Source organism: Cucurbita pepo, chromosome 13 (assembly GCF_057944985.1).
Source record: "Cucurbita pepo subsp. pepo isolate OVF chromosome 13, ASM5794498v1, whole genome shotgun sequence".
Taxonomy (NCBI): domain Eukaryota; kingdom Viridiplantae; phylum Streptophyta; class Magnoliopsida; order Cucurbitales; family Cucurbitaceae; genus Cucurbita; species Cucurbita pepo.
Window position 1 is genome coordinate 3984431 of NC_141810.1, and position 72089 is coordinate 4056519.

At 37.0% G+C, this 72089-nt stretch overlaps 1 non-coding gene and 2 pseudogenes across 1 annotated transcript; 2 read left to right on the forward strand and 1 right to left on the reverse strand.

The window, feature by feature from the left end:
- Positions 1–20730: 20730 nt before the first annotated feature.
- Positions 20731–21363, forward strand: LOC147789664 (putative polygalacturonase pseudogene; annotated as a pseudogene).
- An 18742-nt stretch (positions 21364–40105) lies between these two features.
- LOC147789665 (putative polygalacturonase) lies at positions 40106–42268 on the forward strand (annotated as a pseudogene).
- Positions 42269–42895: 627 nt separating this feature from the next.
- On the reverse strand, positions 42896–42968 carry TRNAF-AAA (transfer RNA phenylalanine (anticodon AAA)). Its single transcript has one exon. It is a non-coding gene; the product is annotated as a tRNA-Phe (tRNA).
- Between the last annotated feature and the right edge of the window lie 29121 nt (positions 42969–72089).

Here is a 72089-nt window from a genome sequence, read left to right on the forward strand (position 1 = left end):
CTATTTTGGTCAAGAATATACTAACTCTTAGTAATTCTTCGTAAGTGTGACCCACCATTTTCAGATCTCAGAGATCGGTCCCAACAATGCTATCGAATGAAAAAGTCAAAGTTGGGAACGAACCTAAGAAATCCTATCCATTTCTGGAGTTTGCGTTGTTTCGACTCCCATGTTACGACCCTCCGAATGGGTAGTTGCTCTAGGGCAACATGCAGGTGGAAGATGGGAATCTCACGGTGCAACCTAGTGGTGGAGACCATAGGACGTATTTAATATACTTCCTTTTCCCACTTACTATAAATACTTTCTCTATTCACCTTGTTATTGACTCATGCAAATACCTTCCGAATGGAGGACGCTCCCAGGGCGACACGAGGTCGAGCATGAATCTCACTGTGTGAATTTTACAAAGAGCGTGAAAAGAAAACGATGTATCTTATACATCTTTTTCCTCCCACTAAGTATTTTAAATAGTTGGGTATACTCATTACTTAAGTATATTCCGGCTAATTAAATATAACTTAAGTCTAGGTGATTTTTCTAAATCTTACATCACTTAAGCATGCTCATAAAACTGGGCTAACTAAGCTCAAGTACTGGTCCGATCTCCAGGTAGTAGGTGTTCCGTAAACCGTCAACTTAAGTACCTCCAGCCTTAGACAAGATCGTGCCGGTGAGCTTTCTCGTAACTGCAATTTTGTAAGACATCGACCTATTTTAACTATTAAAATTGATCGTGCTCGGTTCTTAACCCTAAGTGAGCATGCACTTATCTTTATTATATATTTTAACATCTATCTCGTTTTATGACGTTGAAAATAATCTATAACATGCATCTAACATGCTTTATATAACAATTACATAATCATCCATTCCATGCAATAATATAACAATTTATATCTATCACTCATGGAACCCTAAACATGCATACTATACATTATAACACTTATAACATACTTGGAATGCATGAAACATGCTTAGCCTATGGTGGGATTTTGAATCTATATGACATACTTTATGCATATACATTTTCTATTTAATTAAAACATACATTCATAATGCATAATTAATTAAACACGCTGAAGTGGATTGGTTTTGGCATTTTAAAACAAGCAATTAACTAAATTATTACATTAATAACTAAAATAACTTGAACCGCTCCCGAGGTCCACGAACTGGGCGAACCAACCCTTAAAAACGTTGAACCGGACCCCAAAGGCAGGAAAACACCCGAACCACCTCTTCCATCTTCTTCTCCGGTTCAGCTTGCTATCTCTTCCTTTTTCGATCAATTACAACCTAAAATAGACTCTAATGACTCTATAAAAATTACAAACCTTTCTTCATTAAAACCCATACACATTAGTCTTATTACAATAATTGTATCAAATGGAAGCATAAGAAAAAAGCCAAAACCAAAACCATCCACTTTAGCAACCACAAAATTTCATTCATGAAATAGTACCCACCACGATCAAATTAATGTAAATAAAGTGCCTAAAACTTGCTCTGATACCAATTGATGGTGTTAATATAACACATGCGAAAGCAATTTGGATCTTAGGCACTTTTAGAACATCAATTATAGTAAATAATTAGCATGTTCATAAGTATTAAAACTTAATGAGTTTGAATATTAACCTTTTGTAGTTCAAATTTCTTTTTCCTCATGAACCGGTTTCGAACCACCACTAGTGTCTTCTCCACTATCCTCCGGCCTTAGAACTGGATTGTGGAAACCAGTGAGTGACTAAACTTGGAAGAGATTTTGTATATATGAAGAGAGTGTTTGTGAGAGGTTTTTCTCAAGGTTTTTCACCAAGAAGACCTTTCATGTTGCATGATCACTCTATTTATAGAGTCATGTTTGCATGTTCATGCAAATTTGAGATCACCAAATTTTGACACTCAAAATCCAAAATCCACTCAAATGTTTGGAATTTTGTGGCAAACATGCATGTTTGAGTTACTAAATTTTGACACTCAAAATTCCACTCAAACTTGTAGGGTTTATTTGGCAAACATGCAAGTTTGGTTAAACCAAATTTTGACACCTCAAAATTCGACTAACATGGATTTTTCCATTAAATGAAGTCAACATTTTGACTTTCTTCATTTTAATTCAACAATTAATTACAATTAATTTGAATAATTAATTTCAAATTAAAGTAATATTAAATGATTAATTAAACTGTTTAATTAATATTTAATATTAATTCAAATGCCAATCTCAATCAATTCCGACACATATTTGATTAAGATATTTAAATCTTTTTTAAATATCTCAGATTCTCTCTTTTTGTTTAATTCGTAAATAAAACAAAAATGCGGTTAAATATATCGTATATATGTAGCGCATATTTCCTAATTTGAATTCGAACACTTCGAACTCACTTGTCACACTGTTCTATGGGTTAGTCCGTTATGAGCTAGCAGAGGGACCTAATGGACCTATAGATCATGGGCTCCAACGATCCAAGATTAACCGGTTAAACTCATTAACCTTGTTAACCAACATTCGTTAACTACTAGAACACTCCACTATAGCCTAGTAGTTGCACTCCCCTCACTATAGATATATTTTTGTCCATTTGATATAACCATGATTAGTAAGTCGATCCTTCACAGGTTGTTCGTAACTAGAGCTGGGTCAATTTACCGTTTTACCCCTGAAGTTTCTTCTTGTTCCTTATGTCTCACTGATCCTCTAATGAACAATTGGTTTGTGGTCCAACCAGTAAACCAAATCCCTCTAAGACCAATGAGAGGGTGGGGCCCCTTGTTCAAGACCTGGAGTCAGTGCTTAAGGGAACTACCTCTCTTCTATCCCTAAAAGTGGGTAGGAGTGAATTCCATCTTGCACCCCACGTCCCCAGCCATTCACCCAGTCTTACCCCTGAAATGGGAGGCCTATTGGGTCGACGAACAAGAGCCACTCTCACCCATGCAAATCTAAGGATAATTCCGAATAAACAGGAGTTCATGGTTAGCTTAGGATTAAAATCGAGTTACCTAGGTTATCGAATGAAAAGAAAATCAGTCTCAACAGTAAACGGCATTATAAAGTGAGAGTGATTTTCTTCATGGTCCAATCTTATGCAATGCTCATTGCATAGGACGCCCCCACTCACATGTCTCCGCATGTACAATTTAGTGATCACATTGTTATATCATATACAAAAGTAGGACACATCCATAGTGTCCCGAGAATAAGGTACTCAACCTTATCCTTATACTATAGATCATTTTGACTATATACTTGAACTTGATCCACTCTTATGTCTCTACATATAATTCAAGTAATCATACTGCCAGAGTGTTCTTAGTTTATTGGATTTAGATTAATGATCGTAAAGTTCACTTTATTCAATAACAATCTTTACTAAATAAACAACAATAATAACTTTATAGAATATGTTTTTGTTTACAAACTATGAGTTTTAGGACATAAAACCCAACACAAATGAGGGTTCGAGATCTTTCCCCGATGATAAAATTAGGGTTTGAGATCTTTCCCTATGATAAAATTAGGGTTTGAGATATTTCGCCTATTGTAAAATTAGGGCTTGAGATCTTCCCCTATGGTAAAATTAAGGTTTGAGATATTTCCCTATGATAACATTAGGGTTTAATATCTTTCCCTATAGTAAAATTACTGTTTGAGATCTTTCACCATGGTAAAATTAGGGTTGGAGATCTTTTCCTATGGAAAAATTAGGGTTCGCGATCTTTCGCCTATTGTAAAATTAGGGTTTGAGATCTTTCCCTATGATAAAATTATTGTTTGAGATCTTTCCCTGGTAAAGTTAGGGTTTGAGATCGGTAAAATTAGGGTTTGAGATCTTTTCCTGGTAAAATTAGGGTTTGAGATCGATAAAATTAGGGTTTGAGATCTTTCCCTATGGAGAAATTAGGGTTCTAGATCTATCCCTATTATAAAATTAGGGTTTAAGATCTTTCACCTATGGTAAAATTAGGGTTTGAGATCTTTCGCATATGGGAAAATTAGGGTTTGAATTCTTTCCCCTATTTAAAAATTAGGGTTTGAGATCTTTCCCCTATGGAAAAATTAGGGTTCGAGATCTTTCCTTATGCTAAAATTAGGGTTCGTGATTAGTCGCCTATGGACAAATGATGGTTCGAGATCTTTCCCTGATGATAAAATTAGGGTTTGAGATCTTTCCGGGAAAATAAGGATTTGAGATCCTTCCCAATGACAAAATTAAGGTATAAGAACTTTCCCTATGATAAAATTACGGTTTGAGATCTTTTCATATAATAAAATTAGGGTTTGAGATCTTTCCTCTATAGTAAAATTAGGGTTTGAGATCTTTCCTCTATAGTAAAATTAGGGTTTGAGATCTTTCCCTATGATAAAATTTGGGTTTAATATCTTTCCCTATAGTAAAATTAGTGTTTGAGATCTTTCCCTATGGTAAAATTAGGGTTCGAAATTTTTTTCCTACGGATAAATTAAGGTTTGAGATCTTTCCCCTATAGTAAAGTTAGGATTTGAGATCTTTCGCCTATGGACAAATCAGGGTTTGAGATCTTTCCCTTGGTAAAATTAGGGTTTGAGATCTTTCCCTATGGTAAAATTAGGGTTTGAGATCTTTCTCTGTGGTAAATTTAGGGTTTGAGATCTGTCCCCTATGGTAAAATTAGGGTTTGAGATCTTTCCTAATGGTAAAATTACGGTTCACGATCTTTCTCTATGGAAAAATTAGGGTTCGAGATATTTTCCTAAGGTAAAATTACGGTTCGAGAACTATCGCCTATGGTAAAATTAGGGTTTGAGATCTTTCCCTATTGTAAACTTAGGGTTTGAGATCTTTCGCCTTTGGTAAAATTAGGGTTTGAGATCTTTCCTTATGGTAAAATTAGAGTTTGAGATCTTTCCCTATGGTAAGATCATTCCCTCTGGTAAAATTACGATTTGAGATCAAGGTTTGAGATCTTTCCCTATAGTATTATTAGGGTTTGAGATCTTTTGCCAATGGTATAGTTAGGTTTCGAGATCTTTCCCCTATGGTATACTTTGATTTCGAGATCCTTCCCCTGTGGAAAAATTAGGGTTTGAGATCTTTCCCTATGATAAAATTAGGTTTGAGATCTTTCCCTATGACAAAATTAGGGTTTGAAAACTTTCCTTATGACAAAATTAGGGTTTGAAATATTTCCCTATGAAAAAATTAGAGTTTGAGATCTTTCCCTATGATAAAATTAGGGTTCAAGATCTTTCGCCTATGAAATTATGGTTCGAGATCTTTCCCTATGCGAAAATTAGGGTTCGAGATCTGTCGCTATGATAAAATTAGGGTTTGAGATCTTTCCATATGACAAAACTAGGGTTTGAGATCTTTCCCAATGACAAAATTAGGGTTTCAGATCTTTCCCCTTTGGAAAAATTAGGGTTTGAGATCTTTCCCTATGGTAAAATTAGGGTTTGAGATCTTTCCCTATGGTAAAATTAGGGTTTGAGATCTTCCCCTATGTTTAAATTAGGGTTTGAGATCTTTCTCTATAGTAAAATTAGGATTTGAGAAATTTAACTATGGAAAAATTAGGGTTTTAGATCTTTCGCTATGGTAAAATTAGGGTTTGAGATCTTTCCCTATGGTAAAATTAGGGTTGAGTTCTTTCCCTATGATAAAATTAGGGTTTGAGATCTCAACCTAGGATAAAATTAGTGGTTGAAATCTTTCCCAATTAGGGTTTGAGATCTTTCTCGTATGGTAAAATTAGGGTTTGAGATCTTTTCCTATGGTAAAATTAGGGTTTGAGATCTTTCCGTATGTTTAAATTAGAGTTTGAGATCTTTCCATATGGTAAAATTTGGATTTGAGAAATTTAACGGTGGAAAAATTAGGGTTTGAGATTTTTCCCTATGGTAAAATTAGGGTTTGAGTTCTTTTCCTATGATAAAATTAGGGTTTGAGATGTTTCCCTAAGATAAAATTAGTGGTTAAGATCTTTCCTATGATAAAATTAGGGTTTGAGATCTTTCCCTAAGATATAATTAGGGTTTGAGATCTTTCCTTAAGGTGAAGTTAGGGTTTCAGATCTTTCCTTATGGAAAAGTTAGGATTTCATAATCATAAAATGTGGCAATGGACCAGAGTATTCTGATCAATTTTAGCATAGGAACTGGAGAGAAGGTTTCTTCATAAGCCACTCCCTCTTTTTGGGTATAACCCATTGCTACAAGTCAAGCTTTAAAGGTTTGTACCTTACCATCTTGGTCTCGTTTCCTCTTGTAGATCCATTTGCAACCAGTAAATTTTACCCCATCTTGTTGATCTACAAGTTCCCAGACTGCATTGACTCCATTTCAAGATTCATGGCTTTGATCCACTGATCTCTATCTTTATCATTCATTGCATGTTTATAGGTCAATGGATCCTCAACGCCATCATCAGGCATGATGACCTGTGTTTCTGCCAAACCCAAGTAACTATCGGGTTGAGTTATAACCCTCCCACTATATCTAGGCATTCTCAACTCCTGAGAAGGATGTGATTGACTAGAAGTGCGAGCTCCATCAACAACTCTTGTTGATGGACCAGCCTGATCAACAACTCTTGTTGTTTTATCAGTAGCTTCTTTAGAAATCTCACTCAATACTAGTTTGCTGCGAGGTTGATGATTTCTTACGTGGTCTTCTCCTAAAAATGTAGCGTTTGTTGATACAAACACTCTATTTTCTTGAGGGTCATAAAACAAACCACGTTTTGTCTCTTTGGGGAATCCTACGAATAGACATAATTTTGAACGATGTTCTAATTTCTTGGGGTTTTGCACCAAGACATGTGCTGGGCATCCCCAAATCCTAAAGTGACGTAAACTACCTTTACGCCCTCACCATAACTCATAAGGTGTTTCTGAAACACTCTTAGAAGGAACCATGTTCAAAATGTATGCAGCAGTCTCCACTGCATATCCCCAAAACGAATCAGGTAATTGAGCGAAACTCATCATAGACCTAACCATGTCTAATAGAGTTCTATTTCTCCTTTCTGATACATCGTTCTGTTGGGGTATACCAGGGGCTGAGAGTTGAGATGTGATCCCATGTTCTATCATATAGTCTTGGAATCTTAAGTCCATATACTCTCCACCTCGATCTGATCGAAGTGTTTTACTAGTTTTTCCTAATAGATTCTCAACCTCAGTCTTACTTTCTGAACTTTTCAAGAGCTTCGGACTTGTGATGCATTAGGTAAAGATAGTCATACCTTATTAAATAAAAGCTATGGTCCTCCTTAAATTTAGTTCTTTTGACCTTTCAAAGTTCTAAATTCACGCTAATGAAAGAGCCTAAATTTGGCCGGCCATTTTTGGCTAACTTTGGCCGAAGTTTTAGCCCACTCTTTCTATTTTTATAATTATGTTTGTTATTTAAAGAATTCAACTGATGAGAAATAAAACATCGAGTCTTCAACAAATCTCTCCCTCTCTCCTTTTACTTCCGCTATTTTTCTTTCGAAGAAACCTTCCTTCGACTAGTTTTTCGCCGACGTTTTTCCTCCGAATTGCCAGAGTAAACAAGTGGTATCAAAGCCTGGTTGAAGCGATCGGTGGTATATCATTACAGAAGAGCCAATCTTATCAACAGTCAAGTTGAATAGCTCAAGTGTTTAGAACGTCGACCTAACAACACACAGGTCTCAGGTTTGAGTAGAAGAAAATATAAAGCAGGAAAACACACACATCGTGGGGTCCATCCCGAGCAGGCTCACTCACTCCTCCACGCCGCCATCGTGTGCTGGCATCTCCATCACCGCTACAAAGAGGTCAACGCCGTGATGACGGGTGTCGAGTTGTCGTTGAGCGAGTGATAAGGGAGACGACGACCACCACCATTCAGTACCCGATGCTGACAAGGTCCAACTACAACGAGTGGGCCTTGTTGATGCGCGTCAACCTATAGGCGCAAGGGTTATGGCACGCTGTCGAGCCAGAGGATGGAGAAACGATGGAGTACCGGGATGATCGGCTGGCGTTCGCCGCCATATTACGATTTGTACCCCCAGAGATGCTGGCATCTCTCTCCACCAAGCGTACCGCGCAATCGGCCTGGGAGGGAATCAAATCCCCTCGGGTCGGTGTACAGCGAGTGCGAAAATCGAACATCGAGCAGCTGCAGAAGGAGTGTTAGGATCGCACACTCTGGCTAAAAGGATTTTTTCTTGATGACTTCTTCAAGTATGTACAGTAAGAGAGAATTACAGAGAATAGAAAGTACATTTTCAAAGCTCTACCGGACGGGATATATATATAGTTCAGTTCACTATATATAGCTTTACCCGATTTAACCATCTACTATATATAGCTATTTACCATATATAGCTTTACCGGATATAGCTTACCAAATATAGCTTTACCGGATATAGCTTACCAAATATAGCTTTACCGGATATAACCGTTGACCAAGCTATAAATAAGCAGTAGGCTCCATAACCTAACAATTCTCCCACTTGGAGACTGATCTAGCCAACCAAGAATTTCATTCTCAAACGACCGTGAGCATCTTCATGGTCTCCATGACATCAAAATCAACGCTTTAATTTCATCTTCAAAATTAATTTCCACCGAACTCAGTTGACTTATGATCATATTGAATTCATTTATATGATCAGCAACAGGTTCACCTTCAGACATCTGTAGATTGAACAATCTCCGCATCAAATACACCTTGTTCATAGCCGATGGTTTTTCATACATATTTGACAGCGCCTTCAATAGATCTGACGTTGTCTTCTCTTTGATGATGTTAAACGCCACGTTTCTGGATAGCGTCAACAGTGGATCAGCCCCAAGGCTTGTTGATCCTTGAGCTTCCACTGTTCCGTGGTCATGGTATCTGGCTTCACCCTCAACAGAGGTTCGTGAAAATCATTCTGGTACAGATAATCTTCAATCTGCATCTTCCAGAAACCGAAATCGGTTCCATCGAACTTCTCAATTCCAATCTTTGAACTTTCCATCTTCACAGATCGTGGTGAATTTCGTCTAGCTCTGATACCAGTTGTTAGGATCGCACAACAACGCACACGCTCGATCTAGATGAACACAAAGAAAAGGGTAGAGAAAAGTGCAAGGAGAACTTTGGCTAAAAGAATTTTTTCTTGATGACTTCTTCAAGTATGTACAGTAAGAGAGAATTACAGAGAATAGAAAGTACATTTCCAAAGCTCTACTGGACGAGATATATATATTATCCAGTTTACTATATATAGTTTTACCAGATTTAACCATCTACTATATATAGCTATTTACTATATATAGCTATTTACTATATATAGCTTTACCCGATTTAACCATCTACTATATATAGTTATTTACGATATATAGCTTTACCGGATATAGCTTTACCAAATATAGCTTTACCAGATAGACCAAGCTATAAATAAGCAGCAGGCTCCATAACCTAACAAGGAGCTCTCGGAGATCCGCTTTAAGGACGGCGAATCCGTCGATGATTTTTCAATGTGGATCACGGGGCTCGCCAACAGCATCACCACTCTCAGTGGCAACATCAGCGAGATAGAAATCGTGAAGAAGATGTTGCAGGTCGTCCCCGATCACCTCGAGCAAGTCGCAATTTCAATCGAGACATTGCTTGACGTGAACGACTTAATAGTGGAAGAGGTGACCGAAAGACTGCGTAACGTCGAGCAGCGGAAGAAAAATACTGCTTCAGCTGTCGACAAGGAGGGCCGTCTACTCCTCACGGAGGAGGAATGGCTTGCACGCCTAAAGCTCCGGGATAACACCGGTGAGAGCAACGGGCCCTCCAGCCGTAAAGGCGGTAAGAAGCCATGGAAGTCCCACGGGCACACGCGCAAAAAAGATGGGGATTAAAAGAAGGAGTCGACTAATGGCAGGCCGATCCAGTGCTCGAACTACGGGAAGAGAGGTCACCTGAGCAACAATTGCTGGAGCAAGCTCAGGAATAAGGAGAATCCCGAGAAGGCCCATGTGGCTCAATCCGAGGAGGACAAGCCAGCTCTTTTCATGGTAAGTGCATACGTCCCCAATTTCGATTCCAAATCCATGGAGGTAAAGGAAATCGATGACGATGTCGAACTCGAGGAAGAGCTCCAGCTGGGCGTAGCAAAGGCGGCACCAGCTGGGGATCCAATTCAACTTAAGGAGGAGCGACTGCTAGCTCAGATCGGCGAGAGGGACGAGCAGCACGAGCAACGACGATGGATCCTCAACACAGGGGCAACAAACCATATGACCGGGGCTAGATCTGCGTTCTTTGATCTCGACTCGAAGATTCACGGGACGGTGAAATTCGGCGACGGCTCCGTCATCGAGATCGAAGGGCGCGACACCATCCTGTTCGTCAGCAAGGGAGGCGAGCACCGCAAGCTTACCGACGTCTACTTCATCCCGAGGCTCAAGGCTAACCTTGTGAGCCTGGGTCAACTCGTTGAGGCAGGCTGCTTCATTTACATCGAGTGCGGGCTACTCAAAATCTGCGATGATCGACGACGGCTGCTCATGCATGTTCGGCGCACGTCAAACCGTCTTTACATCCTGGAGTTAGAGATAGAGCAACCTGTCAGGCTCTCGGCCAAGACCGAAGAGGTATCTTGGAGGTGGCACGCAAGGTACGGGCACTTAAACTTTCCTGCTCTAGAAAAGCTACAGAAGGAGGAGATGGTGCATGGTTTGCCGGCAATCAAAGGCGTGAACAAGCTGTGCGACGGGTGCCTCATCGACAAACAGAGGCGCACACTCTTTTTGTCTCGAACATCCTACTGCATCGATGAGCCATTGGAGCTTGTACACGACGATATCTGCGGGCCCATCAAGCCAGTGACCCCAGGCGGTAAGAGTCTCTTCCTCTTGTTAGTCGATGACAAAAGCCACTTCATGTGGCTGACCCTGCTACAAGCGAAATGTGAGGTGGCAGAGGCGGTTAAGTGCATTAAAGCGCGAGCGAAGGCCGAATGTGAGAAGAAGATGCGAGTGCTGCGCACAGACCGAGGTGGAGAATTCACCTCGGCAAGTTTCGGTAAGTACTGCGACAAGTTCGGCATACAATGGCACCTAACGGCGCCCTACTCCCCCAACAGAACGGAGTGGTGGAGCGCCAAAATCAGACCATCGTCGGGACAGCGTGGTCATTGCTGGTGACGGCTGGGATGCCTGAGAGATTCTGAGGAGAGGCGGTAATGACGACCGTCTATCTCCTCAATCAGTCACCAACCCGAATCCTCGACGGGAAGACGCCATATGAGGCCTGGTACAACAAAAAGCCAGCTGTACATCATCTCCACATGTTCTACTGCGTCGCATACATGAAGGTAACGCGTCCCCACCTCGCCAAGCTCGATCCTAGGGGGCTAAAGGTCGTCTCATCGACTATGAACCTGGGAGCAAGGCGTACAGACTCTATGATCCTGTAGGGGGGCGAGCTCACGTATCTCGTGACGTCATCTTCGACGAAGGCACCTTCTGGCAGTGGAACGACGTGATCGAGGCAGACCACAACCCAAATCAATTCACGGTGGAGTACCTCGTCACCGAGCCGGAAGAAGGAGGATCCCAGCATCAGGAACCGTCACTGCCGCCAGCAGGTGCACCCCCTGAACCAGTGGAGTTCGCAACACCACGGACTGCGGATTCGACGCTGGATGTCGATCATGATGATGATCTGGTGGCCAGGTACCGAAGGATGGACTGGCAGCGCGCGAGCTCGAAGAAGTGGCCAAACTGCATGCCATAAGTGCAGATGAACCGAACACCTTGGCCAAAGCAGAAAGGAACCCGTGCTGGCTGAAGGCAATGCAGAAGGAGATGACATCCATCATCGAGAACCAGACGTGGAGTCTGAAGGATATGCCACTGGGACACCGAGCTATAGGGCTCAAATGAGTCTTCAAACTGAAGCGCAACGAAAAAGGAGAAGTTATGAAGCACAAGGCCCGTCTGGTGGCGAAGGCCTATGTCCAAAAGCAAGGAGTGGATTTCGAAGAGGTATTTGCGCTGATGGCAAGGTTAGAATCCGTCCGTCTTTTGCTGGCAATTGCGGCACATTACTCTTGTTAGGTTCACCATATGGACATGAAGTCTGCTTTCCTTAACGGAGAGCTGAAGGAGACCGTCTATGTCCGACAACCACCTGGCTTCCTGGACAACGACAACCCCGGTAAGGTACTGCGCCTGCATAAGGCACTCTACGGGCTTCGACAACCCCACGAGTCTGGAACGCAAAGCTCGATAGTACCCTACTGTCACTGAAATTCAAGCGTTGTGCCTTTGAGCATGGCATGTACACGCACGGCCATGGCAAGCAGCGACTGATCTTGGGAGTATACGTCGACGACCTCATAATCACTAGAGGCGACATGGAAGTCCTCGGAAGGTTCAAGAAGGAGATGTCAAAGAACTTCAAGATGAGCGATCTCGGCGTGCTCAGCTACTACCTCGGTATCGAAGTGCAAAAGAATTCTACTGACATCTCCATCTGCCAAAGTGCGTACGCGAAGAAACTGCTGGACACAACTGGACTTGTGGACAGTAATCCTACAAGGACGCCAATGGAGGCCCAGCTCCAACTAAGGAAGGCCGGCACTACGACGACAGTCGACTCCACCAATTACCGCAGCATTTTCGGGAGTCTGCGCTATCTGGTAAACACTCGTCCTGATCTTGCTTATTCTGTTGGATATGTGAGCAGGTTTATGGAAGCACCTAGGGAGGTGCATCTAGTGGCTGTCAAGCGCATCCTGCACTATGTAGCCAGAACTAGAGGCTGGGGTGTAAGATACTGCGCAGGGAGAGGAAAGGAGAAACTCAAGCTGGTCGACTACAGTGATAGTGACATGGCCAGTGACGTTGATGATCGTAAGAGCACCAGCGGAATGATCTACTTCCTCTCAGGCGACGCGATCTGCTGGCAATCAACAAAACAGAAGGTAGTTGCTTTGTCTTCCTGCGAAGCAAAATACATCGCCGCTTCGATGGCAGCAACATAGGGGGTCTGGCTTGCGCGACTAATGGATGAACTCATCGGGTAAAATTTGAAGAACTACGCTCAAAGATTGGAGTTCAAATAATAAGGTAGATATAGCACAGCTTTTAGAAGGAGATTATTAAATAAAAGCTATGGTCCTCCTTAAATTTAGTTGTTTTGACCTTTCAAAGTTCTGAATTCACGCTAATGGAAGAGTGTAAATTTGGCCGGCCATTTTTGGCTAACTTTGGGAGAAGTTTTAGCCCACTCTTTCTATTTTTGTAATTATGTTTGTTATTTAAAGAATTCAACTAATGAGAAATAAAACATCGAGTCTTCAGCAAATCTCTCCCTCTCTCCTTTTACTTCCGCTATTTTTTCTTTCGAAGAAACCTTCCTTCGGCCAGTTTTTCGTCGACGTTTTTCCTCCGAATTGCCAGAGTCAACAAAATAATCATCAATAAAACTGATGAAATATTCATACCCTCCTCGTGCTTTAACATTCATTGGACCACAGAGATCTATATGCACGAGTTCTAAGGTTTCTTTGGCTCTATAACCTTTTTCGAAAAAGGTCGTTTAGTCATTTTACCCTCAAGACAGGACTCACATGGAGGTAAAAAGTTGTCTTCTAACTCATTTAGAAGTCCTCTTTTAACCAAAGATAGGTATTAGGAGAAATCTTTTGTTGTTGGTTTTGAGTTTTAGCTATTTTCAACATCTCGATATTTAAAATAGCTTTTGTTTTGCTCGGTTTTAACATATTGTTTTCTAGTTTTGCAGAACAAATATGAATACCTCTTTTGAAAATGAATACTTCATTGATTTCAAAAGATATTTTATACAATTGTTCTAATAAACAAGAGATAGATATTAGATTTCTTTTCATTCTAGGAACAAAAAGTACATTATCTAATATAATGAATCTATCTCCGAAAAACAATTTTAAATTTCCTACTGATCTTGCTGAAACAACTTCTCCTGTTCCAACCCTGGTGTTATCTTGCCTTCCGCAAGTATTCTCAAGGAACTAGTTTCCTGAGTGAAAAGAACAAATATGATTAGTGACCCTTGAATCTAGTATCCAAGTTGAGTGATCATACTCTACTAAACATATTTCTACAACTAGTAAATCATATTTACCTTGTTGTGCCTTTTCGGCTTTCTTCTCTGCAAGGTATTTTGGGCAGTGACTTTTCCCGTGCCCGTTTTCATTGCAATGGAAACATTTTCCATTATCTGCATTTTGAACCTTGCATTTTCTGTTAGTAGGAATCTTATCTTTTCCCTTACCCTTTTTGTCATATGCATCCCAAACTGTTCGGTTTGCATTTGAACCAGGGTTTAGGGGACATTCCTCAATTAAATTAACAAACCTCTAATCATCATTTACAAGTATTGTGTTTAGGTTTGATTTCCTTGCGTAATTGTCGCCGTTTAATTACTCAGAAGCAAGTAATTTTACTATTGAGCTTGACATGCTGAGATTTAAAACAAATTCTATTAGTGAATTAACTTAATACTTTTTAATCCAATCAAGTTTGACAAATGTAATAATGTACCCAAAAATTATTAATTTTCAATGATACTTTAGTGAGTTAGAGCAACTGCTACCGAGGGGAAGTCAATCACTCCTTCACTAAACCAAGACATTCTTGACTTAAATACTAATCCCAGAATAACTCTTATTCCTATAGTGTTTTAGTTATCGCCACTTTGGTCAAGAATATACTAACTCTTAGTAATTCTTCGTAAGTGTGACCCGCCATTTTCAGCCCTCAGAGATCGGCCCCAACAATGTTATCGAATGAATAAGCCAAAGTTGGGAATGGACCTAAGAAATCCTATCCATTTTTGGAGTTTGCGTTGTTTCGGCTCCCATGTTATGACCCTTCGAATGGGTAGTTGCTCTAGGGCAGCATGTAGGTGGAACATGAGAATCTCACGGTGCAACCTAGGGGTGGAGACCATAGGATGTGTTGATATACTTCCTTCTCCCACTTACTATAAATACTTTCTCTATTCACCTTGTTATTGACTCATGCAAATACCTTCTGGATGGAGGCCGCTCCCAGGGCGACACGAGACTGAGCATAAATCTCACGGTGTGAATTTTTCAGAGAGCGTAAAAAGAAAACGATGCATCTCATATATCTTTTTCCTCCCACTAAGTATTTTAGACGGTTGGGTATACTCATTACTTAGGTATATTCCGATTAATTAAATATAACCTAAGTCTATGTGATTTTTCCAAGTATAACATTTATACCGGATTTTTACCTATGATGTTTAGGTGATTTTTCCTTTTTTTTTTTAAAAAAAAAAAAAAAAAATCTTACATTATTCACGCATGCTCATAAAACTGGGCTAACTAAGCTCAAGTATTGGCCCGATCTCCAAGTAGCAGGTGTTCCGTAAACCGTCAACTTAAGTACCTCCAGCCTTAGACAAGATCATGCCAGGTGAGCTTTCTTGTAACCGCAGTTTTACAAGATATCGACCTATTTTAACTATTAAAATTGATCGCGCTTGGTTGTTAACCCTAAGTGAGCATGCATTTATCTTTGTTATAGATTTTAATGTCTATCTCGTTTTATGACATTGAAAATAACCTATAACATGCATCTAACATGCTTTATATAACTATTATATAATCATCCATTCCATGCAATAATATAACAATTTATATCTATCACTCATGGAACCCTATAGCATGCATACTATACATTATAACACTTACAACATACTTGTAATGCATGAAACATGCTTAGCCTATGGTGGGATTTTAAATCTATATGACATACTTTATGCATGTACATTTTCTATTTAATTAAAACATACATTCACAATGCATAATTAATTAAACACACTAAAGTGGATTGGTTTTGGCATTTTTAAAGCAAGCAATTAACTAAATTATTACATTAATAATTAAAAATAACTTGAACCGCTCCCAAGGATCACAAACCGATCGAACCAACCCTTAAAAATGTTGAACTAGACCCCAACCAGTAGAAAAACACCCAAACCGCCTCTTCCATCTTCTTCTTTGGTTCAGCTTGCTTTTGTTTCCATTATCGATCAATTACAACCTCAAATGGACTCTAATGACTCCAAAAAAATTATAGATCTTTCTTCACTCATTAAAGCCGATACACATTATTAGGCCAATTACAATAATTGTATCAAATGGAAGCATAAAAAAAATGCCGAAACCATAAACATCCACTTTAGAAACCACAAAATTTCATTCATGAAATGGTACCCACCATGCTCAAATTAATATAAATAAAGTGCCTAAAACCTGGCTCTGATACCAATTGATGGTGTTAATTATAACAGTGCGGAAACAATTTCGATCTTAGGCACTCTAAGTACATCAATTATAGTAAATTAACTAGCATGTTCATAAGTTAAAACTCAAGGAGTTTGAGTACTAACCTTTTGTAGTTCAAATTCCTTTTTCCTCACGAACCCGTTTCGAACCACCACTAGTGTCTTCCCTACTATTCTCCAGCCTTAGAACGGGATTGTGGAATCCGGTGAATGACTAAACTTAGAAGGGATTTGTCTTAAAATTTTAAAGATTCCCTTAATAATAATTATTTATTGATAAAAAAAAAAAAAAAAAAAAGCTATATTAGCTAATAAAAAAAAAAGCTAATTCTAGTGATTTTAGAAGTAGTTTATTATAATTTGATTTTTATTTTTTATTCATGTTTTAAAATTTAGTAATAGATCGATATATTATTTATTTTTTATTAAAAAAAATTTTATAAAGAAGAAATATAGAAGAATAAATGGAGTTATATTTAACATGTTTAAAGAGATTTGAGCCTACATTCAACTCAACTCATGAGCTATCCTTAGTGAAAAAATAATTGATTTAATTAAGGGTTAATCAAATCAATATAGAAATATCATTCAAAACTAAACAAACAATTACTTTGGATTCAAAATGTTTAGACCTAATTTAATTTTTTAGATGGTAAACTTTTTCAATCCAATAAACCCTTATCAAATAATGAATTTGCCTAATCTAATCATAAAATATTCACCTTAGGTTGATTCGAGTTGTTCGAGTAATTTAATAAAAATAAATTGATAATTTATTTTTAAATACCAATTTAGATGACTTGGTTCTTCGAGTAACTATTTTAACACTCTAATAAGCATAAAATAATTTTTAAAAAACAAACAACAAAAACAAGATGCCAAATTTACAAAGTTCTCACTACAAGTTATATTTTTCTAAATCCCGCTAATATTCTATGTAAATCCAACCCTTTCATTTACAACCCAAATTTTAACCCTTTAAATAATAATAATAGTTATAAATCCCTTTCCTGTTTTTTATTCCTAAATTATCCTATGAAATCCTTTGTCCCCCAATCTAAAAATCATAAACTCACAAACAAAATTTATCTTCCTCCAAAACCCACCAAACTCAATGTAATTTTTCTTCTTCTTTCTCTTTCAATTTCGTTTTTTTTTCTTTGTTTTTTTTCTATTAATCTTGTGGGCTTGGCTTGTTCTTCGACTTTCATTGGTTTTTGTCTAAGATTACTTCAAATGATTATGGATTTTTGTTCAAAACCCGGAATGGTTTATTGAAGAACTTTTTTTCCGTGGATCCTTACTATTCTCGATAAAATTCGAAAATGTAACCAACAAAAAGATGAACAAAAAGAGATTGAATCATCTTCGATCTTTTTTTGATAGGTTACAGCAGCGAGAATCTCGATCGTGATCGTACTGGCATTGGTGAGCTTAGTCACCGTGGACGCTATGAATCCGCGTCTAAGTTCGAACTCCCTGGAATTTCAGGCGATCAGTTGTCGGAAACACTCGGCGTTGTTAACGAAGTTTGGCAGCTTCGACGACGGAGTAAATTCAAATACTCACGCATTCCGAAAAGTGATTGAACATCTCAGCACGATGGCAGCGGATGGCGGTGCTCAATTGGTTGTCGGGGAAATGGCTGACCGGAAGTTTTAATCTGACTAGCCATTTCACACTTTTTATCGATAAAGAAGCTAAAATTTTTGCATCCCAGGTTCGACCTATCGAGTATTTTATTTTTATAAACCTAACAACTTTGGGAGTGGTGATTTGAATTTTAATCTTTAATCCAAAATAAATGAGTTAGATTTGTTCCTCACAATTTAATGGAGCAGAATGAATCAGAATGGCCACTCGTGTAAGTTCTCCCATCCTATGGGAGGGGAAGAGATGCTCCTAGTGGACGGTAGCAGCCTCATCTTTGGAACTAATCTCACCGATGAGGTTATCACGGGTGATTATTTTTTTTCTTACCTTTTAACATTTTAATTTTTTTTAAATGGTTTGCTATCAGAATTAAATAAAAAAAAATTAAGGTAACTCAAAACAGGTAAGAAAAACATTTATAGAAAAGAAAGTTGGGTTGGTGACATGGCATAGGTAACAATGATACAATGGAACGATAGGGATCTTCTTGGTGGAAAAAGTTTAAGAAAGGGGAGCTCAAGGTAACACGGCCATATGTGATCGAGATCATGTACTCTGATCAAACCCAGATCTCGAATCTCACTTTGATCAACTCACCTTCTTGGTTCGTCCATCCAATTTATAGCAGGTTTGGCTATTTCGGTTTAGTTCCATTATCCTTATTTTTTAGGATTATGCTTCACAAAAAGTATACCATTCAAATTACTCCCGACCAAAAAGAATTTTTAATTATATATGATAATATGGGTGACAATGCATAAATGTGATTATCCAAGGGATCACCATCTTGGCTCCAGTCACCGTACCCAACACCGACAGAATCAATCCAAGTTCCCTTCTTCTTCTCCTTTAAAACCTTACGGTTCTTTTCTTCCTTAATCCCTCTCCCTAATTGTAACGACCCAGATCCACCGCTAGCAGATATTGTCCTCTTTGGGCTTTCCCTTTCGGGCTTCCCCTCAAGGCTTTAAAACGCGTCTGCTAGGGGAAGGTTTCCACACCCTTATAAAGGGTGATTTGTTCTCCTCCCCAACCAATGTGGGACATCACAATCCACCCCCCTTCGGGGCCCAGCGTCCTCGCTGGCACTCGTTCCTTTATCCAATCAATGTGGGACTCCCCCCAAATCCACCCCCCTTTGGGGCCCAGCATCCTCGCTGGCACTCGTTCCTTTATCCAATCTATGTGGGACTCCCCCCAAATCCACCCCCCTTTGGGGCCCAGCGTCTTTACTGGCACACCGCCTCGTGTCTACCCCCCTTCGAGGAACAGCGAGAAGGCCGGCACATCGTCCGGTGACTGGCTCTGATACCATTTGTAACGACCCAGATCCACCGCTAGCAGATATTGTCCTCTTTGGGCTTTCCCTTTCGGGCTTCCCCTCAAGGCTTTAAAACGCGTCTGCTAGGGGAAGGTTTCCACACCCTTATAAAGGGTGATTTGTTCTCCTCCCCAACCAATGTGGGACATCACAATCCACCCCCCTTCGGGGCCCAGCGTCCTCGCTGGCACTCGTTCCTTTATCCAATCGATGTGGGACTCCCCCCAAATCAAATAATTGTATGAGTTATGATGATGTGTGGATTATGATGCTTGATGATATGTGCGGTATATTCATATTTTGTTGAGTGATGCTTGATATGTTTGACGCACGTTGTGGCATTATGATGAGCATGATGATTGCATGATTTTTACCTTAATATGATGATGTTTTCCATATTGAGCATGCTTGATGATGATGAGTGCCATATTGCATCATGTCGTTAGATCGACGTAGGACACAACCCTAAGAGCATGAAAATGATATTAATATAAATATCCACGAGTATGCGTTACCTAGAGTAACAAAGAGATGATACTAGAGGGTTGTGTCAGAAGAGACATTACGATGGATTTAGAGGGACCTCATGCATTTTGTATGTTCATAAGCATAGGGCTACTTCCCCTAGAGACGATGAGTGCGGACGCGCACCTTATGATGAGCGCGAATGCGCACAAGTGCGAAAGCACACAGATGAGGGTGTTCATGAGGCGCATGACACTATGGGGTTCCGCTGACCTCCGGACGTCGCTACAGATTAGCTTGACCAGAGGGTCCAGGGGGTGTGCGAGCGCCCTGGGGACTCACACTCGCACGTGTGAGTCGTGTGTAGGGAAGTACTACACATCCAATTTGTCCGAGACTGGAGGCCACCCCTAAGATGATTAGAGATAGGTCCCTAAATCATGATTGCATGTGTTTGCATTTGCATGGCCCCTATAGCGGGGCCACTTACTGAGTATTCTTTGAAATACTCAGGCCGTGTGCCACATCATTTTTCAGGTAAAGGCAAGGCGCACTTGTACGGAGGACGGCGGCATCGCGAGCAGAGACTATGGCACGTGCATAGGGTAGATTCATATTTAAATTTCTAGTAAGTTAGAATAGTTTGTTTTGCATTTCATTGTTTTAAATTATTTTGTATTTGTTTTTGTTTTCTCTAAATTTCAGTATTTCATATTTAAATACGTAAGACCATGGCTGTGTTTTCCAGAGAAGAAGTTGTTTTAAACGTTTTTTTTGAAAGTTTACGTTATCAACTATGTTCATGTAAGAGTTATATTTCCGCATTATAGATGAGCATGAGACGTTAGTAGCGACTCTGAGTATGTGGAAATTTAGGGTCGTTACACTAATTCTCCATTCAATTTATCAAATTCTTGTTCCAACACTTGAATCGAAGACTGCTACATTGTCTCTGGTGACGATTGCATGACATCAAAAGCTGATGGGACCAATACGGTATCAAGTTCAGAATGCCGACCGAGGACCTCGTCATTTGCCGCCTCACTTGCATCTCACCAGATTCTGCTGGTATTGCCCTTGGCAGCGAAATGTCCAGCGGAATCCGCAACGTCAGGATCGAAACGTTACAACAATCAACACACAGTCTGCCGTCAGAATCAAAACCGCTCGCGGACGAAGAGGTTTCGTCAAGGACATTTTCGTCCGAAGAATGTTTCTATCCACGATGAAATACGTCTTCTGGATAACTGGAGACTACAAATCGCATGCGGATGACAAGTTCGATCCCTCGGCATTGCCATTGATTAAGAATATTAATTACAGAGACGTGGTGGCCGAGAATGTTAGTATGTCGACAAATTTGGCGGGGATTTCAGGAGATCCATTCACGGATATTTGTGTTTCAAATGTGAAGATTGGATTGTCGGCGACGCCTAAAAAGTTGCAATGGAATTGTACGAACATTGAGGGATTTAGTAGTGATGTGGATCCGTGGCCATGTGCTCCGCTTGCTAAGGCAGCGAAAAGCGGTGGATGTGACTTTCTCGAGGATCAGCTGCCGATTGAGAATGTTCAGTTGAAGTCATGCTCGGTTGAAACTCCTACCTTCTGGTAAAGACTTTGTTTTTTTTTTTTTTTTTTTTTTTTTTTTTTTAATTCTATGGAATGAATGATAATGAAAAATTTAATAAAGATATAGATAAAATGAGAAGTTTTTTATTTTGAAAATAAGCTATTTCAACTATATTCGTAATATTTCACTAAATAATAACTAATTGTAATTCAAAACCATAAAAATAATGGCGTAGGAATTGAATCTTCTGTCTTATTGAAGAGAGTGCATATCAGTTATTGTGAAACTATGGTCATCAGTGGCATTTGTAACCGTAATTAATTCTTCTTTAAGAACTAACCGCTTTTACTTTAGTTGTTTTTAGGAAGCTAATTAATTCTTCTTTAAAAGGATTCTTGGGAAAACCCACTCTATAAGATGGGTAATCACTAACGTTGAACCTCATGGAGTACATAAGGGAGATGAAAAGGAAGGGAAAGCTCTCTCATTCAAGAGTGCTTGCAACTATGCCAATTTTCTGTTCTTCCCCAAGCTGCAAGCTGAAGGGAGTTGGCCTCTACTTTAAAAGGGTGGCCTCTTGTTTCATTTCATCCTCCCACATGAATGGTTCAAAGCCAACCATAGAATACATTTTTGAATGCTGGCAGATTCAGCTTGTGTTTGATACGCTACTACCCTTTTCTTTTAGTTTCAACTTTTTAGAAGCGCTTAAGAATAGTATGATTATCTTTAAGGTAGTTTTAATTTTTTGAGTCAAATTTAAATTTATGCAAACTTAGCTAGTTTAAATTATTAATGATTAACTTTAAATTATTTTATACTTAAGATGAGTATAAATAGAGAAAAATATATAATTTAAAATATTTAAATTACTATCCTTTTCTTCTAGCTTCAGCTTTTTAGGAGCCCTCAAGATTAGTATGACTATCTTTGAGCTAGTTTAAATTTTTTTGAGTCAAATTTAAATTTATGCATAATTAAACTTAGCTAGTTTGAATTATTAAGGATTAACTTTTTAGAAGATATTTAAATTACTATTTAATATATTAGATATATTAAACATAGAAAAGAAAAATATATTAGATACACGTGACCTTCAAATCTTCAGTCTAATTCTCTCCCAATTGAGCTATCTTCGCTATTTACTAATGTAAAAAAGCATAAGTAGAGCTATCCCCGCTACAAAGTTTAAATCATTAAGAAATATTTCACAAATGAAACATTCCCTAGATTGCATAGTCAAGTTAGGACTCTCGACACGATTGCGGTGAACATGGATCAAACACATAACACCTTCAGATCTTCAGTCTATCGCTCTCCCAACTAAGCTATCCCCGCTATTTTAACACAATAAAAATGCATAAGTAGAGCTATCTTTTCTATTTAATCACCGCTAATTAGTTGAGTTATGCTTAACTCGACAATTGATTACAATCAAAATTAATGTGTAACTTTCTATCAAAGTTTAATCGCAAAGAAATATTCACTAATTAATAGATGAAATAGTCTAATTAAGACTCCGACACAAATGCGGTGAACGTGAATCAAACACATGACCTTCAGATCTTCAGTCTAACGCCCTCCCAACTGAGCTATCCCCACCATAAGAGAACGGTAAGTGATAAAGCCAAACGAATTTTAGAGTTTTTATGTCTTGTGCAGCTTAGATTGATTGGTAAATCTATTGAGGGAGATTCGGTCAAAGTCAGAGTTGGACTAATACTTCTAGTAGTGATCAAGGAAAGCCTTCTGGACAACGGACTTTCCTATTCAAACTAAACTATCAACCAAGAGAACAGGCTAGAATTAGATTATCTCTTATGACCAAAGATCTACATGCAAGATTTGGAATCTTGTTCTAAATTGAGTCACTCCGCCATCGAACTTGCGTGAAACTTAGAAATGACAAAGATGATACTCGAATTTCTAAGGGTAAAAGTCTCAATTTGATATCTCAATTTCATTCATCCGTAATCTGTCTTTTACATAATAATTTGTTGGTATTTATAGTCTCCCATAAAAGAAAATTTCAATTCTTCAAATGCCTAACCTCCTCATACAAAATTCAGATCAATCAAGGGATAAGGCTAGAATTAGATTACCTCTTAAAATCAAAGATCTAGAAGCATGATTTGGAATCTTGTTCTAAATTGAGTCACTCCACAATCAAGGCTTGATTGAATGACTCAGATGCAATCTACCACAAGAATTGCATGAAACTTAGAAATGACAACGATGATGCTCGAATTTGTAAGGGTAAAAGTCTGAATTTGAGATCTCAATTTCATTCATACAAAATCTGACTTTTATATTACAATTTGTTGGTATTTATAGTCTCCCCACAAAAGAAACTTTCAATTCATCAAATGCCTACTAACCTCCTTATACAAAATTTGGATCAACCAAGAGATATATTTCTGGTCTCAAGCAGAACCTGATATGTATTGGTCAGTTGGATAGCACAAGTTATGCAACAAAGTTTGGGAAGTGTTCGTGGAATATTGTGAAGGGTGCTATAGTGGTAGCACATGGCACAGAATATAGAACCTTATACACCACTACAGGTGTAGGAAAATGGCTGCGGTTGCTGAAGTGCTTCAAATTCAAGTCTATGGCATAATAGACTTGGACATATGAGCGTCAAAGGAATGAAGATGCTGGTTGCAAATGGAGTTTTAGAAGGCCGAAAATCTATTGACATAGGTCTTTCTGAGAGATGCGTTATGTGAAACAAAAACGAGTTAGCTTCACAGAGGCTGCAACGAGTTAGCTTCACAAAGGCTGCCAGAGAATCAAAGAATGTACGATTGGAAATGGTCCATGCAGACGTTTGGGGACTATCTCTAGATTCATCACTTGGCGGACCAAAGTTCTAGGTCACCTTCATCGAGATTTCAGCAGGAAGGTATGAGTTTATTTCCTGAAACACAAGTCAAATGTGTTTGTCACCTTCTAAAAGTGGAAAGCTGAAGTTTAAAATCACACCGGCTTGAAGATCAAATGTCTGAGGTCTGACAATGGAGGAGAGTACGACAAGTCAGAGTTTATAACATTTTGTGCAGCTAAGGGAATTAGATTAATGAGGACAGTTCCTGGTAAGGCAAGAAAAAATGGTGTTGCATAAGGAATGAACAGAACATTGAATGATTGGGCAAGAAGCATGAGGATTCATTCTGAATTGCCAAAGACATTCTGGGTCGATGCTGTAAATACAGCAGCCTATTTGATCAATAGAGGACCGTCAGTACCCTTGAAGTTCAAGTTGCCGGAAGGAACTCACGTACTCTCACTTGAGAACTTTTGGTTGTACTGCGTATGTTCACTTCAATCTAGAGAAAAGAGACAAGCTTGATGCTAAGGCTGTGAAGTGCTACTTCACAGCCTATGAGTCTGACATGTCCGGGTACAGATTTTGGGATGACAAGAATAGGAAAATCCTAAGACATTGGGACGTAACCTTTGATGAAAAAGTCCTGTACAAGGACAAGGAGAAGATAAACTTTGAGACTATGACGCAAATGGAAGTTAAGCTTGAGTTGCAGAAAAACTCACCCAATAAGCAAAAGCTCGAGAAACTCCTGAGACCTTTACTGATGAACCAGACGTGGAGCAAGTTACACCTGAGCAGGTGTTAAGGAGGTCATCCAAAGCTATCAGAGTACCAGATAGATATTCACCTTTATTACATTATTTATTTCTAATTGACGAAGGAGAACTAGAGTCCCTTAGTGATGACCTACTGTTGGAGGATACAACCAAGTGGGAGAAAGAAATGGATGATAGGATGTCTAGGCTTCAGACATGCGTTGCTCTTTCATCTACTGAAGCCGAGTACGTGGAAATAGCTGAAGCTGGAAAGGAGATGATATGGATGACAGACTATCTAGAAGAATTACGCAAGAAGAAGTGCAAGAAGATTCTTCAGGTGGAAAGTTAGAGTGACATGCAGTTGGTGAGGAACCTGGTCTATCATTCAAGGACAAAACACAAAAGGCGATACCATTTCACTCGGAGGTTAGTGGAAGATGGTGATGTGCTTGGAGAAGATAGAGGGTGTAAAGAATCCAGCAAACATGTTGACAAAATGTGTTGACATGTGAAAGTTGAGGTTGCGCAAAGCCTCAATTGGTACGGTGAAGTGAAGATTGAGAATGAAATTCTTAGTTGGCTGGATCAGTCTCCAAGTGGGAGATTGTTGGGATATGGAGAATGATGCCTATTTATAGTAAATATTTCGTAAAGATCTGGTAGAGATATATATGGTGAATATTTCATAAAGATCGGGTAGAGATATATATCGTAGATATTTTATAAAGATTTAGTAAAGCTTTATTTAGTAAACTGAAACGATCTATACCCCATCACGCAATGCTTTCAAGATGTACTTTTATTCATTCTCTGTATTCTGTTTTGGTGTACATGCCTGAAGTTATCAACAATACCTTTAAACAATATTCCTCCTTGAATTTTCTCTCTTCTTTTCTTTGTGTTCATCTTGATCGAGTATATGTGTCGTTGTGTGTTCCTAACAATTACTTCAATAATAATTTTGTAATTTATAATAACACAGCTAAAAAAATTATTCATAACCTTTCAACTACGTTCATGTTGTTGGGTTTTATGTCCTAAAACTCATAGTTTGTAAACAAAAACTTATTCTATTTTCAATAAAGTTATTATTGATATTTATTCCGTAAATATTGTTATTGAATAAAGTAAATTTTACGATTATTAATCTAAATCCAATAAACTAAGAATACTCTAACGATAGTATGATTACTTGAACTATATGTAGAGATATAAGAGTGGACCAAGTTCGAGTATATAGTCAAAATGATCTATAGTATAGGGATAAGGCTGAGTACCTTATCCTGGGGACACTATGGATGCGGCCCACTTTTATATATGATATAAACAATGTGATCAGTAAATTGTACATGTGGAGACATGTGAGTGGGGGCGTTCTATGCAATGAGTATTGCATAAGATCGGACCATGAAGAAAATCATTCTCACTTTATAATCATGAAATCCTATTTATTCGGAATTATCCTTATATTTGCATGGGTGAGAGTGGCTCGAGTTCACCGAATCAATAGGCCTCCCATTTTAGGGGTAAGACTGGGTGAATGGCTAGGGACGTGGGGTGCAAGATGGAATTCGCTCCTACCCACTTTTAGGGATAGTAGAGAGGTAGTTCCCTTAAGTACTAACTCCACTCCAGGTCTTGAATAAGGGGCCCTACTCTCTCATTTGCCTGAGAGGGATTCGGTTTACTGGTTGAACCACAAATCTATTGTTCATTAGAGGATCAGTGGAACATAAGGAATAAGAAGTAACTTCAGGGGTAAAATGGTAAATTGACCCATCTCTAGTTACGAACAACTTGTGAAGGATCATGTCACGACCCAATATTTTACTACGGACCATGACTAACGACAACACACGAATGCACAAGCGATTTAAATATGAAATAGAGAAAATCCTTTAATTCAAATAATGTTTTTGAACGACAAACAAACAGAACACTTAACAGCTTGGAAATAAATTTCGAAAGAATTCAAATACAAAATAAAGACTTGACTGACGCCTCGGGACAACCCATTCCTCTGTGACAATCCCCGTCTCCATCATGTCCGCCCTTGACCGACGCCTCACGCTCCTGAAAAAGGAAAACATACCAAGGATGAGTATAAAAAATTATACTCGGTAAGCTTCTACTTGTAGGCTCTCTTCGCATCCTAACTTAACAGGTTCCCACGGTCTCCTAATTCGGTTCTAGGACATCTGGTTCTAATCTTAGTCCCTTGGAGCTTGCCCCTTAGGTTTCATAGGTTCATCATCTTTTCATTAGACACCTAGAGGTTCCTTACGCCAAGCTGATATGGTCGGTATCTCTCTATGAGGCGCTACCTCTACATGGCTATCTGGGACTACATGGTATCTAGCCTAGGGGTGTGCTGAATACCCCTAAGCCCATATAGTCCCCCTATGGGGGGGGGGGGGGCGCGACCCAACCCATTCCCATGCAGCTAATGGGCTGTACGACGTGGGGACACATTTCCCATGCGAAAAGGCTAAGAGCAGTAAGGACTGGTCAGGAACCCTTGGTCCTCCCACGAAGCTATAGATATCGTTCTCACCCTAGCAATCTATGAACACTCCTGAGGTACCTCGTTGTCATGGTAATCCGCTAAGTTCCTAGGGGAAGGTTAAGTCTGGCTAGAGCGACTTATCACTCCTAACAGCAATTTCCTAGGCTTATCATATAAATGGGCCCTAGAAAATAACAGAATGTGCATGCAACCGTCTTCTAACATTATAATATATAATTCTTGCAAACTATGCACGCCGACTCAACAGGGCGATGGCCTCCATCAAGTACCTAGAACACGAAGTTCACGCTCAATGGGACGGACTCATCCATCAAGCACCCGGAATGAAGAATACACAATTCTAACATAAATTAAACGCATGCATACGTACGACGGAAGCTTAAAGCATACAAGCAACACTCAGATAATTCACCCAACACACTTATAACAATCAATCTGACTAATCTCATTCATGGAGAGCTAATCTAAGGCAAAGGTACTAGCTTGCATGCAATCCAAGTGAATCCTACAAGTATTTCTTCCTAAATACCGGGTGGTGGCTTACCTGGTTGACGCGTGCCTTTTCGCTAGCGTTTCTATGCCCGTGAGGTGTCCAAAAATATTGATTTTCTTAAATTAGGTCCCTATTCACATAAAACCAGTATTAGAACTAGAACTAGGACAACAATCAGGCAAACAGAGGGCAAGCGGGCCAAAACGGCCGTTTCACGCGCGCTCACCCACCGGCAGTGCGCCGACCATGCACGGCAGCTTCTGCACAGTCGCAAGTCGGCCGGTCCAGTTCGGCTCGGCTAGGCTAGGCTCGGCTCGGCACGGGTTTGCGGTTCAGCTTGAGCTTTGCAGGCAACACGTGTCGTCGTCTCACTAGAGCTGCGTTGCTCCAGCCGACAGTCGACGCGTGTCCAATGCCTGTCGCACTGTCCTTCGCCGCTCGCCGGCCGACTTCTTTTTTTTTTTTTTTTTTCATCTCTGTCCTCTGCAATCTGTAACATAAAGTCCCCTTTCCAATTTTCATATCTTTTGATTCGTAGTTCGGATCGATATGATTTCTTTAGCAAAGTTCTAGATCGTGTTACGGGCTACGTCCTGGTATTTTTTCGTAATTTTTTGCTTGACTACCAGGTGAGTTAAGAGTGTCGGAAGTTTGCTTACCGTTCTCGGACGACTCTCGGATCTCCGCCTTCGGATCGATATTTTGGCCAAACTTCTTCACAGATCGTGCGTAGAGTTGTTCCTAGGTGAATATCTCAACATTTTAGGACTCGATTCACATAGGAAAAGCTCAGATATGAAAAATGTCGTTTAAAATCTTACCTCACAAAACATTCTTGGATCTTGATGGAGCGTCGGCCTCGCTAGCCTCTCAGTCCTTGTACAAATCTCATCTGAAGGTGGATTCTGACGGTGGTCCGATGAACTTCGCGGTGACTCTTTTCTGTTTCCTCTCAATTTTCTCTCTAACTTTCTTTTTCTTTTGCACGAGATTTGATGGGTTTTCCTTGAACCCCTATTATGGCTGGAGGGGCAAAATGACATTTTTGCCCCTCGATTGACTTAGCACTTTTTTGTTTTTTCTTTTTGGCATTATAGATCGACTTACTAATTAAGGTTATATCAAATGGACAAAAATATATCTATAGTGAAGAGAGTGCAACTACTAGGCTATAGTGGAGTGTCCTAGTAGTTAACGAACGTTGGTTAACAAGGTTAATGAGTTTAGCTGGTTAATCTCGGATCGTTGGAGCCCGTGATCTATAGGTCCATTAGGTTCTCCTGCTAGCTCATATCGAACTAAACCATAGAACAGTGTGACGAGTGAGTTCGAAGTGTTCAAATTCAAATTAGGGAATATGCGCTAAATATATACGATATATTTAACCGCACTTTTGTTTTATTTACGAATTGAACAAAAAGAGAGAATCAGAGATATTTAAATAAGATTTAAATATTTTAATCAACATGTGTCGGAATTGATTGGGATTGACATTTGAATTAATGTTAAATATTAATTAAATTGTTTAATTAATCATTTAATATTACTCTAATTTGAAACTAATTATTTAAATTAATTGTTGAATTAAAAATGGAGAAAGTCAAAATGTTGACTTCACTTAATGGAAAAATCCATGTTTGAGTTAGTGGAATTTTGAGCGTTAAAATTTGGTTTAACCAAACTTGCATGCTTGCCAAATAAACCCCACAAATTTGAACGGAATTTTGAGGGTCAAAATTTGGTTAACTCAAACTTGCATGCTTGCCACATAATCCCACACATTTGAGTGGAATTTTGAGTGTCAAAATTTGGTAATCTAAAATTTGCATGAACATGCAAATATGACTCTATAAATAAAGTGATCAAGGTACATGTAAAGTTTTCTTGGAAAAACCTTGAGAAAAACCCTCACAAACTCTTTCTTCACCTATAATAAATCCCTTCCAAGTTTAGTCACTCACCGGATTCACAATCCCGTTCTAAGGCGGGAGAATTGTAGGGAAGACACTAGTGATGGTTCGAAACCGATTCATGAGGAAAAAGAAATTTGAACTACAAAAGGTTAGTACTCAAACTCCTTTAGTTTTAATGCTTATGAACATGCTAGCTAATTTACTATAATTGTTGGGTTTTATGTTCTAAAACTCATAATTTGTAAACAAAAACATATTCTATTCTCAATAAAGATATTATTGATTTTTATTCAGTAAACATTGTTATTGAATAAAGTGAATTTTACAATTATTAATCTAAATCCAATAAACTAAGAACACTCTAGCTATAGTATGATTACTTGAACTATATGTAGAGACATAAGAGTGGATCAAGTTCAAGTATATAATCAAAATGATCCATAGTACAGGGATACGGCTGAGTGCAGTCCTAGGGACACTATGGATGCGGCCCACTTTTTTATATGATATAAACAATGTGATAACTAAATTGTACATGCGGAGACATGTGAGTGGAGGCGTCCTATGCAATGAGTATTGCATAAGATCGAACCATGAATCACTCTCACTTTATAATGTAGTTTACTGTTGAGACTGATTTTTTTCATTCGATGACCTAGGTAACTCGATCTTAATCCTGAGCTAATCATGAACTCTTGTTTATTCGAAATTATCCTTAGATTTACACGGGTGAGAGTGACTCGAGTTCGCCGACTTAATAGGCCTCCCATTTCAGGGGTAAGACTGGGTGAATGGCTGGAGACATGGGGTGCAAGATGGAATTCACTCCTACCTACTTTTAGGGATAGTAGAGAGGTAGTTCCCTTAAGCACTGACTCCAGGTCTTGAATAAGGGGCCCCACCCTCTCATTGGCCTGAGAGGGATTCGGTTTACTGGTTGGATCACAAACCAATTTTTCATTAGAGGATCAGTGGGACATAAGGAACAAGAAGTAACTTCAGGGGTAAAAAAAAAAATTGACCTAGCTCTAGTTACGAACAACCTGTGAAGGATCGACTTACTAATCAAGGTTATATCAAATGGACAAAAATATATCTATAGTGAGGGAGTGCCACTACTAGGCTATAGTGGAGTGTCCTAGTAGTTAACGAATGTTGGTTAACAAGGTTAATGAGTTTAACCAGTTAATCTCAGATCGTTGGAGCCCATGATCTATAGGTTCATTAGGTCCCCCTGCTAGCTCATATCGGACTAAACCATAGAACAGTGTGACGAGTGAGTTCGAAGTGTTCGGAATCGAATTAGGGAATATGCACTAAATATATACGATATATTTAACTGCATTTTTCTTTTATTTATGAATTAAACAAAAAGAGAGAATCAGAGATAGTTAAATAAGATTGAAATATTTTAATCAATATGTGTCGGAATTGATTGGGATTGACATTTGAATTAATCAAATTGTTTAATTAATCATTCAATATTACTTTAATTTGAAATTAATTATTTAAATTATTGTTGAATTAAAATGGAGAAAGTCAAAATTGAGTCCACCACTTAAATGGATAAATTCATGTTTGAGTTAATGGAATTTTGAGTGTCAAAATTAGGTTTAACGAAAGTTGCATGTTTGCCAAATAAACCCCCCACAAATTTAAACGGAATTTTGAGTGTGAAAATTAGGTTTAACCAAACACTCATGTTTGCCAAATAAACCCCACAAATTGGGGTGAAATTTTGAGTGTCAAAATTTGGTAATCTCAAATTTGCATGCACATGCAAATGTGACTCTATAAATAGAGTGATTAAGGTACATGTAAACTTCCTCTTAGAAAAAAAAATCTTTTGAGAAAGTCCCTCACAAATTCTCTCTTTACATATACTAAATCCCTTCCAAGTTTAGTCACTCACCGGATTCCACAATCCCATTCTAAGGTCGAAGAATAATAGGGAAGACACTAGTGGTGGTTCGAAACTGGTTCGTGAGGAAAAAGGAATTTGAACTACAAAAGGTTAGTACTCAAACTCCTTGAGTTTTAATACTTATGAACATGCTAGTTAATTTACTATAATTGATGTACTTAGAGTGCCTAAGATCCAAATTGCTTCTGCATGTGTTATAACAACACCATCAATTGGTATCAGAGCAAGTTTTAGGCCTTTATTTACATTATTTTGAGCAAGGTGGGTACCATTTCATGAATGAAAAATTGTGGATGCTAAAGTGGTTGAGCAAGGTGGGTACCATTTCATGAATGAAAAATTGTGGATGCTAAAGTGGATGTTTATGGTTTTGGCATTTTTTTTACGCTTCCATTTGATACAATTATTATATTTGGCCTAATGTGTATGAGCTTTCATGAAGAAAGGTCTGTAATTTTTATGGAAATGATGGCAAGCTGAATCGAAGAAGAAGAAAGAAAAACACCCCCGGCAGGCTCGAGGGAGTGGATCACGTTAATTTCAAATTATTAATGTAATAATTTAGTTAACTGCTTGCTTTAAAATGTCAAAACTCATCCACTTTAGTGTGCTTAATTAATTATGCATTGTGAAGGTATGTTTTAATTAAATAGAAAATATATATGCATAAAGTATGCCATATAAATTTAAAATCCCACCATAGGCTAAGCATGTTTCATGCATTACAAGTATGTTGTAAGTGTTATAATGTATAGTATGCATGTTTAGGGTTCCATGAGTGATAGATATAAATTGTTATATTATTGCATGGAATAGATGATTATATAATTGTTATATGAAGCATGTTAGATGCATATTATAGGTTATTTTCAACGTCATAAAATGAGATAGATGTTAAAATCTATAATACAGATAAGTGCATGCTCACTTAGTGTTAAGAACAAAGCACGATCAATTTTAAATAGTTAAAATAGGTCGATATCTTGTAAAATTGCAGTTACAAGAAAGCTCACTCAGCACGATCTTGTCTAAGGCTGTTTGTACATAAGTTGATGGTTTATGGAACACCTGCTACCTGGAAATCGGGCCAGTATTTGAGCTTAGTTAGCCCAGTTTTATGAGCATGCTTGAGTGATGTAAGTTTTTGGAAAAATCACCTAGACTTAGGTTATATTTATTAGTCAGAATATACCTAAGTAATGAGTATACCCAACCATCTAAAATACTTAGTGGGAGGAAAAAGGTATATGAGATACATCGTTTTCTTTTCCACGCTCTCTTGAAAATTCACATCGTGAGATTCATGCTCGGCCTCGTGACGCCCTGGGAGCGGCCTCCATTAAGAAGATATTTGCATGAGTCAATAAAAGGTGAATAGAGAGTATTTATAGTAAGTAGAAGGAAGTATATCAACACATCCTATGGTCTCCACCACTAGGTTAGACCGTGAGATTCCCATGTTCTGCCTGCATGTTACCCTAGAGCAACTACCCATTCGGAGGGTCGTAACATGGGAGATGGAACAACGCAAACTCCAAAATAGATAGGATTTCTTAGGTCCATTCCCAACTTTGGCTTTTTTATCGATAGCATTGTTGGTGCCGACCTCTGAGGTCTGAAAATGGCAGGTCACACTTACGAAAAATTATTAAGAGTTAGTATATTCTTGACCAAAGTAGCGATAATTAAAACACTATAGGAATAAAGAGTTATTCTAGGATTAGTGTTCCAGTCAAGAATGTCTTGGTTTAGTAAAGGAGTGATTGATTGCCCCTCGGTAGTAGTTACTCTGACTCACTAAAGTATCGTTGCAAATTAATATCTTTTGGGTACATTATTACATTTGCTAAACTTGATTGGATTAAATAGGATTAAGTCAAATCACTAATAGAATTTTCTTTAAATCACAGCATGACAAACTCAATAGTACAATTACTCGCTTCTGAGAAATTAGACGGGGACAATTACAACTTGGAAATCAAACCTAAACACAATACTTGTAATTGATGATTTAAGGTTTGTTTTAACTGAGGAACGTCCTCCAAACCCCAGCTCAAATGCAAACTGAACAGTTCGGGATGCATATGACAGATGGACAAAGGAAAATGACAAAACCCAAGTGTACATTTTAGCCAGCATATCTGATGTTTTGGCTAAGAAACACGATGTTATGGGTACAGCTAAAGAGATTATGGAATCCCTAAAAGGGATGTTTGGACAACCGTCTTTCTCCCTTAGACATGACGCCATAAAATACATTTATAACTGTCGTATGAAAGAAGGTGCCTCAGTTAGAGAACATGCCCTGGACATGATGGTCCATTTCAATGTGGCAGAAGTAAAAGGAGTTGTCATTAATGAGAAGAGTCAAGTCAATTTTACCATGGAGTCTCTTCCGAAGAGCTTCTTCTAGTTTCGCACAAATGCAATGATGAACAAGATAGAATATAACTTGATTGCTCTTCTCAATGAGCTACAGACTTATCAGTCCCTCTTAAAAAGCAAGGGACAAACAGGAGAAGCAAACGTTGTTGTCTCTAAGAAATTACTACGAGGATCGTCCTCCAAAAATAAGTCTGGTCCTTCAACTTCTAAAAATGTTTTGATAAAAGAAGAAGGGTAAGGGGAAAAATAAGATTCCTACTGACCGCAAACACAAGGTTCAAAAAGCAGATAAAGGAAAATGTTTCAATTGCAACGAAAACATGCACTGGAAGAGAAACTGCCCAAAATACCTTGCAGAGAAGAAAGCCGAAGAAACACAACAATGTAAATATGATTTACTAGTTGTAGAAATATGTTTAGTAGAGTATGATAACTCAACTTTGATACTAAATTCATGAGCCACTAATCATATTTGTCCTTTTTACCAGGAAACTAGCTCCTGGAGAATGCTTGCGGACGGCGAGATAACACTCAGGATTGGAACAGGAGAGAACAACTAAGCATGTAAAGTGGCCAGCTAAGCAAACATGTAAATCATTAGTAACAACTCTTTAATAAACTAAAATATCACCGCAAACATACTTAAACTGCATAAAACTCTTCCGCCTCCCCTATAAGGCTTATCTCTCCATGCAAACCGACTTCAACATAGAAATCAACATCCTAATCATGATAGAATAAGAAAAGAGAGGAAATGATTAAGAGTTATCAAGCTTTGTTGGTGTCCTTCAATGGAAGTCCCCCTCCTTTGAGCTCTCTAATGCACCTCTTTGCCTTAGTCTATCCTTCTCGGTTTTCTTTTCCTTCTCCTATCAACAGCTGCTGAATTAGGATTCTTCTTCCTTCTTGGTTTTCTTTTGCCTTCGGTGGACATTAAAGGATGTCAGATATATTTCTGGTCTCAAGAAGAACCTGATATGTATTGGTCAGTTGGATAGCATAGGTTATGCAACAAAGTTTGGGAAGAGTTTGTGGAAGATTGTGAAGGGTGCTATGGTGGTAGCACATGGCACAAAATCTAGAACCTTATACACCACTACAGGGTGTATGAAAATGGTTGCGGTTGCTGGAGTACTTCAAGTTCAAGTCTATGGCATAATAAACTTGGACATATGAGCGTCAAAGGAATGAAGATGCTGGTTGCAAATGGAGTTTTAGAAGGCCTAAAGTCTATTGACATAGGTCTTTCTGAGAGATGCGTTATGTGAAACAGAAACGAGTTAGCTTCTCAAAAGGCTGCCAGAGAATCAAAGAAAGTACGATTGGAAATGGTCCATGCAGACGTTTGGGAACCATCTCCAGTTTCATCACTTGGCGGATCAAAGTTCTAGGTCACCTTCATCAAGATTTCAGCAGGAAGGTATGGGTTTATTTCCTGAAACACAAAGTCAAATGTGTTTGTCACCTTCTAGAAGTGGAAGGCTGAAGTTGAAAATCACACCGGCTTGAAGATCAAATGATTGAGGTCTGACAGTGGAGGAGAATACGACGAGTCAGAGTTTATAACATTTTGTGCAGCGGAGGGAATTAGATTAATGAGGACAGTTCCTAGTAAGGCAAGAAAAAATGGTGTTGCAGAAAGAATGAATAGAACATTGAATGAGCGGGCAAGAAGCATGAGGATTCATTCTGGATTGCCAAAGACATTTTGGGCCGATGCTGTAAATAATGCAGCCTACTTGATGAATAGAGGACCGTCAGTACCCTTGAAGTTCAAGTTGCCGGAAGAAACTCACGTACTCTCACTTGAGAACTTTTGGTTGTACTGCGTATGTTCACGTCAATCCATAGAAAAGAGACAAGCTTGATGCTAAGGCTGTGAAGTGCTACTTCATAGGCTATGACTCTGACATGTTCGGGTACAAATTTTGGGACGACAAGAATAGGAAAATCCTAATACATTGTGATGTAACCTTTGATGAAAAAGTCTTGTACGAGGACAAAGAGAAGAAAAACTTTGAGACCATGAAGCAAGTGGGAGTTGAGCTTGAGTCGCAGGAAAACTCTCCCAATGATGTTAGAGCAGAAGCTCGTGAAACTCCTAAGACCGTTACTGAAGAACCAGACGTAGAGCAAGTTACACCTGAGCAGGTGTTGAGGAGATCACCCAAAGCTATAAGAGCACCAGATAGATATTCACCTTCATTACATTATTTCTCGTGGCTGACGAAGGAGAACCAGAGTCCCTTGATGACGACCTACAGTTAGAGGATACAACCAAGTGGGAAAAAGCCATGGATGATAGGATGTCTAGGCCTCATAAATGCGTTGCTCTTTCATCTACTGAAGCTGAGTACGCGGAAATAGCTGAAGCTGGAAATGAGATGATATGGATGACAGACTATCTAGAAGAATTACGCAAGAAGCAGTGCAAGAAGATTCTTCAGGTAGATAGTTAGAGTGACAAGTAGTTGGTGAGGAACCCGGTCTATCATTCAAAGACAAAACACAGAAGGCGATACCATTTCACTCGGAGGTCAGTGGAAGATGGTGATGTGTTTGGAGAAGATAGAGGGTGTAAAGAATCCAGCAAACATGTTGACAAAATGTGTTGACATTGGAAGGTTGAGGTTGTGCAAAGCCTCAATTGGTATGGTGTAGTGAAGATTGAGAATGAAATTCTTAGTTGGCTGGATCGGTCTACAAGTGGGAGATTGTTTAGATATGGAGCCTGATGCCCATTTACAGTAAATATTTACTAAAGATCTGGTAGAGATATATACGGTAGATATTTCGTAAAGATCCGGTAGAGATATATATGGTAGATATTTCGTAAAGATTTAGTAAAGCTTTATTTAGTAAACTGAAACGATATATACCCCATCAAGCAATGCTTTCAAGATGTACTTTTATTCATTCTCTGTATTCTGTTTTGGTGTACATACCTGAAAAGTCATCAATAAAACCTTTAGCCAACATTCCTCCTTGAATTTTCTCTCTCCTGTTCTTTGTGTTCGTCTTGATCGAGGATATGTGTTGTTGTGCGATTCTAACAATTACTTCAATAATAATTTTGTAATTTCTAATAACAGGGCTAAAAAATTATTTATAACCCTTCAACTACGTTCATGTATCCTCGCAATGGAACTAGAGTATTAAAGATAATTCCCTTCTCCACTCTTCTTTCGAACAAGAGAACAATAAGAGAACAACTATGCATGTAAAGTGGCCAACTAAGCAAACATGTAAATCATTAGTAACAACTCTTTAATAAAATAAAATTACACCGTCAACATACTTAAACTACATAAAACTCTTCCACCTCCCCTGTAAGGCTTAGCTCTCCATACAAAATGATTTCAACGTAGGAATCAACATCTTAATCGTGAGAGAATAAGAAAAGAGAGAAACTGATTAAGAGTTATCAAGCTTTGTTTCTGTCCTTCGATGGAAGTCCCCCTACTTTGAGCTCTCTCTCTCATCCACCTCTTTGCCTTAATCTATCCTTCTTGGTTTCCTTTTCCTTCTCCTATCAACAGCTGCTGAATTAGGGTTCTTCTTCCTTTTTGGTTTTCTATTCCGTTCGGTGGCCCTCTTCTCTTTAGGTAATCTTCCTGATAAGACAACCCTAATCCTCAGCCCGATGATCCAAGCTTTTGTTGAAGCAAGAACCCTTGAATCAAAGAAATCAACGCCAACTTATACAAAATTCGGATCAATCAAGAGATAAGGCTAGAATTAGATTACCCTCTTAAGATAAAAGATATAGAAGCAAGATTTGGAATCTTGTTTTAAATTAAGTCAGTCCACAATAGAACTTGATGAATGCTTGATTGAATGGCTCAGATGCAAATCTACCACAAGAATTGCATGAAACTTAGAAATGGCAAAGATGATGCTCGAATTTCTAAGGGTAAAAGTCTCAATTTCAGATCAAAATTTCATTCATCCGAAATCTGCCTTTTGCATAATAATTTGTTGGTATTTAAGTCTTCCCACAAAAGAAACTTTCAATTCTTCAAATGCCACTAACATTTATCCCGATCCCCTTAAATATCCACAAAAGAAGAAGTCAATTTGACCCATAACTTCCACCCTTTTGCGCATTACAAAAATTATAAAATTAAAAATAATAAATCGCAATTTATAGCAACTTCATCCGCTACTTCAACCGTGCAAATATTCACTTCTGAAGCTCCAAATGGTCCTTCCTCAACCGAATCAGCTTGTAACACATGAAATGATGGTTGAACCGAGCCTATCTAATTTTGTAGATGAAAAATGAATACTTGTTGACTCTTGTTAGCCTTGGATTCTGTAATAGGTCTAGTTGGAACATTTCGAACACCGTGATTATTATCAAGAACCATAATATTCCTAGACCATATATGGTATCATGTGTGGTGATGATTCAGTGCTGCCATAAGGCCTTTGTTTCATAGACTAGTCTTTGGGTGGTCGAGAGATCATATAGATACATTATGAGATGAGAGAAACGAGTGCGACATGATGTTATAGTCCTACTTTAGAATTGTCATCTATTCTTTGGTATGTATGCACCCAGATAGGATCAAAACCATACCATCTACAGGGCATCAGTGTCGGTCAAATGTGGGTCGTGCCTCACCATGACATGCATGGATCACTATATTGTCGTGCCTCATCATGTGCATATACATGTATGTATCACGCAACACACACTTACACACATATAATAAATACATATATACATGCATAAATACATACATACCTATACATATACATAAACAGACAGACAGACACACACACACACATATATATATGTGTGTGTGTATTATATTATGTATTTGTATATAGCACATATTTATACATTTTTATAATTTTCATCATTTTTATTTTTAAATGTGCAAAATTTACCATATATTCATTCTATATTCTTTTATTAAACAAGATTTGCCGAAAAATTTTAAAGATCCACTCAACCATAATTATTTATCGATAAAAAAAATAGTTAATTTCTATATTAGCTAATAGACTTCCAATTAAATAGTCTAGTTATTTTATAAGTAGTTTATTACAATTTTATTTTGATTTTTTATTTTTCATGTTTTAAACTTTAGCAATGGATCGATACATTATTCATTTTTTATTGAGAAAAATTTTTAATAAAGAAGAAATATAAAAGAAGAAATGGAGTTATACTTACCATGTTTGAAGAGATTTGAGCATATATTCAACTCAACTCATGTGCTGCAATTAGTGAAAAAATATATGATCGGATTAAAAGTCAATCAAATCAATATAGAAATATCATTTAAAACTAAACAAACAATTACTTTGGATTCAACATGTTTTAGACCTAATTTAATTTTTTAGATGGTAAACTTTTTCAATCCAATAAATCCTTATCAAATAATGAATTCGCCTAATCTAATATTAAAATATTCACCTTACGGTTGATTCGAGTTATTCGAGTAATTTAATAAAAATTAATTGATAATTTGTTTTTAAATACCCATTTAGATGATGTGGTTCTTGGAGTAACTATTTTAACACTCTAATACACATAAAATAATTTTTAAAAAACAAACAACAAAAACAACATGCCAAATTTAAAAAGTTCTCACTACAGGTTATATTTTTCTAAACAGTCTGGTTGTGCTAATATTCTATGTAAATCCAACCATTTCATTTACAACCCAAAATTTAACCCTTGAAATAATAACAATAATAGTAATAAATCCCTTTCCTATTTTTGATTCCTATATTATCCTATAAAATCGTTTGTCCCCCAATCTAAAAATCATAAACTCGCAAACAAAATTCATCATGGATCTTCCTCCAAAACTCACAAAACTCAATGTAATGTTTCTTCTTCTTTCTCTTTGAATTTCATTTTCTTTTTCTTTGTTTTCTTTCCATTGATCTTGTGGGCCTCGCTTGTTCTTCTACTTTCATTGGTTTTTGTTTGGAATCACTTCAAATGATTGTGGGTTTTTGTTCAAAACCCCGAATGGTTTATTGAAGAACTTTTTTTCCCGTGGATCCTTACTATTCTCGATCAAATTCGAAAATGTAACCAACAAAAAGAGATTGAATCATCTTTGATTTTTTTCGGTAGGTTACAGCAGCGAGAATCTCGGTCGTGATCGTACTGGCATTGGTGAGCTTAGCCACCGTGGACGCTATGAATCCGCGTCTAAGTTCGAACTCCCTGGAATTTCAGGAGATCAATTGTCGGAAACACTCAGCGTTGTTAACGGAGTTTGGCGGCGTCGGCGACGGAGTAACTTCAAATACTCACGCGTTCCGAAAAGCGATTGAACATCTCAGCACAATGGCGGCAGATGGCGGAGCTCAATTGGTCGTGCCGCCGGGAAAATGGCTGACCGGAAGTTTTAATCTGACTAGCCATTTCACACTTTTTATCGATAAAGAAGCTAAAATTCTTGCATCCCAGGTTCGACCTATCGAGTATTTTATTTTTATAAACCTAACACCTTTGGGAGTGGTGATTTGAATTTTAATCTTTAATCCAAAATAAATGAGTTAGATTTGTTCCTCATAATTTAATTTAATGGTGCAGAATGAATCAGAATGGCCACTCGTGAAAGTTCTCCCATCTTATGGGAGGGGAAGAGATGCTCCTGGTGGACGGTACAGCAGCCTCATCTTTGGAACTAATCTCACCGATGTGGTTATCACGGGTGATTATTTTTTCTTACCTTTTAACATTCTAATTTTTTTTAAATGGATTGCAAAATTATAACACGCTTCCGTGCTATCAGAATTAAATAAAAAAGAACTAAGGTAACTGAAAACATAAAAAGAACTTTTATAGAAAATAAAGTTGGGTCGGTGACATGGTGTAGGTAACAACGGTACAATCGACGGGCAGGGATCTTCTTGGTGGGAAAAGTTTAAGAAAGGGGAGCTCAAGGTAACACGGCCATATGTGATCGAGATCATGTACTCTGATCAAATCCAGATCTCGAATCTCACTTTGATCAACTCACCTTCTTGGTTCGTCCATCCGATTTATAGCAGGTTTGGCTATTTCGCTTCCGTCCCATTATCCTTGTATTTTAGGATTATGCTTTGAAAAAAGTATGTCATTCAAATTCCTCCCGACCAAAAAGAATTTTTAATTATATATCATAATATGGGTGAAAATGCAGAAACGTGATTATCCAAGGGCTCACCATCTTGGCTCCAGTCACCGTACCCAACACCGACGGAATCAATCCAGGTTCCCTTCTTCTTCTCCTTTAAAACCTTAGGGTTCTTTTCTTCCTCAATCCCTCTCCCTAAATCTCCGTTCAATTTATCAGATTCTTGTTCCAACACTCGAATCGAAGACTGCTACATTGTCTCCGGTGACGATTGCATCGCCATCAAGAGCGGATGGGACCAATACGGTATCAAGTTCGGAATGCCGACCGAGGACCTCGTCATTCGCCGCCTCACTTGCATCTCACCAGATTCTGCAGGTATTGCCCTTGGCAGCGAAATGTCCGGCGGAATCCGCAACGTCAGGATCGAAAATGTTACAGCAATCACACACAGTCTTTCGTCAGAATCAAAACCGCTCGCGGACTAGGCGGTTTCGTCAAGGACATTTTCGTTCGAAGAATGTTTCTATCCACGATGAAATACGTCTTTTGGATAACTGGAGACTACAAATCGCATGCGGATGACAAGTTCGATCCCTCGGCATTGCCATTGATTAAGAACATTAATTACAGAGACGTGGTGGCCGAGAATGTTAATATGTCGGCAAATTTTGCCGGGATTTCAGGAGATCCATTCACGGATATTTGTGTTTCAAATGTGAAGATTGGATTGTCGGCGACGCCTAAAAAGTTGCAGTGGAACTGTACGAACATTGAGGGATTTAGTAGCGATGTGGATCCACCGCCATGTGCTCCGTTGGCTAAGGCAGCGAAAAGCGGTGGATGTGACTTTCCCGAGGATCAGCTGCCGATTGAGAATGTTCAGTTGAAGTCATGCTCGGTTGAAATTCCTACCTTCTCGTAAAGACTTTGTTTTTTTTTTTTTTTTAATTCTGTGGAATAAATGATAATGAAAAATTTAATGAACATATAGATAAAATGAGAAGTTTTTAAATTTGAAACTAACCTATTTCAACTAGATTTGTAATATATCACTAAACAATAACTAATTGTAACTCAAAACCATCAAAATAATAATCTAAAATTGAAAAAGAGAGAATAAAAACAATTCTTATATATCCAAATATGTATGGATCCACCATGAAGTTTTTATATGGTATGATTACCATAGTGAACATGGATCAAACACGTGACCTTCAAATCTTCAGTCTGACGCTCTCCCAACTGAGCTATCCCTGCTATTTGCTAATGTAAAAATGCATAAGTAGAATTATCCCCGCTACAAAGTTTAAATCATTACGAAATATTTCACAAATGAAACATTCCCGAGATTGCACAGTCAAGTTAGGACTCTCGACACCATTGCGGTGAACATGGATCAAACACATAACACCTTCAAATCTTCAGTCTAACGCTCTCCCAACTAAGCTATCCCCGCTATTTTAACATAATAAAAATGCATAAGTAGAGCTATCTCTTCTATTTAATCACCGCTAATTAGTTGAGTTATACTTAACTTGACAATTGATTACAATCAAAATTAATATGTGTAACTTTCTATCAAAGTTTAAACCGCAAATAAATATTCACTCATTAATAGATGAAATAGTCTAATTAAGACTCCGGTTCAAATGCGGTGAACGTGAATCAAACACGTGACCTTTAGATCTTTAGTCTAACGCTCTCCCAACTGAGCTATCCCCACCATAAGAGAACGGTAAGTGATAAAGCCCAACGAAGTTTAGAGTTGTTATGTCTTGTGCGGCTTAGATTGATTGTTATTATATGGATTGTTATATGGATGTTGTTGTTTGTTGTCATGCCTATTGATTACGAAAATAATTACTTTGGTATCGCATTTGTGCATGTTATGATTTTTGAATGAAATAAATGTGATAAAGGTTACACCCTTTGTGTATCGGGTAACCAGCCACCATTGGTGACATGGGTGATTGATGAAATTTATAAATGTGGTAAGGGTTACACGTTGTGTGCATTGGATGCTGAAAGCTATTCTAGGTGAGTAGATTACATGCTATGTGTTATGAGTAATCAACCACCAAGGTTCTTTCATTTTGTTTGATGAAACTATACGATGGTTTGCTTGTCGAACCACACTAGGGGAGTTAACGAGTTTTTTCGTACTTACCCTATTTTCAAATGATTTTCAAGTAAGGTTGTAGCATGGTAGTGACTGATGACTCGTGAATGTATAGAGAAAAATGGTGTAAAATTCACAAGAATACATGAAAATATACAATATCACAAATAGTAAATAATAAGTATATTGTCGTTTCGATAGAGAGCCTATTTTTTTTGTTCCTTTCCTTGCTGGAAATGAAGTGAGTTTTTGGTCTTATTCAAATGGATGGGGTGAACTTAAACTAATTAAAATAATTTGATTGAGAGTATCAATTGTTCTCGAACAACGAAGAACAGCTAGAAAAATTAAGGAAGTTTTGGCTAGAACTAATAAAATAGACAGGTTGTTGAATTTTGTGGTGGCTTTTAGCTCATTTTAACTTATTTGCAAACCCACAACGCACATTCAACGGTCATGTAGGGTGATTACTTCCATAATAGTTTTGTAATCTTTTATAAGAGGGGAAAAAAATTTATTGATAACCCTTCGACTATGTTTAAATATCCTCGCAATGGAACTATAGTATTAAAGATAATTTTCTTGCTCCCCTCTTCTTTCCATCAAGAGAACAATAAGAGAACAACTAAGCATGTAAAGTGGCCAACTAAGGAAACATGTAAATCATTAGTGACAACTCTTTAATAAACTAAAATCACTCCGCAAACATACTTAAACTGCATAAAACTCTTCCGCCTCCCCTATAAGGCTTATCTCTCCATACAAACCGATTTCAACATAGAAATCAACATCCTAATCATGATAGAATAAGAAAATAGAGGAAATGATTAAGAGTTATCAAGCTTTGTTGGTGTTTTAATTTTCAATTGTTTTGTTTTAAAGACTTTTTATTAAACATTAAGTCTATGACAATGTTTTATGAATATATTTCAAATGATTATTTCCGCACAAAATGGTTACATTACATATACGGTAACGATTTTAGGTTTATAAAAATCTACCGTTGTGACATTTTGGATGTTGGGCTAGCTTACAAGTGTGCAAACAAGAAAGTTTAGTACTTGAAAGCATGTAAAACGGTGAAATTCCAGCAAGTTTACAAAGAGTTTGAATGGAAGATGTGATGAAGATCAAGCCTGATTTGTTTTCCTTCTTGGCTTAATGTGCTCTCAATCCTTGAATGTCGAGACCTACACACTACCAACACCATTCGAGAAATGAACCAGCTCTAGAAATGTGCCAAAGTGCTAACATTTTGGTGTTGTAGTGTAGTTTCGATAAGTAGTGTGTTGAGAAAGACATCAATCTTTTTTAAGTAATGAACAGGACTTCGACATTTCTTTTGAATTCAGGTCCTTGCAAAATGTGAGCTCTCATGAGAAAGTTAGGTGCCCTGCTAAAAAGTCTTCCTATGGTATATGATGGAGTGTAACAGCCCTATATTACTACTAACCTAAAGTTGTTACCGTCATCATAACATACTCTCTTGTGCGGAAATAAACATTTAAAACTTCATCATAAAACATTGTTATGGACTTACATGTTCGAAACCATATTTAAAACAACATAACGAAATATTAAAAAAAAATAAACATTAAAGGTAAAAACACCCTACACTAATCTAAAATCTAAGAAATGAAATACCACTTATCATATGCAAGTGTCATGGTCTTTACATGTGATATCGTCGTCAACCGTACAGGGGTGCCTTATCTTTATCTGAAATAGAATTAGCACACAACTTGAGTATTTTAAGAAATACTCGGTAAGTTACCCCACTATTGGGGTCAGGAAATGCAAACACATGCAACTTATGATTTGGGACCTATCGTTAAAACCATCATAGAGGTGGCCTTCTGTCCGGAAAAAATTGGATGTGTAGTATTTCTTTACATATAACTCACACGTGCGAGCATGAGTCCCCATGCGATTCTCATCCCCTAGTTCCATCATAGTTAGGCTAGTTGTCCGTAGCCGAATGTCCGGAGGTTAGCAAACTTTCGAGTATCATGCGAGACATGATGCTCATCATCATCATCATATTGTATGTGTCCGTACTCATCATCATAAATGGGAAAGTAATCCGATGTATATGAACACACAGTATGCATGAGGTCCCTATAGTTTCATCTTTAAATCATTCTTATGACACAACCTTATACATCATTCACACATTACCCTAGGTAACATGCATGCATTGACCTTCATACGTTCATCGTCATTAACATCAATTAGGGTTGTGTCTTAAAAAAGACCATCATAATGTATCATGACATTTATTTAATACATGCACTTCATCTTAAGTCATCTCATCATCATATGAAGAAAAAAAAAAGCAAGCCTCTTTATATTTGCTTGATTCTAAGCATCGTTGGGGTTCTGTAAAATGCTATACATCCTTGCGTCTAGGTTTCGTTTCAAGAATTTAGTAGAGTAATGAAAACTAATCGTTAAATCTTGATATGATAACCCTTCGACTCCGAATGTGGTGTCTACTGATTGGGTCTTGAATTAGGGAATCGAATTTCATTTTGAGTTACGGAAAGGAGGAACATGCATCATCATCATCATGTCATCATATCATGTACATCATCATATAACATCATCATATCATCATATAACGTCATCTCATCATCACACACGTCATCATATTATCATATAACATCATGATATCATCATATAACATAATTACATTACATATAACATCATCACATTATCATATAACATAATTACATTACATTACATTACATATAACATCATCACATCATAATACAACATCATTACATCATCATTTAACATAAAACATAAATGACACGTGCAAGGGCACTAGGCACGTGTCGTCATACAAAGTTATATCTTGGTTGGCCTTAGCCAAAGTTATATCTTGTTCCAAATTTGCTTGTTTTCGTCCTTCAAATTCATTCTCACTTATGTAAAGGTTTCACCTATTTTGAATACTCATTTAATTGCCTCGGTTAAAATCGAAGTTCATGCTTTCACTGTTTCTCAATTGTGTTTGGTGGTAAGACTTAGATTAAAAAAAAATATATGTCAATATTATTTCATGGGGCGTAGATCCTAGACAATTTAAGAAAACGGTTTAACCATATCTAATTTTCTAGAACTCATATAAAATTTAGCGTTTAAGTTTTAACTTAAAGCTAAATAATTGCGACAAAATTAGTGAAGATCTCATACATACATATATAAATATATATATATCTATATCCACTAATTTTGTCGCAATTATTTATTTATATATATATATATATGTAAAATATAATTTTTTAAAATGAAATTAGGATGACAGTGGAAGAAGGTCTAAGATAGAACTTACTTAACAATCTCCAACATCTATATCAGTTAAATCTGCCACATCTATCCCTAAATTTGAAGGCCATTTTCGTTTTTTCTCTATCCTCCAAGTAAATATATAGTTTTTGTTTTTATGTTTCTTGTTTCTTTTTGTTGTAACTCTGACACACGGGTGACTGACCTATTTTTGGGGAGAAGGTGTGAGAAGTACGTGGAGAGATGGGACATCAATTACTTTCTTGTTTATTGGTGTTACTATCATATACATCTCAAACAAACTTTTGTCCTCGAAAGTGTTCTGATCTTGGAATAACTTGGGTTGTCTATCTAAAGGGGTTCGTGTTCAAGAATATGCGTCAAGTCAATCAAGTATTTGTGAAGCATGGATACATGATATGTCATATATTGCAGAGGGACTGTGCCAAGGCAATATATCATTGGTCTAATCCAACCTACAATATTGAAAGGTCGGATGAAGCATGGACTTAGCTTGTCGTTCATCCGAACCTTAGTATGTCGTTTATCGAGACTACATTCAAGCATATCTTAATTACTTCCTTATATTCAATAATTATCCGCATGGTCGGATCATACCCTCCAATCAAAGTTAATGCGCTCAATATAAAATGTTAAGGTGTTCATATTAATGCTAGAAAACCTCGAATACTTAATTAAACCTTAATTCCCAACTTTCCCACTTCCCTCAAGGTGGCTGGCTTTCTTCTTTTTACACATTTTTATAAGGTGACCCCTTGTTTGGTACCTAGTTTTGCCGTGAAGATCTTGGTCTAGAGTTTTGAGTTATTATTCCTTAGACTTTCCCCCTGAGCGTCTTGTGGGTCCTATGCTCAGTGAACAACTCAATCCTGACCTATGCTCGAGGCTTCATGTGTTCCCTGCAACATAGTCTAATACTTGCATCCAAGGATTCATGTGTTCCGTGCGATACAATTTGCGAACCTAAGTCCAAGGCTTCATGTGTTCCTTGCAACATAGTTTGAGTACCTACGTCGAAGGTTTCTTGCATTCCCTACGACAAAATCTGTGTCATAAAGCCATGTTTCACTGCTCATCGGGAAGTCTTTAGAACATCTCAAGTTCTCATTTTGAAAGTTCTTTGTTAAGTCTTGAAGCACAACTAAGGAAAAAATCTTAGCAAGTACACCCTAATCCATATGAGTCATAAACTTTTCTTTGCATGTATATATCTTTCATAAGCATGTTGTCACTTGGTATTCATAAAAACCTTATTTCTTATTAGGTGTCTTGAGGGGTATTTACGTATTTTTCCTCTTAGTTCATATCCCAAAGTTGTCATAATGATATTTCATACTTACCCTTAATATTGTATATCAGTCTATTTTAAATTTGCTTAGTATTTTGAGTCTTTTAAAGTCTTGAAGGTGTTAGAATTCTCATAAGAATATTTTGGTCATCTACCACCCCAAATATTTGTTTAAATCCTCGTCATATTTCAATGAGCTTGTAACTTTGTATAATCACTTTAAACCATGAAATAAGGCTTTTCATCAAATTTCATGTCATTTAGAGGTCGCCTTGGTCATAAGCCAACGATACATAAATACAGGGACATTTTAGTCATTTTACACCTATCCTTGGTTTATCCTCTTATCATAATCTAATGATCCCCAAATTTCATACATAACCTTATCATGTCATATTGAGTCTTCTCCTAAAATTTCATGAGCAACATAATCTATTTAGTACGTTCCTAACTCACGCGCTTTATTGAAATCAACATTCATGTGACACTAATGTTGAAAAACCTTAAATACTTGAAACTCCTTTGTAACACCAAGAAAGGAGCTTAACAAAATTCTCCTCTAAAATTGATATTATATAACCCTAGTGAATATTCTTACCTTTAATAAAACTTGGGATACTTAAAAATCCAACTTAAAATTGGAGTCTTGAAATCTTAGTTATGATAATAACTTTGAAACAGCTTGACATTACTCGAAAAATTCATCATTAATTTTTGACAAAAGTGGGTTTATATTGAGATTTTGCAATGCATTCGTGTAGGGGTATAAGGAAGATTACCACGAAACTTCTAGTTGATTTAGAGACAATGTCACACCTTTGTAATCATTGTGAATCTCCACCAAAGTCCATTTTAAATCATGGTTTCTTAAATTTAAGACATCTTGACAATCTCATACCGTAGTCCATCTTCATATATACCTATAAAACTTTGACCATGATCGTAATACCTCATCCAAATTGTGGCTCGATGCTTTTAATTCACCTCATAACTTTCATACTTGCTCATACGAAGCGGGAACATGAATCATTAAATTCCATTCACTATAAATAAGGAATTTGGCTCTGAAAGTCGTAGGAACTGACCTAAATTGTGAGATCCCACATCGGTTGGAGAGGGGAACGAAGCATTCCCAATGTGAAAACCTCTCCTTAGCAGACACGTTTTAAGACCTTGAGGGAAAGTCCACAAGTAAAAGTCCAAAGAGGACAATATCTACCAGCGGTGGACTTGGGCTATTACATGAGTGTTCCCTCTGATCTCGAGAGCGGGTTCTCTTCTCCCCAATATCAACTTTATAAATCTCTTGATTGGGTTACTAAATTTTTATTTATACTCATTCTTGTTACTTTAATTGATTGAGCAAGAATTAGGAGGCGAATGGCACGGAGCATACCAAACCTGTGCAGATACAAAGGGAGCACTAATTCTAAGTCGGAAATCATTTTCATTGTATTCGAGTTTCAAATAATTTGATTTTTTGTAAGGTCGTTATCTTTGTAATTATAAGTTTTAAGTTTGCTTTAAGATCTTTTACTTGTATTTAATTTTAATGTCGCCAAACTCCTCCCTTTATTTTATTTTCAAATGATACCATATCTTTCAAAACCCTCTAATGGTAATAGTTTGTGATTTAAAACCTCAAAAAAATGAATCGTTATAATATACTAAAATTCTACCCAATTGTCTCAAATTTAGAAAGGTTGTCTATACGCGAGGCAGTTATATATCATAAAAGGCTTTCAGGCTTCCTGTGGCTATGCACCATTCTTTTTCATTTCTTATGTTTAGATTTGTATGCTAGAACTATCTTGTGAGGTGATTCGAATCACAAGTTTAGAAACAATTTTAGAACTATTCTACTGATTAGACCGTTCATCCAGCAATGGATTAAACAATTTTGTGTGGAGTAATGATGAATTTTTCATAAAGTTTAGCAGCACATGCCTAGTTTATTAATAATGTTCTTGAACTTTCATGTGAACACCAAAATCCAACATCGACTGTGACTATAACACAGTTTTCTCTTTTCCAACCAAACAGTATGTTCCCTCAGACAGGGACGGCTCCTTCGACGAAGAGATGCTGCTCCTGTTTTGTTCTTCACACTTGACCAAGCACACCATATTCTAAACTCATCTCCTTTCCCACCACATTCTAAATCCACCCCAGAATTCAATACTTTTACTCTAAACAGTCAATTCCATATCGATTCAATTCTAAACTTAGATAAGTGTTAGCAATTTTTGTGTTATGTCAATTCCATCTCTTTGTCTATTGATTCACTGCCAGAATTTAAAGAAACTATACCATTTTTAGATTTAATACAAGTCCGGCGACTCGAGAACACGACGAGCTTGGATGTGCAGCGCTGTTAATCTTGTTGAGATTTGATTCAAAGTATTCAAAATGAAGATATGATTCAAAGTAGCTGAGATATGATTCAAATATTCAAACTACCAAGGTTTTAGGAGATTGTTAGTAGATTTGAATTTTTCTAGATTTGGATGATTTACTATTTCTGGTCCAATGTATAAGCTATAAATACTGGAATTGTGTAACCTTTGAGTATTAAGTCAGTAGACAATAATAAAGCACTGCAGCTTTCATCTCTTTTATCTATTCCTATATCCCTTTTTTCCAACAATTTTGGTATCAGAGCCAAGTTCATTCGACAAGAGGGCGAGTGATTATTTTCTTTCACAAAACAAAAATGGCAGTAGCTGGTTTTTCTTCCTCTGCACCGTTGTTACCAATCTTTAATGGTGAGAAATATGAGTGGTGGAGCATCAAGATGAAGACCTTGCTCAGATCGCAGGAGCTATGGGACTTGGTGGAGCACGGGTTTGTTGATCTATTAGAACCCACAATAGAAGAAAATGAGAGACTAAGAGAAACCAAGAAAAACGATGCCAAGGCTCTATTCATTATTCAGCAAGCAGTTCATGAGACTATCTTTTCACGAATTGCAGCAGCAACCACATCAAAGCAGGCATGGTCAATTCTACAGAAGGAGTTTCTAGGAGATTCAAAGGTCATGACAGTGAAATTGCAATCTCTAAGACGTGATTTTGAAACTCTACTCATGACGAATGGCGAATCAGTTGCTGATTTTTTGTCAAGATCAATGGCAATAGTCAGTCAGATGCGTACCTATGGAGAGAAAATTTCAAACGAAACAATTGTTGCAAAGGTGTTGAGAAGCTTGACTCCAAAGTTTGACCATGTGGTGGCCGCCATAGAAGAAGCTAAGGATCTATCCATACTCTCCGTTGATGAACTGATGGGCTCGCTTCAGGCTCATGAGGCAAGAATCAATAGAGCATCAGAAAGGAACGAAAAAAAGGCACTACAAGTGAAGGAGACAACTAACAACGAAAGAGAAAATATTCATTTAGGAGGTAGAAGTCGTGGAAGAGGAGGATTTCGCAGCTTCCATGGTGGTCGTGATAACAGGGGTAGATGGAGAAGTGATGGACAGAGACAATTCAATGAACAAAGGAATGTCATACAATGTTACCATTGTAGAAGGTATGGGCACACAAAATCTGATTGTTGGTATAAAAATCAACGAATGAATTTTGCAGCAGAGAATGAAGAAGAAGAAGAAAAGCTGTTTGTGGCGTGCATGGATACTAATTCGAAAAAAGGTGACTTATGGTTTGTTGATAGCGGATGCTCGAACCATATGACAGGCACCAAATTCTTATTCAAAGAGCTTGATGAGACGCAAAAGATTAATGTGCAACTTGGAAATACAAAAGAGATGCAAGTTGAAGGAAAAGGTACGGTGAAAGTGGAAACTAGTCATGGTAAGATAAAACAATTAGATAATGTTCAATTTGTACCTGATTTAGGGTACAATTTATTGAGTGTTGGACAATTGGTGACCAGAGGACACTCAGTTCTATTGGATGATAACACATGTGTCATTACACATACGAAATCAGGCCATAAAGTTCAAATTGCCATGACTTCAAATAAGATGTTTCCCCTTGATATTTCTAACATGGAGAATTTTGCTCTTACTGCTAGCATGAAAGATGACTCAACATTATGGCATCTCAGATATGGACATCTTCATATGAACGGCCTGAAAATACTCAGGGATAAAGGTATGGTTTTTGGATTACCAAGAATTGACTCAACTAATTTATGTGAAGGATGCATTTATGGCAAGCAGACTAGGAAGTCCTTTCCTGTTGGAAAAGCTAAACGAGCTTCACATTATCTAGAACTAATTCATGTTGATTTATGTGGGCCAATGCAAACGAAGTCCTTGGGTGGGAGTATATATTTTTTACTATTCATTGATGACTATAGTCGCATGAGCTGGGTTTACTTCCTACAACATAAGTCAGAAACTTTTCAGAAGTTCCAGATTTTTAAAGCTATGGTAGAGAATCAAAGTGGCTGTCACATTAAAGTTCTTCGCACAGACAGAGATGGCGAGTTCATATCTAAAGAGTTCAATCTATTTTGTGAAGAAGAGGGCATCCAAAGGGAATTAACAGCTCCCTACACTCCAGAACAAAATGGAATCGCTGAACGAAAAAATCGAACTATTGTGGAGATGGCAAGAAGTATGTTACAAGCAAGGAGACTTCCAAACCAATTTTGGGCAGAAGCCGTATCAACATCTGTTTATCTATTAAACATCTCACCAACAAAGGCGGTTATGAATCGAACTCCTTATGAAGCATGGCATGGAAGGAAACCATCTGTAAGTCATTTACGAATCTTTGGTTGTGTTGCTTATGCTTTGAAACATCCTCAAACTCGTCAAAAGCTTGATGAAAAATCTGAAAAATGCATTTTCATTGGCTATTGTACTCAATCAAAGGCATATAAATTATACAACCCCGTTAGTGAAAAGATTTTAGTTAGAAGGGATGTAATATTTAATGAAAACGTGAGTTGGGATTGGAGTAAAGAACAGGAGCAGCAAAAGATTACAGTTGAAGTTTCCCCAAATGAAGAGACAAGGGTCAACTCCAGTGCATCTCCTAGTGCATCCACTGCAACACAAAGTGTGTCAAATTCATCATCTTCAGCATCACTGAACAGTAATTCTTCTCTTGAAGAACTTTCGGATGAGACACCTCCAAGGAAGTATAAATCTTTAGCTGACATATATGCATCATGTCAGTTTGCTCTTACTATTTCAGACCCTATGAAATATGAAGAAGCAACTGAAAAAGAAGACGGGAAGGAAGCCATGGCAGTAGAGATGCAGTCCGTTAAGAAAGATGGAACATGGGATATGGTTGACCTACCAAACGAAAAGTTTTATGGAGATTTACAAGAAGAGGTTATGTAACACCGCCAGAGGGATTCATAGAGGAAGACAAAGAAACAAAGGTATACAAGCTGAGACAGACATTGTACGGGTTAAAGCAGACATACTTACGAAGGCCTTGTCAAAAGAAAAGCTCTGTAGTTGACATCTGCAACTTTGAATCAAGGGGGAGTGTTGAGATATGATTCAAAGTATTCAAAATGAAGATATGATTCAAAGTAGTTGAGATATGATTCAAATATTCAAACTACTAAGATTTTAGGAGATTGTTAATAGATTTGAATTTTTCTAGATTTCGATGATTTACTATTTCTGGTCCAATGTATAAGCTATAAATACTGGAATTGTGTAATCTTTGAGTATTAAGTCAGTAGACAATAATAAAGCACGGTAGCTTTCATCTCTTTTATCTATTCCTATATCCCTTTTTTCCAACAAATCTCTGCTCTGGATCAAGCATGTAGCCGAGTTGGCTGGCTGCCCATATCAAGGAGGCTGATTTCTCTCCCAGAAGCTGCCTTATGTCTTCATGTATGGTTGCTAGAGGAGGCCTTCCCCTCCCATTTACATGTCCAAAAAGAAGCAGTAAGAATTCACCACATTTCAACCTAACCATAAGAAAAGTTAAATGGGGGACAAAAATTAGATAGGAAAATTAAGGAAATACATTGTACTGATAGGCTTATAAAAGGACTATCTCTCTCCCCTCTTGGTGGAGTCCCCCGAGGACAGAATAGCACAAACAACCCTGTAGTTCTGCTTCTGACTCGAAAAATGAAGAAAGACTTGTGGGGAATCATCAGTTGGGTTGGTCCAAATTAATAAGGATCACGGTGTTCCAAATTTTCTAACTAGATCTATTACACGATCCAAGGCAAAAAAGATTTAACAACCATTCATTCTTCATTTACAAAATTGGATAGGCTCGGTTCAACCATCCTTTCATATGTTACAAATTGATTCGATTGAGGAAGGATCATTATTGTGTAAAGATTCTTTTGTGGGGAGACTATAAATACCCCTGAATTATGGGAGACTATAAATACCCCTGAATTATTATGTAAAAATCAAATTTGTGAGGAAGGATGAAATCAAGATCTCAATTGAGACTTTCACCTTTAGAAATCCGAACATCATTCTTCAAGAAATGCAAAGATTCTGCCATTCCTCAAGAAATTTTTCAATTTGCACAGCTCACTTACAAGAGTTTGCTTCTTGTACCAAGAATGCATCGTTTATCCCCACGGTATATAAATAAACCAAAGTCCACTCCACATTTTATATTGCAGAAATATAACATTAATGTAACGGCCCAAATCCACCGCTAGCCTTCGGACTTCCCCTCAAGGCTTTAAAATGCGTATGCTAGGAAGAAGTTTCCTCACCCTTACAAAAGATGTTTCGTTCCAGAAATATAACATTAATGTAATGACCGTTGAAATAGAACTGGAACCACTGTCACATGACCAAAATGGAGAAAGAACAACAACATTTTATTGCACACACGAGAAATAGTTTCAGCAATCCACACATGATATTTGGAGCTTGGTTTCAAACCAAAAAAGCTACAGAGATCCGTAATTTTATATAATTCAGTAAGGTTTCCAAAGTTTGTAATCCAGTGTGCCATATATCTTCAAAACCGAATGTATTAGACATTACGCGAGATACAAAAATGCAGTCGACTCAATCTTCTCCTTATTTCAACCATAGCAGACGAATAGTTCAATTGAACCTGTCAAATCGAACTGGTTCCTGTTTTCTTTATAGTTTAACCATTTTTAACCCAATTTTCATCTTGATTTTCATTATTCTCATATATTTTTCCCTCCATCTATGACCTATTTGAGAAATTTGAAGAATTTATAATTTTTGAAAAGTCTAAACCATCCCCAAGCTCAAGAAACTCAAGAAGCTGACCGACCAAGTAGGTAATCACCCAAGCTTCCAACAAAAAATACTTTTGACTAGGACTTGGGCATAAGGACTGTTAGCATGTTTTATGACCAATTTGAGCATGAAAATGGGTATCTCGGCCTAAGAATTTGAATATTTAAATGGTTTAGCTATATTGCACGTTTTAGGGCTGCTAGGACTCTGGCATGATGTGGCCTAATGTACTCTGCTTGATATCCATGATTATAGTGATTTAATGTTATTTGTATTTCCTAGGAGCATGTTAGGAGGTTGGAATATCTATTTATGTTCTAATTTATATATGGACACATATGTTATGTGTCCAAGAGGATATGCGTAATGTTCTAGTGAGCGTAAGCCTATGATTTGTGTTTCCTTTGTCCTTGAGTCACATTTATATTCTGTTATGACGATATGAGTCAACTAGGTTTACGTGTGGATGGTTAGAGCGCAGTCCCTAATTGTGGCATCGCCTCAACATGTGATAGTCTACTTTGTAGGAATATGACATCACCCGCTTAAGGCCTGTGTCACATTGTTGGGTATTATTGAGAGAGCTCTAGTTGTGCTTAGTGGAGAGACTACCTTGTACCATCTAAGAGCCTAAAACTACATGAGAATAAGGAGCTTATTAGGCACCATCGGTTGAGCTTCTGGCTAGCGTTCAATAGTAGACACATGTGGAGTTATAGGGAGACTAATAGGTTACCTGTAGTGAGTGGCGGCTCCTACCTTTTAGACTCACCCTAGAGCACAACAAATGAGGGCACCCGACTTATGCATAGGAAGCGCGATGACTAGATGGACCATAGAGAGTAGGAAATGAGAGGCTAAATACACCTAGAAACTGGAACAAACCCTAATGGGTGACTTGCACCCTCGGACTAGGAGTAAGTAAGGTATATAAACCTTAAGAGCTTATAGGCTAGAGAAAACTCAAGCTATGGAAACGGCTAACTCTAGAACCCTAAATGAGCACTTGGCATAAGAAACACTGAATATGAGATATTTCAAAGATAGTTTACAAACAAGTTGCTTACTGAGTATTTTTATACTTATTCCTATTATTCTTTGTTTGTAGGTAAAATTAGGGTTTGAGATCCTTCCCTAGGTAAAATTAGGGTTTGAGATCTTTCCCGATAAAATTAGGGTTTCAAATCTTTCCCCAAGCAAAAATTAGGGTTTGAGATCTTTCCTTAGGCAAAAATTAGGGTTTGAGATCTTTCCCTAAGCAAAAATTAGGGGTTGAGATCTTTCCCTAGGAAAAAATTCGTGTTTGAGATCTTTCCCAAGGTAAAAATCAGGGTTTGAGATTTCTTCCTAGGTAAAATTAGGGTTGAAGATCTTTCCCTAGGTAAAATTAGGGTTTGAGATCTTTCCCTAGGTAAAATGATGGTTTGAGATCTTTCTCGAGATAAAATGAAGGTAAAATTAGGGTTGAGATCTTTCCCAAGGTAAAGTTAGGGTTTGAGATCTTTCCCGAGGTAAATTAGCGTTTGAGATCTTTCCCGAGGTAAAATTAGGGTTTGAGATCTTTCCCCAGATAAAATTAGGGTTTGAGATCTTTCCTTAGGTAAAAATTAGGGTTTGAGATCTTTCCCCACGTAAAATGAAGGTAAAATTAAAGTTAGGGTTTGAGATCTTTCCTCGTTTGAGATCTTTCCCTAGGTAAAATTAGGGTTTGAGATCTTTCCCTTCAAAATTAGGGTTTGAGATCTTTCCGAGGTAAAATGAAGGTAAAATTAAAGTTAGGGTTTGAGATCTTTCCTCGTTTGAGATCTTTCCCTAGGTAAAATTAGGGTTTGAGATCTTTCCCTTCAAAATTAGGGTTTGAGATCTTTCCGAGGTAAAATGAAGGTAAAATTAAAGTTAGGGTTTGAGATCTTTCCCTAGTAAAATTTGGGTTTGAGATCTTTCCCTACTAAAATTTAGGGGTTGAGATCTTTCCCTAGCTAAAATTTAGGGTTGAGATCTTTCCCTAAGTAAAATTAGGGTTGGAGATCTTTCCAGGTAAAATTCGGATTTGAGATATTTCCCTAGCTAAAATTTAGGGTTGAGATCTTTCCCTAGCTAAAATTAGGGTTTGAGATCTTTCCCCGGTAAAATTAGGGTTTGAGATATTTCCCAGGTAAATTAGGGTTTGAGATATTTCCCCAAGTAAAATTTGAGATCTTTCCCTAGGTAAAAATAGGGTTGAGATCTTTCCCTACGTAAAATGAAGGTAAAGTTAGGGTTTGAGATCTTTCTTTAGGTATAACTTGTTGGCTTTTTCGCGTTAATCTCAAATTAATTAATTGATGTTTTGACGATAACAAACCTATCTTCATTTATTAACAATTCTTAGTATTTTGTCCTTAGTGTAAGATTGGGAATATAACGATTTCAACGTCTTTTTTGGTTCACTCAAATTAGAGATAAAACGAAGAAGTTTCAGTCAAAACAAGATACCTGACGTGATGATGTGGAGGCAAAATTGACATCATGGACCAATCAAATTCAAAACAAGATACCTGACGTGATGATGTGGTGACAAAATTGACATCATGGACCAAGCGGCAAAATTGACATCATAGACCAATCGAAGTATAACATTTACAAATTTGGTAGAGTAACAATGATGTAAAAGTTTTCCGTTACTTTTAAATTAAAAGAGGAGTATTTAAATTATAAAATTATTTCAATAACATTTATAAAAGTTTTCGATCACTTTTAAATGGAAAGAAATTATAAAGATTTTATTTACATTTATGAAAACTAGTTGTTACTTTTAAATAAAAAAGATTATAATCATTTCATTTATGAAAACGAGTTATTACTTTTAAATGAAAAGAAATTATAATAATTTCATTTAGTTTTCATAAAGATAATTATTTGAATTACAAAATCATTTCAGTTATAAGGATTTCATTTACGTTTATAAAACTTTTAATTATTTTTAAAGTGGTTCATTAACATTGTTTTTATATTATTACATTTAAATATGTTATATATATATATATATATTTATATATTTATATATATATAATAAAAATGAATTTAAAATGTTTTTAATATTTATTTAAAATAATATATATATATTTATTTATTTATTTATTTATTTATTTATTTATTTAAATTTAAATGAAACATGTCTATAATTTTTTACGATAAATTTAAAAATAAATAAATATTATTTTTCGTGGTCCACGTTTCGGTTCACGTTTTAGTGGTCCGTATCAATTTCTATTTTTACAACTTGATCGGTATTTAAACTCATCACCTCTTCGTATTTTTTCACAACACAAAACACAGAACATTTGTTTCCTCGATCTAAATTTTTTTTTAAAAGCCTCCATTATTGCTCTCTCCAAAGTTTCCAATTCTTTTTTTTTTATCTTATTCCTGAGAGAGATGTCTATTACTTCAGAGTATTGTGTGTTTTTGTAAGATTTCAGACAATTGTACCGGTTTAATCCTAAGCCGTGGAAAGGATTGAGTTTACTCTTGAACTTGTAAAAAGAGCAGTGTACCGGTTTGATCCTAAGCCGTGAAAAGGATTGAGTTTGCTCTTGCACTCGTAAAAAGAGCAGTGTAGCGGTTTGGCTCTGATCCAAGGAAAGAGTCATAAAGTTTTATTCAAATTCCCAAGAGGCGCTTGGGGAGTAGAGTAGGTCGAGTTTGACCGAACCACTATAAAACTACGGTGTTATATTTTCTAACCCTTTTCCTATTTAAGTTCTAAATTATTGTTAAGTTTTATTGCATGGTATCAAGTTTGATTGTTATTAAAAAAAAAAAAAAAAAATTGAATAATTACATTGTTGAAACCCTATTCACCCCCCTCTAGGGTTGTCATATCGATCCAACAAAATTTGGGTTTGAGATCTTTCCCTCGGTAAAATTAGGGTTTGAGATCTTTCCCTCGGTAAAATTAGGGTTTGAGATCTTTCCCTAGGTAAAATTAGGGTTTGAGATCGTTCCCTAGGTAAAATTTGGGATTGAGATCTTTCCCTGTGGAAAAAAATTAGGGTTTGAGATCTTTCCCAAGGTAAAATTAGGGTTTGAGATCTTTCCCTAGGTAAAATTAGGGCTTGAGATCTTTCCTTAGGTAAAATTAGGGTTTGAGATCTTTCCCTAGGTAAAATTAGGGTTTGAGATCTTTCCCTCGGTAAAATTAGGGTTTGAGATCTTTCCCTCGGTAAAATTAGGGTTTGAGATCTTTCCCAGGTAAAATTAGGGTTTGAGATATTTCCCTCGGTAAAATTAGGGTTTGAGATCTTTCCCTAGATCTTTCCCTAGGTAAAATTTGGGTTTGAGATCTTTCCCTAGGTAAAATTAGGGTTTGAGATCTTCCCCTGTGAAAAATTTGGGTTTGAGATCTTTCCCAAGAAAAAAATTAGGGTTTGAGATCTTTCCCAAGGTAAAATTAGGGTTTGAGATCTTTCCCTAGGTAAAATTAGGGTTTGAGATCTTTCCCTAGGTAAAATTAGGGTTTGAGATCGTTCCCTAGGTAAAATTTGGGATTGAGATCTTTCCCTGTGGAAAAAAATTAGGGTTTGAGATCTTTCCCTAGGTAAAATTAGGGTTTGAGATCTTTCCCTAGGTAAAATTAGGGTTTGAGATCTTTCCCTCGGTAAAATTAGGGTTTGAGATCTTTCCCTCGGTAAAATTAGGGTTTGAGATCTTACCCTCGGTAAAATTAGGGTTTGAGATCTTACCCTCGGTAAAATTAGGGTTTGAGATCTTTCCCTCGGTAAAATTAGGGTTTGAGATCTTTCCCTAGATCTTTCCCTAGGTAAAATTAGGGTTTGAGATCTTTCCCTAGGTAAAATTAGGGTTTGAGATCTTTCCCTAGGTAAAATTAGGGCTTGAGATCTTTCCCTAGGTAAAATTAGGGTTTGAGATCTTTCCCTAGGTAAAATTAGGGCTTGAGATCTTTCCCTAGGTAAAATTAGGGTTTGAGATCTTTCCCTAGGTAAAATTAGGGCTTGAGATCTTTCCCTAGGTAAAATTAGGGTTTGAGATCTTTCCCTAGGTAAAATTAGGGCTTGAGATCTTTCCCTACGTAAAATTAGGGTTTGAGATCTTTCCCTAGGTAAAATTAGGGTTTGAGATCTTTCCTTCGGTAAAATTAGGGTTTGAGATCTTTCCCTAGATCTTTCCCTAGGTAAAATTTTGGTTTGAGATCTTTCCCTATGAAAAATTTGGGTTTGAGATCTTTCCTTGTGGAAAAAAAATTAGGGTTTGAGATCTTTCCCTAAGGGTTTGAGATCTTTCCCTAGGTAAAATTAGGGGTTGAGATCTTTCCCTAGGTAAAATTAGGATTTGAAATCTTTTCCTCGGTAAAATTAGGGTTCAAGATCTTTCCCTCAATAAAATTAAGGTTGAGATCTTTCCCTCGGTAAAATTAGGATTTGAGATCTTTCCCTCGGTAAAATTAGGGTTTGAAATCTTTCCTCGGTAAAATTAGGGTTTGAGATCTTTCCTTCGGTAAAATGAGGGTTTAGATCTTTCCCTCGCTAAAATTAGGGTTTGAGATCTTTCCCTCGGTAAAATTAGGGTTTTAGATCTTTCCCTAGATCTTTCCCTAGGTAAAATTTGGGATTGAGATCTTTCCTTGTGGAAAAAAAATTAGGGTTTGAGATCTTTCCCTAGGTTAAATAGGGGTTTAGATCTTTCCATATGAAAAATTTGGATTTGAGATCTTTCCAGATGAAAAATTTGGATTTGAGATCTTTCCATATGAAAAATTTGGGTTTGAGATCTTTCCCTATGAAAAATTTGGGTTTGAGATCTTTCCGTCAAATTTGGGTTTGAGATCATACTAATTAAAGGGAATGAACTTTTCATCTACGTAACGAAAGCATTGGGAATCGTTATGATTTTTTATTGAGAATTAAAACAAAATAAATAAAAGAGTAAGAACTCTACCTTTATAAAAACCTTAGCTTGCAAGACTCCTTAGGACTATTCTAAGGATGCTGAAGTTCTTCAACATTCCACAAGATCTTTATTCCAACCACTTTAACATTCTATAAGATCTTCATTGGAGTATGACTTAAACACATGGCCGCCAAGGGTTGTGGGAGCCTCTTGAAAGAAAATCCTAAAGGGATTGGAGAAGAAGAAAGAGTTTCGAGAATTCTCAAGAGATTAATTTCATTCTTGGAAGAAATTAGTACATTTTTTGCCCGAGGGTCCTATTTATATGGACTTTTGGCAAATCTTTGCCAAATAATATATCTAATATATTAAGATATAATATCTTATAAAAGTCATATTTAAATATTATAGGATATCCTAACATATTTAGCTGAGTTGAATCTCATTCAAATTTCAAATATAATTTTATTTAATATACATTAATTAATTTAATATTTAATGGTATCAAATACAATAAATATATTTTTCTTTTAATATATCTAATATATTAAATATTAATTTGAACCATTTAAATTAAATATATTTTATCTATTTATTTAATATATTTATATATTAAATATTTTAATTTAAAATTTCAAATTAAATTTATCCGGTTCTTCATTTATATTTATCCTATCTAATATATTAAATATTAATTTGAACATTTCAAATTAAAAATATATATTTATTTATTTAATATATCTAATATATTAAATATTAATTTAACATTTCAAATTAAATTTATTTTGTCATTTATATTTAATATATTAAATATCAATTTGAACCCTCCAAATTTTCTTTCAAATAGATTGAACCTTTTAGCGTTACTGTGAGCTAGCAAATGGACCTTATAGACCTACAAGTTATAAGCTCCAATGATATAAAATTAATTAATTAAAATCTTTAATTAATCAATTTTCATTCATTAACTATAGGTCACTTCACTATAGACCTAGAGTTGCATTCTTTTGCCACGACAAGTTATGTCCATTGATATAATCATTACAAGCAAGTTGTGTGCTGGACATCTCCAAATTCATAAGTGACGTAAACTACATTTACGCCCTTTCCATAACTCATAAGGTGTTTCTAAAACACTCTTAGTAGGAACCATGTTCAAAATGTATGTAGCAGTCTCCACTGCATATCCCAAAACGGATCGGGTAATTGAGCGAAACTCATCATAGACCGAACCATGTCTAACAATGTTCTATTTCTCCTTTCTGATACACCATTTTGTTGAGGCATACTAGGGGCTGAGAGTTGAGACCTTATTCTTTGTTCTATCATATAGTCCTGAAATCTTAAGTCCATGTACTCTCCTCCTCGATCTGATCAAAGTGTTTTAATAGTTTTACCTAATAGATTCTCAACCTCAGTCTTATACTCTCTGAATTTTTCAAGAGCTTCGAACTTTGACGCATTAGGTAAAGATAGCCATACCTTGAATAATCATCAATAAAACTGATGAAATATTCATACCCTCCTCGTGCTTTGACATTCATTGGACCACATAGATCTGTATGCACGAGTTCTAAGGTTTCTTTGGCTCTATAACCTTTTTCGGAAAACGATCGTTTAGTCATTTTACCCTCAAGACAAGACTCACATGGAGGTAAAGAGTTGTCTTCTAACTCATTTAGAAGTCCTCTTTTAATCAATCTCTCAATCCTATTGAGATTAATGTGGCCTAGTCTTAAGTGCCAAAGATAGGTATTAGGAGAAATCTTTTGTCGTTTATTTTGAGTTTAAGCTGTTTTAAACATCTCGAAATTTAAAATAGCTTTTGTTTCGCTCGGTTTTAACATATATAAGTTGTTTTCTAGTTTTGCAGAACAAATATGAATACCTCTTTTGCAAATGGACATTTCAAAAGATACTTTATACAATTGTTCTAATAAACAAGAGATAGATATTAGATTTCTTTTCATTTCAGGAACAAAAAGTACATTATCTAATATAATGAATCTATCTCCAAAAAACAACTTTAATATTTCTACTGATCTTGCTGAGACAACCTCTCCTGTTCCAACCCTGAGTGTTATCTCACCGTCCGCAAGCATTCTCCAGGAGCTAGTTTCCTGGTAAAGAGAACAAATATGATTAGTCGCCCCTGAATCTAGTATCCAAGTTGAGTTGTCATACTCTACTAAACATATTTCTACAACGAGTAAATCATATTTACCTTGTTGTGTCTTTTCGGCTTTCTTCTCTGCAAGGTATTTTGGGCAGTTTCTCTTCTAGTGCTTGTTTTCGTTGCAATGGAAACATTTTCCTTTATCTACTTTTTGAACCTTGTGTTTGCGGTTAGTAGGAATGTTATTTTTCCCTTTACCCTTCTTCTTCATCAAAACACTTTTAGAAGTTGAAGGTCCAGACTTATTTTTGGAGGACGATCCTCGTAGTAATTTCTTGGAGATAGCAACATTTGCTTCTCCTGTTTGTCCCTTGTTCGTTAAGAGGGACTGATAAGTCTGTAGCTCATTGAGAAGAGCAGTCAAGTTATATTCTATTTTGTTCATTACCATATTTGTGCGGAACTGGAAGAAGCTCTTCGGAAGAGACATCATGATAAAACTGACTTGACTCTTCTCATCAATGACAACTTCATTTTCTTTTGCCACATTGAAATGGGCCATCATGTCCAGGACATGTTCTCTAACTGAGGTCCCTTCTTTCATACGGCAGTTATAAATGTATTTTATGGCTTCATGTCTAAGGGAGAAGGACGGTTGTCCAAACATCCCTTTTAGAGATTCCATAATCACTTTAGCAGTACCCATAATATCGTGTTTCTTAGCCAAAACATTAGATATGCTGGCTAGAATGTACACTCGGGCTTTGTCATTTGCCTTTATCCATCTGTCATACGCATCCCGAACTGTTCGGTTTGCATTTGAGCTGGGGTTTGGAGGACACTCCTCAGTTAAAACAAACCTTAAATCATCAATTACCAGTATTGTGTTTAGGTTTGATTTCCAAGTTGCGTAATTGTCGCCGTTTAATTTTTCAGAAGCGAGTAATTGTACTATTGAGTTTGTCATGCTCTGATATAAAGAAAATTCTATTAGTGATTTGACTTAATCCTATTTAATCCAATCAGTTTTAGCAAATGCAATAATGTACCCAAAAATTATTAATTTGCAACGATACTTTAGTGAGTTAGAGCAACTGCTACCGAGGAGCAGTCAATCACTCATTCACTAAACCAAGACATTCTTGATTTAAACACTAATCCCAGAATAACTCTTGTTCCTATAGTGTTTTTAGTTATCGCTATTTTGGTCAAGAATATACTAACTCTTAGTAATTCTTCGTAAGTGTGACCCACCATTTTCAGATCTCAGAGATCGGTCCCAACAATGCTATCGAATGAAAAAGTCAAAGTTGGGAACGAACCTAAGAAATCCTATCCATTTCTGGAGTTTGCGTTGTTTCGACTCCCATGTTACGACCCTCCGAATGGGTAGTTGCTCTAGGGCAACATGCAGGTGGAAGATGGGAATCTCACGGTGCAACCTAGTGGTGGAGACCATAGGACGTATTTAATATACTTCCTTTTCCCACTTACTATAAATACTTTCTCTATTCACCTTGTTATTGACTCATGCAAATACCTTCCGAATGGAGGACGCTCCCAGGGCGACACGAGGTCGAGCATGAATCTCACTGTGTGAATTTTACAAAGAGCGTGAAAAGAAAACGATGTATCTTATACATCTTTTTCCTCCCACTAAGTATTTTAAATAGTTGGGTATACTCATTACTTAAGTATATTCCGGCTAATTAAATATAACTTAAGTCTAGGTGATTTTTCTAAATCTTACATCACTTAAGCATGCTCATAAAACTGGGCTAACTAAGCTCAAGTACTGGTCCGATCTCCAGGTAGTAGGTGTTCCGTAAACCGTCAACTTAAGTACCTCCAGCCTTAGACAAGATCGTGCCGGTGAGCTTTCTCGTAACTGCAATTTTGTAAGACATCGACCTATTTTAACTATTAAAAGTGATCGTGCTCGGTTCTTAACCCTAAGTGAGCATGCACTTATCTTTATTATATATTTTAACATCTATCTCGTTTTATGACGTTGAAAATAATCTATAACATGCATCTAACATGCTTTATATAACAATTACATAATCATCCATTCCATGCAATAATATAACAATTTATATCTATCACTCATGGCACCCTAAACATGCATACTATACATTATAACACTTATAACATACTTGGAATGCATGAAACATGCTTAGCCTATGGTGGGATTTTGAATCTATATGACATACTTTATGCATATACATTTTCTATTTAATTAAAACATACATTCATAATGCATAATTAATTAAACACGCTGAAGTGGATTGGTTTTGGCATTTTAAAACAAGCAATTAACTAAATTATTACATTAATAACTAAAATAACTTGAACCGCTCCCGAGGTCCACGAACTGGGCGAACCAACCCTTAAAAACGTTGAACCGGACCCCAAAGGCAGGAAAACACCCGAACCACCTCTTCCATCTTCTTCTCCGGTTCAGCTTGCTATCTCTTCCTTTTTCGATCAATTACAACCTAAAATAGACTCTAATGACTCTATAAAAATTACAAACCTTTCTTCATTAAAACCCATACACATTAGTCTTATTACAATAATTGTATCAAATGGAAGCATAAGAAAAAAGCCAAAACCAAAACCATCCACTTTAGCAACCACAAAATTTCATTCATGAAATAGTACCCACCACGATCAAATTAATGTAAATAAAGTGCCTAAAACTTGCTCTGATACCAATTGATGGTGTTAATATAACACATGCGGAAGGAATTTGGATCTTAGGCACTTTAGAACATCAATTATAGTAAATAATTAGCATGTTCATAAGTATTAAAACTTAATGAGTTTGAATACTAACCTTTTGTAGTTCAAATTTCTTTTTCCTCATGAACCGGTTTCGAACCACCACTAGTGTCTTCTCCACTATCCTCCGGCCTTAGAACTGGATTGTGGAAACCAGTGAGTGACTAAACTTGGAAGAGATTTTGTATATATGAAGAGAGTGTTTGTGAGAGGTTTTTCTCAAGGTTTTTCACCAAGAAGACCTTTCATGTTGCATGATCACTCTATTTATAGAGTCATGTTTGCATGTTCATGCAAATTTGAGATCACCAAATTTTGACACTCAAAATCCAAAATCCACTCAAATGTTTGGAATTTTGTGGCAAACATGCATGTTTGAGTTACTAAATTTTGACACTCAAAATTCCACTCAAACTTGTAGGGTTTATTTGGCAAACATGCAAGTTTGGTTAAACCAAATTTTGACACCTCAAAATTCGACTAACATGGATTTTTCCATTAAATGAAGTCAACATTTTGACTTTCTTCATTTTAATTCAACAATTAATTTGAATAATTAATTTCAAATTAAAGTAATATTAAATGATTAATTAAACTGTTTAATTAATATTTAATATTAATTCAAATGCCAATCTCAATCAATTCCGACACATATTTGATTAAGATATTTAAATCTTTTTTAAATATCTCAGATTCTCTCTTTTTGTTTAATTCGTAAATAAAACAAAAATGCGGTTAAATATATCGTATATATGTAGCGCATATTTCCTAATTTGAATTCGAACACTTCGAACTCACTTGTCACACTGTTCTATGGGTTAGTCCGTTATGAGCTAGCAGAGGGACCTAATGGACCTATAGATCATGGGCTCCAACGATCCAAGATTAACCGGTTAAACTCATTAACCTTGTTAACCAACATTCGTTAACTACTAGAACACTCCACTATAGCCTAGTAGTTGCACTCCCCTCACTATAGATATATTTTTGTCCATTTGATATAACCATGATTAGTAAGTCGATCCTTCACAGGTTGTTCGTAACTAGAGCTGGGTCAATTTACCGTTTTACCCCTGAAGTTTCTTCTTGTTCCTTATGTCTCACTGATCCTCTAATGAACAATTGGTTTGTGGTCCAACCAGTAAACCAAATCCCTCTAAGACCAATGAGAGGGTGGGGCCCCTTGTTCAAGACCTGGAGTCAGTGCTTAAGGGAACTACCTCTCTTCTATCCCTAAAAGTGGGTAGGAGTGAATTCCATCTTGCACCCCACGTCCCCAGCCATTCACCCAGTCTTACCCCTGAAATGGGAGGCCTATTGGGTCGACGAACAAGAGCCACTCTCACCCATGCAAATCTAAGGATAATTCCGAATAAACAGGAGTTCATGGTTAGCTTAGGATTAAAATCGAGTTACCTAGGTTATCGAATGAAAAGAAAATCAGTCTCAACAGTAAACGGCATTATAAAGTGAGAGTGATTTTCTTCATGGTCCAATCTTATGCAATGCTCATTGCATAGGACGCCCCCACTCACATGTCTCCGCATGTACAATTTAGTGATCACATTGTTATATCATATACAAAAGTAGGACACATCCATAGTGTCCCGAGAATAAGGTACTCAACCTTATCCTTATACTATAGATCATTTTGACTATATACTTGAACTTGATCCACTCTTATGTCTCTACATATAATTCAAGTAATCATACTGCCAGAGTGTTCTTAGTTTATTGGATTTAGATTAATGATCGTAAAGTTCACTTTATTCAATAACAATCTTTACTGAATAAACAACAATAATAACTTTATAGAATATGTTTTTGTTTACAAACTATGAGTTTTAGGACATAAAACCCAACACAAATGAGGGTTCGAGATCTTTCCCCGATGATAAAATTAGGGTTTGAGATCTTTCCCTATGATAAAATTAGGGTTTGAGATATTTCGCCTATTGTAAAATTAGGGCTTGAGATCTTCCCCTATGGTAAAATTAAGGTTTGAGATATTTCCCTATGATAACATTAGGGTTTAATATCTTTCCCTATAGTAAAATTACTGTTTGAGATCTTTCACCATGGTAAAATTAGGGTTGGAGATCTTTTCCTATGGAAAAATTAGGGTTCGCGATCTTTCGCCTATTGTAAAATTAGGGTTTGAGATCTTTCCCTATGATAAAATTATTGTTTGAGATCTTTCCCTGGTAAAGTTAGGGTTTGAGATCGGTAAAATTAGGGTTTGAGATCTTTTCCTGGTAAAATTAGGGTTTGAGATCGATAAAATTAGGGTTTGAGATCTTTCCCTATGGAGAAATTAGGGTTCTAGATCTATCCCTATTATAAAATTAGGGTTTAAGATCTTTCACCTATGGTAAAATTAGGGTTTGAGATCTTTCGCATATGGGAAAATTAGGGTTTGAATTCTTTCCCCTATTTAAAAATTAGGGTTTGAGATCTTTCCCCTATGGAAAAATTAGGGTTCGAGATCTTTCCTTATGCTAAAATTAGGGTTCGTGATTAGTCGCCTATGGACAAATGATGGTTCGAGATCTTTCCCTGATGATAAAATTAGGGTTTGAGATCTTTCCGGGAAAATAAGGATTTGAGATCCTTCCCAATGACAAAATTAAGGTATAAGAACTTTCCCTATGATAAAATTACGGTTTGAGATCTTTTCATATAATAAAATTAGGGTTTGAGATCTTTCCTCTATAGTAAAATTAGGGTTTGAGATCTTTCCTCTATAGTAAAATTAGGGTTTGAGATCTTTCCCTATGATAAAATTTGGGTTTAATATCTTTCCCTATAGTAAAATTAGTGTTTGAGATCTTTCCCTATGGTAAAATTAGGGTTCGAAATTTTTTTCCTACGAATAAATTAAGGTTTGAGATCTTTCCCCTATAGTAAAGTTAGGATTTGAGATCTTTCGCCTATGGACAAATCAGGGTTTGAGATCTTTCCCTTGGTAAAATTAGGGTTTGAGATCTTTCCCTATGGTAAAATTAGGGTTTGAGATCTTTCTCTGTGGTAAATTTAGGGTTTGAGATCTGTCCCCTATGGTAAAATTAGGGTTTGAGATCTTTCCTAATGGTAAAATTACGGTTCACGATCTTTCTCTATGGAAAAATTAGGGTTCGAGATATTTTCCTAAGGTAAAATTACGGTTCGAGAACTATCGCCTATGGTAAAATTAGGGTTTGAGATCTTTCCCTATTGTAAACTTAGGGTTTGAGATCTTTCGCCTTTGGTAAAATTAGGGTTTGAGATCTTTCCTTATGGTAAAATTAGAGTTTGAGATCTTTCCCTATGGTAAGATCATTCCCTCTGGTAAAATTACGATTTGAGATCAAGGTTTGAGATCTTTCCCTATAGTATTATTAGGGTTTGAGATCTTTTGCCAATGGTATAGTTAGGTTTCGAGATCTTTCCCCTATGGTATACTTTGATTTCGAGATCCTTCCCCTGTGGAAAAATTAGGGTTTGAGATCTTTCCCTATGATAAAATTAGGTTTGAGATCTTTCCCTATGACAAAATTAGGGTTTGAAAACTTTCCTTATGACAAAATTAGGGTTTGAAATATTTCCCTATGAAAAAATTAGAGTTTGAGATCTTTCCCTATGATAAAATTAGGGTTCAAGATCTTTCGCCTATGAAATTATGGTTCGAGATCTTTCCCTATGCGAAAATTAGGGTTCGAGATCTGTCGCTATGATAAAATTAGGGTTTGAGATCTTTCCATATGACAAAACTAGGGTTTGAGATCTTTCCCAATGACAAAATTAGGGTTTCAGATCTTTCCCCTTTGGAAAAATTAGGGTTTGAGATCTTTCCCTATGGTAAAATTAGGGTTTGAGATCTTTCCCTATGGTAAAATTAGGGTTTGAGATCTTCCCCTATGTTTAAATTAGGGTTTGAGATCTTTCTCTATAGTAAAATTAGGATTTGAGAAATTTAACTATGGAAAAATTAGGGTTTTAGATCTTTCGCTATGGTAAAATTAGGGTTTGAGATCTTTCCCTATGGTAAAATTAGGGTTGAGTTCTTTCCCTATGATAAAATTAGGGTTTGAGATCTCAACCTAGGATAAAATTAGTGGTTGAAATCTTTCCCAATTAGGGTTTGAGATCTTTCTCGTATGGTAAAATTAGGGTTTGAGATCTTTTCCTATGGTAAAATTAGGGTTTGAGATCTTTCCGTATGTTTAAATTAGAGTTTGAGATCTTTCCATATGGTAAAATTTGGATTTGAGAAATTTAACGGTGGAAAAATTAGGGTTTGAGATTTTTCCCTATGGTAAAATTAGGGTTTGAGTTCTTTTCCTATGATAAAATTAGGGTTTGAGATGTTTCCCTAAGATAAAATTAGTGGTTAAGATCTTTCCTATGATAAAATTAGGGTTTGAGATCTTTCCCTAAGATATAATTAGGGTTTGAGATCTTTCCTTAAGGTGAAGTTAGGGTTTCAGATCTTTCCTTATGGAAAAGTTAGGATTTCATAATCATAAAATGTGGCAATGACCAGAGTATTCTGATCAATTTTAGCATAGGAACTGGAGAGAAGGTTTCTTCATAAGCCACTCCCTCTTTTTGGGTATAACCCATTGCTACAAGTCAAGCTTTAAAGGTTTGTACCTTACCATCTTGGTCTCGTTTCCTCTTGTAGATCCATTTGCAACCAGTAAATTTTACCCCATCTTGTTGATCTACAAGTTCCCAGACTGCATTGACTCCATTTCAAGATTCATGGCTTTGATCCACTGATCTCTATCTTTATCATTCATTGCATGTTTATAGGTCAATGGATCCTCAACGCCATCATCAGGCATGATGACCTGTGTTTCTGCCAAACCCAAGTAACTATCGGGTTGAGTTATAACCCTCCCACTATATCTAGGCATTCTCAACTCCTGAGAAGGATGTGATTGACTAGAAGTGCGAGCTCCATCAACAACTCTTGTTGATGGACCAGCCTGATCAACAACTCTTGTTGTTTTATCAGTAGCTTCTTTAGAAATCTCACTCAATACTAGTTTGCTGCGAGGTTGATGATTTCTTACGTGGTCTTCTCCTAAAAATGTAGCGTTTGTTGATACAAACACTCTATTTTCTTGAGGGTCATAAAACAAACCACGTTTTGTCTCTTTGGGGAATCCTACGAATAGACATAATTTTGAACGATGTTCTAATTTCTTGGGGTTTTGCACCAAGACATGTGCTGGGCATCCCCAAATCCTAAAGTGACGTAAACTACCTTTACGCCCTCACCATAACTCATAAGGTGTTTCTGAAACACTCTTAGAAGGAACCATGTTCAAAATGTATGCAGCAGTCTCCACTGCATATCCCCAAAACGAATCAGGTAATTGAGCGAAACTCATCATAGACCTAACCATGTCTAATAGAGTTCTATTTCTCCTTTCTGATACATCGTTCTGTTGGGGTATACCAGGGGCTGAGAGTTGAGATGTGATCCCATGTTCTATCATATAGTCTTGGAATCTTAAGTCCATATACTCTCCACCTCGATCTGATCGAAGTGTTTTACTAGTTTTTCCTAATAGATTCTCAACCTCAGTCTTACTTTCTGAACTTTTCAAGAGCTTCGGACTTGTGATGCATTAGGTAAAGATAGTCATACCTTATTAAATAAAAGCTATGGTCCTCCTTAAATTTAGTTCTTTTGACCTTTCAAAGTTCTAAATTCACGCTAATGAAAGAGCCTAAATTTGGCCGGCCATTTTTGGCTAACTTTGGCCGAAGTTTTAGCCCACTCTTTCTATTTTTATAATTATGTTTGTTATTTAAAGAATTCAACTGATGAGAAATAAAACATCGAGTCTTCAACAAATCTCTCCCTCTCTCCTTTTACTTCCGCTATTTTTCTTTCGAAGAAACCTTCCTTCGACTAGTTTTTCGCCGACGTTTTTCCTCCGAATTGCCAGAGTAAACAAGTGGTATCAAAGCCTGGTTGAAGCGATCGGTGGTATATCATTACAGAAGAGCCAATCTTATCAACAGTCAAGTTGAATAGCTCAAGTGTTTAGAACGTCGACCTAACAACACACAGGTCTCAGGTTTGAGTAGAAGAAAATATAAAGCAGGAAAACACACACATCGTGGGGTCCATCCCGAGCAGGCTCACTCACT